This window comes from Triticum aestivum, chromosome 1D (genome assembly GCF_018294505.1).
Source record: "Triticum aestivum cultivar Chinese Spring chromosome 1D, IWGSC CS RefSeq v2.1, whole genome shotgun sequence".
Lineage (NCBI taxonomy): Eukaryota > Viridiplantae > Streptophyta > Magnoliopsida > Poales > Poaceae > Triticum > Triticum aestivum.
In genome coordinates, this window is record NC_057796.1 from 114785655 (window position 1) to 114857743 (window position 72089).

Consider the following 72089-nt stretch of genomic DNA (forward strand, 5'->3'; position numbering starts at 1 on the left):
TTAAAACAGTTGCTAAAACAAATGAAAACAGAAAAAATGAGTAAAAAGAAAAAAACAAAACAGTAAACCAAAAAAAGCAAAGCCCCTCTCCCTGGGCCGAATGGCCCAACTGGCCATCCAGGCCACCAGAAGGCCCACCCCCCCCCCACTCACCTTACCCCCACGTACTGAAACCCTAACCACCCCATCGCCTCATTCCCACCCCCACGTTCGCTCCCCCTCCCAATCCGATCTGGATTGGGGGCTCGATCCACACCGACGCCCGCCGCTCGACCCCGTCGCCCTCGACGCCCATCGTCGGACCGCCGTCGCCGGAACGCTTCCTCGCCGGATCTCCTCCCCACCGCGTGTTGTCCCGTCCTCCTCCCCAAGCCCCGTTGCCTTGTCCCTATACCGTACGATGAGGCCCGGCCTCCACCTCCCCTCTCTCTCGCGCGTCACCTCGTCCGTCACCGCCAGCGCGCGCTCGTCACGCCCCGCGTCGTCGCCCCGTTCACCGTGCCTCCCCTACTGTCGCCTGGCTTGTGTGCCCCCGCGCCGCTCCGCCTCGCGCTCACCGCGGCCCCAGCACGCATGCCTCACCGCACTCACGCCGTCCGCCCCGCACGGCCACCTCGTGCTGCTCCTCCCCAACGGTCACCGCACGCGCCGCCGGCAACGGCCGCACACGCCCAGCTCCCCCTTCTGCTGCTTCCGCCAGCCACCCCGCCCGCACGGCCCCGCTTCTCGCGCCGGCGCTCACCGCGGCGCCATGTACGCTCTGGCCCTTCCTGCTGCTGCAGTACGCCGGGGCCTCGGTGCCCCTCGGTGCCCGCTGCGCCTCTCGCCGTCGCCTGCGCTGCCCCGCGCTCCGCCGTTGCCGCACGCGGTCGCAACCCCTCGCGTGTGCCCCCGCGCCACCACCTCCAGCCTCGCCGCGCCGCCCTGCTCCGGCCCGTCTCCCATGCTCGGGCCGCCGGCCCGTGCCGTCCGCGCCCCCTCGCCTCGTCGTTCCAGCGCCCTGCTGTTGGCCTGGGCGGGCACCCATTCAGGCTGGCGCCCGTCGCCTGCACGCCCGATCCACTAGGCCCCGATGGGCCTATGACTAGGGGGCCCACGCCCAGAAGTTAAAAAAAGGAATTTTTAAAATAAATAATAAAAAATATATTAAATAATTAATTAACTTAATTAATTTTGGTTAATTAACCTAATCATTTAACTAAACTAATTAATCATGATTAGTTAGTCTTAGTCAATGATGAACGGGACCCACACGTCTGTTGACCCAGTCAACAGACATTGACTGAAGACGTCATGCTAACGTCATAAAATGATTTTCGATTTAATTAATTCTGTTAATTCTAAAAATAATTAAAAATTTAAAAATTAATATAAAATAATACGTAGCTCGGATGAAAATACTTTGTACATGAAAGTTGCTCAGAACGACGAGACGAATCCGAATACGCAGTTCGTTCATTCGGCACACGTCCCTAGCATAGCGAACATGCAACTTTCCTCCTCCGGTCCGTCTGTCCGAAAACGCGAAACACCGGGAATACTTTCCCGGATGTTTTCCCCCTTCGCCGGTATCACCTACCACCGCGTTAGGGCACTCCTAGCACCGTTATATGTCATGTCATGCATCGTCATGCATCTGTTTGCATTGTATTCATTGTTTCTTTCCCCTCTTCTCTCCGGTAGACTACGATACTAACGCCGCTGCTGCCCCGATCGACTACGGTGTTGACGACCCCTCCTTCTTGCCAGAGCAACCAGGCAAGCCCCCCCTTGATCAACCCGGTATCGCCTATTCCTTCTCTCTACTGCTTGCATTAGAGTAGTGTAGCATGTTACTGCTTTTGGTTAATCCTATTCTGCTGCATAGCATGTCTTTGCTACTACTGTTGTTACCTTTACCTGCAATCCTAAATGCTTAGTATAGGATGCTAGTTTATCATTAGTGGCCCTACATTCTTATTCGTCTGCCATGCTATACTATCCGGCCGTGATCACTCGGGAGGTGATCACGGGTATATACTTACATACATATTATATATGACACATGTGGTGACTAAAGTCGGGTCGGCTCGTAGAGTACCCGCGAGTGATTCACGGATTGGGGGCTGAAAGGACATTTGTCCCGACGGCCCTCTGAGTGGATCTTTGTGGCGGAGCGACAGGGCAGGTTGAGACCACCTAGGTGAGAGGTGGGCCTGGCCCCTGGCCGGCATCCGCGGTTACTTCAAAATAACACGCTTAACGAGATCTTGGTATTTGATCTGAGTCTGGCTACGAGCCTATACGCACTAACCAATTACGCGGGAACAATTATGGGCACTCGACGTCGTGGTATCAGCCGAAGCCTTCTTGACGTCAGCGATTGAGCGGCGTGCGCCGGGTTGGACCGCGTAACGCAACTTCCTTTGTAATGGAGGTTGCTATTTCTGCTCACCGGCCGCGTTCGCAATGTACAGGTCTGCAACGGGCGATGGGCCCAGACCCCTGCGTGCTTAGGATTTAGACCGGCGTGCTGATCTCTCTGTTGTGCCTAGGTAGGGCTGTGACGTGTTGATCTTCCGAGGCTGGGCATGACCCAGGAAAGTGTGTCCGGCCAGAGGGATCGAGCGTGTTGGCTAATGTAGTGCACCCCTGCAGGGAAGTTTTTCTATTCGAAAAGCCGTGTCCCTCAATAAAAGGACGATCCGGAGTTGTACCTCGAACTTATGACAACTAGAACCGAATACTTAATAAAACACACCCTTTCAAGTGCCAGATACAACCCGGTGATCGCTCTCTCACAGGACGATGAGGAGAGGATCGCCGGGTAGGATTATGCTATACGATGATACTTGGTAAACTTACCAGCTACTCTCTTCTATATGCTTCAAGGTGGAGGCTTCCAGAAGCGTAGTCTTCGATAGGACTAGCTATCCCCCTCTTATTCTGGCATTCTGCAGTTCAGTCCACAAATACTACCCATTTCATTGATACCAATGCATATGTAGTGTAGATCCTTGCTTGCGAGTACTTTGTATGAGTACTCACGGTTGCTTTGCTCCCCCGTTTCCCCTTTCTATACCCGGTTGTTGCGACCAGATGTTGGAGCCCAGGAGCCAGACGCCACCGACGACGACTGATACTACACCGGAGGTGCCTACTACTACGTGCAGGCCGCCGCCGACGACCAGGAATAGTTTAGGAGGATCCCAGGTAGGAGGCCTGCGCCTCTTTCGATATGTATCCCAGTTTGTGCTAGCCATCTTATGGCACCTTGTTTAACTTTATGTCTGTACTCAGATATTGTTGTTTCCGCTGACTCGTCTATGATCGAGCACTTGTATTCGAGCCCTCGAGGCCCCTGGCTTGTATTGTGATGCCTGTATGACTTATTTAATTTTTAGAGTTGTGTTGCGATATCTTCCCGTGAGTCCTTGATCTTGATCGTACACGTTTGCGTGTATGATTAATGTACGATTGAATCGGGGGCATCATACCTGGCAATCGCCTTGTTTCTAAAAACATGTAACTTATTCCATTACTAAAGACAAGAGAGAGACTCTATGTTGAGTGAGTACATTTCAATATGAACTGAACCACCATCACGTCTATTCAACAGTGAGGAGTAATGCACTGATCTATTAGTTGGATGCCATCCAAAAACCTTCAACTTCATCATGCATGAACATTTCCAAATCCACTTAAAGATGGAGTCAACTACAATGTGATCATGGGCCAAAACATAGAAGATCTTGGAACGAGCCGGTATAAGTATGGGTCGCCGGCGGAGGAAAAGGGGTTCGGTCGGCCGAGAAGGGACCAGAACAGAGGCGCCGTTGGGCTCGTGCTGGAGGCAGGCTAGATGACGGTGCGATGAGATCCGGTCGAGGGATGGGATGGCGGACTAGGGCACAAGAGGATAAGGTAGTAGGCTGAGCTCCAGCTTGAGTTACCGATGCAAGTAGGTGTAACGATGTAGGAAGAATCCTGGGAGATCTATATTTGAGTTTTTTTTTACAAAATCCATGAGCGGGAGGGCATGGACGCACAGCCGTGCAACCCATCACACGGATGGTCACACACATCGGTCACAGGCAAACCCCATTCGGAGATTACAGAGAGCGCATGATTCATTTAATGATGATATGAGCAGGGACACACTTAAAAGCAATATACTAGAGATATACCGAGAGGCCGTCATATTTATAAAAAAAAGTTACAGACGATTGTTGATGAACATTGAATGGTGAGATTCAGTGGAAGGACATGAGCAGGTTCTTACTCTTGTGTAGCCATGAGACACGAAGTCCCCAACGGTGTGGCATCAAAACAATTTGAAAAAAGACTGATTTTTTATGGTCTTCTAACTTTTTTTAGGGGGACTTGTCTTCTAACTGCATTCATATTTTACCGAGAGTTATGTGCAAGAAAATAAAAATGAGTGATCTAAAAGGCTTTTCTTCAAGCTGTGAATAAGCTAAATAAAAGGCTAAGAAATTTGTTTTTCTTTAGACCATCAGGCATGTTTTTCTCCACGAAAATTTGCGCAAGCAATTAAGGCACCCTAATATCTTCTTTAAGAAAAAGGCAAAAAATCTCTTACGTACAATTTATTATGAGTTCTATTCTACTGTTCATAGGCAAAAGCAGAGTTCGAACTCCGTACCTCTGGCACGGTGACGAGCAAAAGCATCCCATCTAACCAACCAAGCAGCCCTAGAAAACATACCTTTAACCATAAGCAGATTTCTTCCCTGCCTATTTAAGTCTTCCGCAGGCGAGCGCCGTTGCCTCTCCCTCCTAGCGCCACCCATCCCGCTTTCCACCCCCACCGGCGGCAACGAATTCCAGCGAAAAGCGAGGCGAGGCCGGACCGATGGCGGCGGCGCGGTGGCAGCAGCAGGGGGAGGCGCAGAAGCTGCGGTGCACCAAGGAGCCGTACGTCGATGACGACGGCACTCACAGGATGTACGTATAAAGCGCTCAAACCAAAAGCATCGATGCTTCTGCTGCTTGATTGCTCGCTTCAATTTCGCTCCCGCTGCCCAAGTTTATTTCGCTGACGGATTTTTTGTCTTCGCTTCTGCTGCTGTTTGTTCGGATGATTTGCGTCTCTTCAGAAAGAGCATGCGGTTCAGCACCTTCTCCGGCGGCGAGGTCCGCAAGTCCGCGGAGGCGCAGGTCTATAACGGCTGGATCTACGACGAGAACCGCAAGCCCGCTCCCGGCGGTTTGCTCGACACGCGGATGGTATGCTGCTGCTCTTTCCGGTTTCCGCTACTTGAGGCGTCTGTCTGTCTGTCTGTGTGTGTGTGTATTTATGTTGCTTCGCACGATGAAGGGCATGCCACCTTTTGTGTCCGTGTACAATGTAGTAGATGCTTTACTGATTGATCAATCCGTGGCATATATGGTATAGCTGTAATTCGAGGACCAGCTCTTGTTATCACATTTCACTCAATATTTTGCAATAAAAGGTCATCTTTCTTGAAATAAATTAAACGAAATGCTCGCGAGATTTACCCTGAGAAATTTCAGGGAGCTGCAAACAGAGTATATATGGGATTATGGGGAGTGCCACTGTGAGGGGTTTATGAACAATTCAGTATTATATATACTGCTTCCTGTAATAGGAATGCCACTGTCTTGTGTGTGTGTGTATGTGTGTGTGCGCGCGCGCGCAATGGATTGTCTTACTGATCAAAACTTGTGTGGCATAGTTGTAATTAGAGGGCTGGCTCTTGTTATGACATTTCAACAAATTTTTGCCAGCCGATGAATAAAAGTTTTCCTTGTGAAATAAATAAACTAATGGAAGATTTCTGTGATATATCGTGACAAATTTCAGGGAGCTGCAAACAAGTTTGGGGAGTGCACAACTTGCCACGGTTCATACACCGAGTGCCCGGGCCATTTCGGATACATCAAGCTTGCGCTTCCGGTTTTCAACGTCGGATTCTTCAACAGTATCGTCAATGTGTTGAAGTGCATCTGCAAGGCTGTTAAACCATACAATGTTCAAGTCCAAGGGGCGCTCCACCGCACCGGTTTAGTTGAGATAAGTTTCGGTCTAGGGTAATTAGAGTATATGGTTGTAATCTCTTCATGTATATCTTATCTCTACTTTTCTTGTACCTCAAGATGTAATCTCAACAAACCTGTATGCTTATCAGGGATATGCCCCTGCCTATATTAACACGAAACCGTCGCCTCGAGAGAGGTACGACGTTCTCCGCTGTTTCACATGGTATATAGAGCCCCCTCTATCCATCGCATCTAGCAAAAACCATCCACCGCCAGCCATGTCGTCCTCCTCCAGCACCGTCCAGGCCTCCCTTGGGCAGGTTGCAGAAAAGCTCACCCGCACCAACTACGTCCTGTGGCGTGCGCAGGTGACACCGCAGCTGAGAGGGGCTGGCCTCTTCGGCTACGCCGACGGCACCATGCCGGAACCCGTCAAGATCCTCGTCACGAAGGACAAAGACGGGAAAGAAGAGCAGACGACGAATCCTCTCCATCCGATCTGGTTCAGAGAAGGGCAGCAGGGACTTGGATACTTGCTCAATACTCTCACCAAAGAGGTCCTCGTGCAGGTTACCTCCATCGCCACGCCGCACGAGCTCTGGGCAGCTCTCGCCCACATGTTCTCGTCGCAGTCTCGAGCCCGCGTCAACAACATCCGGGTTGCTCTCTCCACGGCGCAGAAGGGGACGCAATCCGTTGCTGCCTACTTCGCCCAGATGAGAGCACTCGCCGATGAGCTCGCAGCCGCCGGGAAGCCCATCGATGACGATGAGCTTGTCTCCTACATCACCGCCGGCCTCGACATGGAGTATCAGCCCCTCGTCTTCGCCACCGACGCGCGCACCGACACCATCAGCATCGACGACCTCTACGCTCAGATGAGCAACTTTGATCAGCGCCTCGCCCTCTACAACAACAACTCGGGCGGGGGCTTCAAGTCATCTGCCAACGTGGTCGCTCGCGGTGGTGGTCGCGGCGGCGGCAGTTCACGCTATCGTGGACCTCCGCGCGGCAAGGGCAAGCCGCCATCAGGCGGAAACAGCAGCGGCCGGCCCTCCAACAACAACAACAAGGGCCGCCGTGGTGGCAGGCCTCTCGCCAACCTTGATGCGCCGCGATGCCAAATCTGCGGCAAGCTAGGCCACACCGCCCGCGACTACTGGTATCGCTATGAAGACGATGGCGAATCCTCACAAGATGAGAAGGTTGCAGGCGCTGCTGACGGCTCCTACGGCGTCGACACGAACTGGTATGTGGACAGTGGCGCAACTGACCACATCACCAGCGAGCTGGAAAAAGTGACGGTTCGTGAGAAGTACCGTGGGCAAGACCAAGTTCACACTGCCAACGGAGAAGGTATGAGCATTAGCCACGTTGGTCATTCAATGCTTAAAACCCCCCATAGAAATATTCGTCTAAGAATTTTTTTGCATGTTCCTAGTGCTTCGAAAAATCTCCTTTCAGTTCATCGCATTGCCATTGACAACCATGTATTCCTTGAGTTTCATCCGTTTTTCTTTTTGATCAAGGATCAGGTCACGAAGAAAATTCTGTATCGAGGTAGATGCGTTCTAGGGTTGTACCTGTTGATTCCGGAGCTTAGGAGATTGAATAAACAAGCCTATGGTGTCACCAAAGTCTCTTCAACACAGTGGCATGATAGATTAGGGCATGCATCTTTTTCTTTAGTCGAACATTTGCTTAAAAAGAATAAGCTCCCGTTTGTTGGTGAGCGAGATCGTGAAACAATTTGTGATTCATGTCAGTGTGCTAAAAGTCATCAACTGCCTTATCCTATGTCTACAAGCATCTCCACAAAACCTCTTGAGCTCATTTTTTCCGATGTTTGGGGTCCTGCCCCTAAATCAGTTGGCAGACACACTTATTACGTAAGTTTTATCGATGACTATAGCAAGTACACGTGGATCTATCTCATCAAAAAGAAATCTTATGTATTTCAAGTTTTCCACAACTTTCAAGCACTAGTAGAAAGAAAGTTTGATTGCAAAATCCTAGCTCTCCAATCCGATTGGGGAGGGGAGTACCGCAACCTCAACTCCTTTTTTCAGCAAATTGGTATATCACACCACGTGTCTTGCCCCCATGCTCACCAGCAAAACGGATCAGCCGAGCGCAAGCACAGGCATATAGTTGAAGTTGGCCTAGCCTTACTTGCGGCTGCCTCTATGCCTTTGAAATTCTGGGATGAGGCTTTTCTCACCGCAGTCCACCTCATAAATATGTTGCCTAGTAGAGTCATCAACAATGAATCTCCAGTAGAACGTCTCCTTCACACAAAACCAGACTACACATCTCTACGAGTGTTTGTGTGTGCGTGTTGGCCGAATCTTCGGCCGTACAACAACCGCAAACTCATGTTCCGATCAAAATAGTGTGCTTTCTTGGGCTATAGTCCACAACATAAGGGTGTGAAGTGTCTTAATGTATCCACTGGACGTGTCTATATTTCCCGTGACGTTGTGTTTGATGAAACTGTCTTCCCTTTTGCACAACTTCATCCAAATGCCGGAGCTCTTCTTCAAAAGGAGATTCTTCTTCTACCTTCACATCTCACCGGTCGTGACAATGGGGATGTTTTAGACACTGATGATCAATTGTTGACTAATTCTCTTACTAATGATGGTCTTGAGTCTTGTGATGCAACAGAAAAAAGTTGTGCAGAAAATGGTGAAGAAATCAGCCCAAATCATCACTTTATGCTTCCTGGACAAAACAGCAGCAGCATCGGAGCGGATCTGCCTCGGGATCCCGGCGCATCCCCCTCGGGATCGCTTCTGCGCCAGTCTGCCGCCCTGGCCCCCGCGGGATCCGCGCCCTTAGCGTCAGGCCGATCCGCCTCGAGCCCCGCGTCGCCACACGCCACCAGCGATTCGGTGGACCGCCCGGTGGCCGCTCCGCGCCAACCCACCAGCGCCACGCGGCGCCAACTCCAGCCGCCCGCGCCTGGTCCCACGCCCGGCCCCGCGTCTGGCCCCGCACCTGGTCGGTTCGGCCCCGACACGCGCTGCTACGCGCGGCGCCCATCACGGCAGGGTACTGGCGCTGATTCCCGTGTGGATCCCGCTGCAGACCCTGTCCCGCCGGCGCAATCATTGACAAATCATGCACCCCCTGCTGGATCGGGATCCTCTGCGGCGCCTTCTTCTTCAGCTTCACGTGCACCGGCCACAGAAGATCCGGTCTGCATGTCCTCGCCCAGCGAGCCTGAGGCTGTTCCTGGCGCTGGATCTTCTGCGGATCCCTCTTCACCACCTCGCACTAGACTTCAGAGGGGAGTAACTCAACCCAAAAATTACAAGTCTTTAGCAAAGTTTGGACTTACTTGTGTTTCACATGAACCAGATATACCACACTCTGTTGCAGAAGCTCTAGGCGATCCAAAGTGGCAGAAGGCTATGGAAGATGAATACATGGCGCTTCACAAAAATAAAACTTGGCACTTAGTTCCAGCACGTCAAGGCAAAGATAAAAATGTTATAGATTGTAAATGGGTCTTCAGAATTAAAAAGAAATCTGATGGCACCATATATCGTAATAAGGCTAGGCTAGTGGCAAAAGGTTTTAAGCAAAGGTACGGTCTAGACTATGAGGATACTTTTAGTCCTGTCGTAAAGGCTGCTACTATTCTCTTGTTTTGTCTATTGCCGTATTCAGAGGATGGAGTCTACGCCAGCTAGATGTTCAGAACACGTTTCTTCATGGTGTTCTGGAAGAGGAAGTGTGCATGAAACAACCTCCTGGGTTTGAAAACAGACAAAAACCCCTCCACATATGCAAGCTTGCCAAGGCTCTATATGGATTAAAACAAGCTCCTAGAGCATGGTATTCTCGGTTGAGTTCAAAGCTTCAAGGACTTGGGTTTGCTCCTTCCAAGTCTGACACCTCACTGTTTATTTTCAACAAGTCAAATACATCTATATTTGTACTCATATATGTTGATGATATTATTGTCACAAGCTCATCTGATGAAGCTATTTCAGCACTGCTCAAGGATTTGAACTCTGAGTTTGCTCTTAAGGATCTAGGAGACTTGCACTACTTCCTTGGCATTGAAGTAAAAAGAAATGAAGATGAGCTTCACTTGTCCCAAGAGAAGTGTGCCACTGATCTTGTAGCAAGAGCAGGGTTGCAAGGTTGCAAGGCAGCTCCAACACCTCTATCCAGCTCTGAGAAATTATCCTTAACAAAAGGGAAACTCTTGAATCAAGAGGATAGCACCAGGTACAGAAGTATGGTTGGTGCACTGCACCATATATATCTTATCTCTACTTTCCTTGTACCTCAAGATGTAATCCCAACAAACTTGTATGCTTATCAGGGATATGCCCCTGCCTATATTAACACGAAACCGTCGCCTCGAGAGAGGTACGACGTTCTCCGCTGTTTCACAAAGGCAATATTTTTTCCCTTATATGTCTGATCATGTTTTAGTTTTTCCTTTCCTTAACCGCTCCTCACGATGAGATGCCTTTGCAGCGCTGCAGCATGGTTCTTCTTTCGGAGAAAGACCGCCAAGAGTTTCTGAAGAGGATGAGGAATCCGAGAGCAGAAGTACTGCACAAAAGCGCCATCCTGAGTAAAGTTAGGGACAAATGCAGGCCATGCCGTTGCCACTGGTGTGGATACATGAATGGCAAGCTTACTTCTAATGCTTCTTTTCTCTTTCTTATGTTGCTCATCACTTGAAAAATAAACACCTGACCTGACAGCTTTTAGAACTTAACCTTCTATTTTGGGTTGCATGTACAGGTGTCACTAAGAAGGGGCCAAAGACAGAGGAGGCTTGGCAATTGTTCATGACTGTAGCAAAACGTTGGATGGAACTACAGAAGAACTTCGGTCTGCTTTATCGCACAAGAAAGAAAAGCTATCCTTTCCTTCCGTTCACCTGTTAGACCCTCAAACCGTCCTCGCTCTTTTCACAAGAATGACTGATGAGGTAGATGTCGTTTGTCATCTTACAGGAGTACTTGTTACTTTCGGTAGAGTACCACAATTTATCAAACATAGGTTCTCTTGCTTGATTGGTTTTGTCATACTTCAGGACTGTGAACTGCTGAACCTTGGTGACAGACCTGAGAAACTTATCATTACAGAGATTGCAGTGCCACCTGTGCCCATCCGTCCTTCTGTTTTTGTTGGTGGCAATAAAACGAGGTTTGTTCTCTATAATGGTGTTTCAGCATAGCCATCTGCCATTGAAATGCCACTAATGTCTTTGCTTCTTGCAGCAATGAAGATAGTATTACTTGCATATTGAAGAATATTGTTACTGCAAATCACATAATTAAAGAGGCCCTTAAAAAGAGGGGTTTTACGGTGCAAATTACTAGTCACGGGAGAGACTAGTATTTGAACAGATCCACCGTTGATTTCAAGGGTAATCTAGGCACTTTATATTAGATTTTTTTCTCTTAGCCCAAGGGCAGTTTAGTCCGATAAAAAGTTTACTAATCAACTGAAAGTCCCGACTGAATCGGCCCCTACACCTGCATTCACGTCACCCAAGCCCTAATTGCCGCTCTCTCGCCGCCGCCTGCCGCTGCCGCGCCGTCCGCCTCGGGATCCTTCCTGCCCGTCTGTTCCGGCCACCGCAGCCTGCCGCTGCCGCGCCGTCCGCCTCGGGATCCTTCCTGCCCGTCTGTTCCGGCCACCGCAGCCCACTCGTCGCTCTCGCCGCCATTTGTCACTGCCGCGCCGTCCGCCTCCGATCCTTCCTGCCCGTCCGTTTCGTCCGCCGCAGCCGACCCGTGGCTCTCGCCGCCGCTTGCGGCTGCCGTGCCTTCCACGTCCGGAACCTTCCTGCCCGTCCGTTCCGTCTGCCTCTAACAGGAGCTGTGGCGGCCACTTGCCGCTGCACTACCGTCGGCTAATCAGCTGTCACCATTGGCTCCGCCTGTTCATCCGTCTCTACCACTGCTGGTCGGCCTGCAGAAAGGTAATGCTTGAACATGAACAACTCTCTATGTCAGGCCGTTTCATTACTTAGTAGCTTTATTTGTCCTCGTTGTTTGTTCTCATGCGAATCCTGCAAACTACTTGACAAGTAATGAAACGGCCTGACATAGATTAGTCCCAGATCATAGCAGGGTGTATATTTCCATGTCAATTGTCCTATGAAACATGAAATCTCCAGGATCACGAAAGCACATTGATAGCAGAATGTTGTACAAATCCGTCATTCAGGAAACCATGTCAAAGAAGCACCACAACTTTTCAAACTACTAGAAAACTTAGCTGCACATAAAGATTACTATCTGAGGCTTTGCACTAAACTGATATTTTTCCTAATAATCAGCTCTTTCCTCAGAGGAATGTACAGTAGAGATTATATTCCTTTCCTAATAATAATCTTGTTCCTCAGAAGGATATACAGTAGTACAACCAACTCATAGGATGATTTTTCTTCTTTGAGAAGCTGTAAGTTGCTATCAATGATTCTCTAGAGCAGGAATTGCTTGCCGGTGTATGTAGCAGAAGTACTTTGATTTACATTTTTTATGATGTAGTTTGGCACTGGAGATGCCTAAATAACATTATTCAGTTTCTTTGTGGATGGCAGTTACACAACATGGATGCTCACCACGTCAGCATAGAGGAAATTGAAGAATATTACACGGTGGTTAGTCAAACATTCACAAGCGAGGAACAAGGTTTCGAGTTCTATAACAGATATGCTAAAGCCAAAGGGTTCAGCGTGAGGAAGGCCAATGTGAAAAACAAGGGAGGCATAAGAATCCAAAGGTTGTACATGTGCAGCAAAGAAGGATATAGGTCCTTGAAAAACTTTGAAAGGTCCAACCGGAAAAGGAAACCAAGGGCACTCTCTCGTTGTGGATGTGACGCTCGACTGCAAATCGAGCTCAATATGGAAACCCGTGAATGGTTTGTCAAGGACTTTGTGGACCAGCATAACCATGAATTCACTAAGCCTGACCAGACACCTTTCTTATGGTCTCATCGTGGACTTAATGATCCTCAAAAGGCTGATGCCATTGAGTATGGTATTGGTGGTCTACGCACACATCAGATAATGGACGTAATGGAGAAGCAGCATGGTGGGTATGACAAAGTCGGCTGTGTGTCTCGGGACCTATATAATTTTATTGCTGAGTACAAGAAGCAAAGGATTGAAGGTTTTGATGCCCAATACATGCTGAACTATATGGCTGCGCAGGAAGAGAGAGATTCTGAATTCTTTTACAGGTACAGCACAGACAGCGAAGGCCATCTGCAGAACCTTTTTTGGTCAGACGCGCAGTCCCGGTTGGACTATGATGCCTTTGGTGGTGTTGTTGTGTTTGACAGCACGTACCGTGTAAACAAATATAACTTGCCATTTGTCCCATTCATTGGATTGAACCACCATCGCAGCACAGTTGTCTTTGGGGTCGGCATTGTATCAGACGAGACCGTGGCATCATATAAGTGGCTGCTCCATTCATTTTTGGAGGCGATGCACCAGAACCATCCCAGGTCTGTGATCACTGATGGGGACCATGCAATGGCGAGAGCAATATTGCAGGTATGGTCGAACACAGATCATCGGCTGTGTAGCTGGCACATCGAACAAAATATGGTACGCTACCTTCGGAACCGAAGCTCAGCGACTTTAGAAAATTGATTTACCGTGCTTTCGAGGTTGATGAGTTTGAGAGAGGTTGGCTCCAGTTCAACAAACACTATGGGATAACGGAAAAAGACACGTGGATCTGCAGGATGTACGAGCTAGGAAAGAAGTGGTCTGCAGCCTATACCAAAGGAAGGCACTTCCTGGGCATGAGAAGTAATCAAAGGAGCGAAAGTCTAAATTCTACGCTTCATGTGCAGCTGGACAGGAGAATGAGACTTATTGATTTGCTGCAACACCATGAGCATTGCATCTCAGTTATGCGAAGGAATGAGGCTGCAATGGATGTCGTGGCCTCGCAGACGGTGCCCTTCACTGAATTAATGGCTGACCCACTGGAGAAAAATGCGTCATATATCTACACCCCTATAATGTTCGAGAAGGTTAAGGGGGAGATCGTGAGGTTATCAAAATGGCAAGTCGAGGAGGTGAACAAGGAAGATAGTTTGACGAGGTTTGCAGTTGTTCATAAAGAGGGGAGGCAAGTAAGATTTGATGTGAGGTGTGTTTATGTGGGCTCGGTGATAGCGAGTGTGCACTGCCAATGCCGGAAGATGGAGAGTGAGGATATTCCATGCACACATATATTTGCTATTCTGAAGTGCGTTGGGTTAGACACCATTCCTAGTTGTTGTGTTGCTAAAAGATGGACGATGAAAGCCAAGCCTGCCTTCGATTCAGACAGGAGTGCCAGTACGCAACAATGGTCAGAACGGATGGATCGTTTCCATGAGATCCGTAACGATGCAAGCGTTGCTTTTTTTAAGGCTTCGAAATCCGCAGCGCAATCAGAGAGGGTGATGGCATTTCTCAACAGTATTATTGATGAGGGTGAGAATGACGAGAATACTAACATAGCATCATTTGGTCCTTTTCCGGCATATTTTTCTGGGGCACGCCAAACCTTCACAACTAAAGTTCTGGATCCAATACCAATTATTCCAAAAGGTGCTCCATCGAAGGGCAGGTTGAAGCCATTCCAGGAGACTATGAAGAAAAAGAAGCCCAAACATGAGTAAGGACGCGCTGTTTTTTCAGTGATATTTCTAACATTTGGCGCAGATAAAATAAGTTATGTTTCCTCATAGAATGTGTTGCCCACACTTTCCATCTAATGTATTTTCTCTATCCATTCTCATCAGCTGCGGGCAAAGTTGGACAGGCGTTAATTATGCTGAAGAGCCACACATCAGTTGAATCAGCTATCTACTTGTCTAAACTTTTTAAAAGTGTCAGGATTTTCAAGTGTCTTGATGTAATTTTCCCTTTGGATATTGAACATTTTCCTTTTTGGCTCCATGCGTAGGACATGATGATTGTAATATGGCGGTTTTGGCTGTATCAAGCATTTACTTAATTCTGCAATGCCCTTTTGTCATTCTTTGACCACCTGTGATATTCGTTGTTCTGGTCCTTTGATTATATAATCGTTTTTTAATAATGGTCTAATAAATCTTTCGAGCGCTATAATCAAGTTGCTGTTTGCCTGGCTAATAAACCATAGACCCACTTACTTTATGGGCCTATTCGGTTGCCTGGATGAGGCCCATGTAGGCCCTAGCGGTCTCAAAAAGTCACCCCGAACCCACCAGGTGCATCCTGTAGGCGCCGAATTAAACATGAAAGAAAATAAAAAAATCTCAAAAAAATCAAAGAAATTAAAAAGTCGAGATGGGGAGTTGAACCTCAGACTTCACATATGAGAGCAGCAACACTAACCAGTTAAGCTGGCAATTGTGAATAGATGAATAGCAGCGCCAAACTTAAAGTACTGTGCACAGTGCCACATCCGGGATTTTTTTTTCAAAATATTAAAAATTTATGCAAGTAACATGAATTGACGAGTACCTAGCATTAAATACCACAGTTAATAATATGAAACGTACCTGTATTAGGGCTAGGTTGCCAGCTGGCCACCTTAAATACCTTCATTACGCATCTACGACAAGCATCGGTCTTCATTGAACTATATGTGGAGGCACTAGGGGACTTCGCCTATTGCAAAGGTTCCTAATGACATTTCAGATTCTATAAAAAAGATCACTGATATTCGATGTCTTTTTCTTTATGTTTTTAACTTGCACACAATTTTGCCGCACAACATTTCGTTCATTTTTGGCGTCGGGTACCCGGGTGGGGCCTCACACGCCCTGCCAAAAGTTGGGTAGATTCCGTGATTGCACTCAGGCACGTCATGTGGAAGGCGGTGGTTTCGGTATGGGCGGAATGGACCCTCGTGTGTATGTCTCTCCTTCGCATCCGCCAAACAGGATCATTTTTTTTCGTCGGCTACAATGACCATGGAAAGCACGCATGCCAAAATTTATCGCGTTTCGACACTGTATGGATTTTCTATGATTTTCCGGGCCGAAAAACCCTAAAATAGTGCCCGGACGTGACGCAATTTTCGAACATGTTTTCATTCAATCATTTCTGTTATGATTAATTTTCATGCAATTGCAGGTTGTTGACGACCTGAAAGAGCCTTTCGAGTCCCAAAAAGAGCCATCTTGCTCTGAAAGTCTACCTTCAGATCTGAAGGAGCCCAACCAACAAGTATTGGTATGTTCATCTCTTGTCTATATTTCCTAGTAATTGCATCATAGTAAATAGTTTGCTAACACTTTATTGAAATCTGTCGAATTACTCCATAAGAAATAGAGTATGGTAAAAATAGTTTGGTAACACACAAAAATGAAACCACAAAACACGAATTGTCTTCATGCGATATTATTCCCTAAAAATTGCTAACGCGGAAAAGGACTGAAACTACATGGCACGACTCAAAAGGGACTCCTGGACGCGTGTATGTCTTCAGTCTTGGTCCATCTTGGAGTCTTCGTCCATCTTGGTTGTTGCTTCAAGGTAGCGCTTCCTCAACTTGTTAAGTGGCGAGCTGACCAGCATAGCAGGTAGTTCCCTTCCGAATTTGTCAATGTGAACCTATGCAAGAGGAAAAGTTAGTTCCGGTCAAACTGCTAGTGCATATGAATATGTTGTGTGCTTTTACCTGCTTGAACTCGTCAGTGTGCTCGTCTCCTGTCCAGGATTCCATGTTTTTAAGAACAAATAGCCCACATGAACAACTGCAATAAATTAAGATAATTGTTAGTGCGCAGTCCTACTAATTTAGTTTGAAAACAAAATTTGACAATTGTGTATGTACCCATCTGACTGTTGTGGGGTCTTCTTCACAAAAACTGGCCATTTTGACAGTAGTGAGTCAGGCCAGTTGCTATTTTGGGCCCCCTTCATTCTTAGAGATAGATTCACATGTGCTTCCATACCTAGCAGCTGCAAAACGGAGTGTCAAATATGATATTTTGTCATTGTCTAACAGTTAAATCATATAACAATTTAGTAATATCCATATTGCAACTCACGGTTTGGCGCAGTTCTAGGCGGTCTTCGTGATCGAGCATGGAGTCAAGGATCTGGATCTCCCTTTTGGGTTTTGTTTTGCAAGCTCATCCTTGTTGCAAACTATTTACTAGGAAATATAGACAAGAGATGAACATACCAATACTTGTTGGTTGGGCTCCTTCAGATCTGAAGGTAGACTTTCAGAGCAAGATGGCTCTTTTGGGACTCGAAAGGCTCTTTCAGGTCGTCAACAACCTGCAATTGCATGAAAATTAATCATAACAGAAATGATTGAATGAAAACATGTTCGAAAATTGCGTCACGTCCGGGCACTATTTTAGGGTTTTTCGGCCCGAAAAATCATAGAAAATCGATACAGTGTCAAAACGCGATAAATTTTGGCATGCGTGCTTTCCATGGTCATTGTAGCCGACGAAAAAAAATGATCCTGTTTGGCGGATGCGAAGGAGAGACATACACACGAGGGTCCATTCCGCCCATACCGAAACCACCGCCTTCCACATGACGTGCCTGAGCGCAATCACGGAATCTACCCAACTTTTGGCAGGGCGTGTGAGGCCCCACCCGGGTACCCGACGCCAAAAATGAACGAAATGTTGTGCGGCAAAATTGTGTGCAAGTTAAAAACATAAAGAAAAAGACATCGAATATCAGTGATCTTTTTTATAGAATCTGAAATGTCATTAGGAACCTTTGCAATAGGCGAAGTCCCCTAGTGCCTCCACATATAGTTCAATGAAGACCGATGCTTGTCGTAGATGCGTAATGAAGGTATTTAAGGTGGCCAGCTGGCAACCTAGCCCTAATACAGGTACGTTTCATATTATTAACTGTGGTGTTTAATGCTAGGTACTCGTCAATTCATGTTACTTGCATAAATTTTTAATATTTTGAAAAAAAAAATCCCGGATGTGGCACTGTGCACAGTACTTTAAGTTTGGCGCTGCTATTCATCTATTCACAATTGCCAGCTTAACTGGTTAGTGTTGCTGCTCTCATATGTGAAGTCTGAGGTTCAACTCCCCATCTCGACTTTTTAATTTCTTTGATTTTTTTGAGATTTTTTTATTTTCTTTCATGTTTAATTCGGCGCCTACAGGATGCACCTGGTGGGTTCGGGGTGACTTTTTGAGACCGCTAGGGCCTACGTGGGCCTCATCCAGGCAACCGAATAGGCCCATAAAGTAAGTGGGTCTATGGTTTATTAGCCAGGCAAACAGCAACTTGATTATAGCGCTCGAAAGATTTATTAGACCATTATTAAAAAACGATTATATAATCAAAGGACCAGAACAACGAATATCACAGGTGGTCAAAGAATGAAAAAAGGGCATTGCAGAATTAAGTAAATGCTTGATACAGCCAAAACCGCCATATTACAATCATCATGTCCTACGCATGGAGCCAAAAAGGAAAATGTTCAATATCCAAAGGGAAAATTACATCAAGACACTTGAAAATCCTGACACTTTTAAAAAGTTTAGACAAGTAGATAGCTGATTCCACTGATGTGTGGCTCTTCAGCATAATTAACGCCTGTCCAACTTTGCCCGCAGCTGATGAGAATGGATAGAGAAAATACATTAGATGGAAAGTGTGGGCAACACATTCTATGAGGAAACATAACTTATTTTATCTGCGCCAAATGTTAGAAATATCACTGAAAAAACAGCGCGTCCTTACTCATGTTTGGGCTTCTTTTTCTTCATAGTCTCCTGGAATGGCTTCAACCTGCCCTTCGATGGAGCACCTTTTGGAATAATTGGTATTGGATCCAGAACTTTAGTTGTGAAGGTTTGGCGTGCCCCAGAAAAATATGCCGGCAAAGGACCAAATGATGCTATGTTAGTATTCTCGTCATTCTCACCCTCATCAATAATACTGTTGAGAAATGCCATCACCCTCTCTGATTGCGCTGCGGATTTCGAAGCCTTAAAAAAAGCAACGCTTGCATCGTTACGGAGCTCATGGAAACGATCCATCCGTTCTGACCATTGCTGCGTACTGGCACTCCTGTCTGAATCGAAGGCAGGCTTGGCTTTCATCGTCCATCTTTTAGCACCACAACAACTAGGAATGGTGTCTAACCCAACGCACTTCAGAATAGCAAATATATGTGTGCATGGAATATCCTCACTCTTCATCTTCCGGCATTGGCAGTGCACACTCGCTATCACCGAGCCCACATAAACACACCTCACATCAAATCTTACTTGCCTCCCCTCTTTATGAACAACTGCAAACCTCGTCAAACTATCTTCCTTGTTCACCTCCTCGACTTGCCATTTTGATAACCTCACGATCTCCCCCTTAACCTTCTCGAACATTATAGGGGTGTAGATATATGACGCATTTTTCTCCAGTGGGTCAGCCATTAATTCAGTGAAGGGCACCGTCTGCGAGGCCACGGCATCCATTGCAGCCTCATTCCTTCGCATAACTGAGATGCAATGCTCATGGTGTTGCAGCAAATCAATAAGTCTCATTCTCCTGTCCAGCTGCACATGAAGCGTAGAATTTAGACTTTCGCTCCTTTGATTACTTCTCATGCCCAGGAAGTGCCTTCCTTTGGTATAGGCTGCAGACCACTTCTTTCTTAGCTCGTACATCCTGCAGATCCACGTGTCTTTTTCCGTTATCCCATAGTGTTTGTTGAACTGGAGCCAACCTCTCTCAAACTCATCAACCTCGAAAACACGGTAAATCAATTTTCTAAAGTCGCTGAGCTTCGGGTTCCGAAGGTAGCGTACCATATTTTGTTCGATGTGCCAGCTACACAGCCGATGATCTGTGTTCGGCCATACCTGCAATATTGCTCTCGCCATTGCATGGTCCCCATCAGTGATCACGGACCTGGGATGGTTCTGGTGCATCGCCTCCAAAAATGAATGGAGCAGCCACTTATATGATGCCACGGTCTCGTCTGATACAATGCCGACCCCAAAGACAACTGTGCTGCGATGGTGGTTCAATCCAATGAATGGGACAAATGGCAAGTTATATTTGTTTACACGGTACGTGCTGTCAAACACAACAACACCACCAAAGGCATCATAGTCCAACCGGGACTGCGCGTCTGACCAAAAAAGGTTCTGCAGATGGCCTTCGCTGTCTGTGCTGTACCTGTAAAAGAATTCAGAATCTCTCTCTTCCTGCGCAGCCATATAGTTCAGCATGTATTGGGCGTCAAAACCTTCAATCCTTTGCTTCTTGTACTCAGCAATAAAATTATATAGGTCCCGAGACACACAACCGACTTTGTCATACCCACCATGCTGCTTCTCCATTACGTCCATTATCTGATGTGTGCGTAGACCACCAATACCATACTCAATGGCATCAGCCTTTTGAGGATCATTAAGTCCACGACGAGACCATAAGAAAGGTGTGTGGTCAGGCTTAGTGAATTCATGGTTATGTTGGTCCACAAAGTCCTTGACAAACCATTCACGGGTTTCCATATTGAGCTCGATTTGCAGTCGAGCGTCACATCCACAACGAGAGAGTGCCCTTGGTTTCCTTTTCCGGTTGGACCTTTCAAAGTTTTTCAAGGACCTATATCCTTCTTTGCTGCACATGTACAACCTTTGGATTCTTATGCCTCCCTTGTTTTTCACATTGGCCTTCCTCACGCTGAACCCTTTGGCTTTAGCATATCTGTTATAGAACTCGAAACCTTGTTCCTCGCTTGTGAATGTTTGACTAACCACCATGTAATATTCTTCAATTTCCTCTATGCTGACGTGGTGAGCATCCATGTTGTGTAACTGCCATCCACAAAGAAACTGAATAATGTTATTTAGGCATCTCCAGTGCCAGACTACATCATAAAAAATGTAAATCAAAGTACTTCTGCTACATACACCGGCAAGCAATTCCTGCTCTAGAGAATTATTGATAGCAACTTACAGCTTCTCAAAGAAGAAAAATCATCCTATGAGTTGGTTGTACTACTGTATATCCTTCTGAGGAACAAGAATATTATTAGGAAAGGAATATAATCTCTACTGTACATTCCTCTGAGGAAAGAGCTGATTATTAGGAAAAATATCAGTTTAGTGCAAAGCCTCAGATAGTAATCTTTATGTGCAGCTAAGTTTTCTAGTAGTTTGAAAAGTTGCGGTGCTTCTTTGACATGGTTTCCTGAATGACGGATTTGTACAACATTCTGCTATCAATGTGCTTTCGTGATCCTGGAGATTTCATGTTTCGTAGGACAATTGACATGGAAATATACACCCTGCTATGATCTGGGACTAATCTATGTCAGGCCGTTTCATTACTTGTTAAGTAGTTTGCAGGATTCGCATGAGAACAAACAACGAGGACAAATAAAGCTACTAAGTAATGAAACGGCCTGACATAGAGAGTTGTTCATGTTCAAGCATTACCTTTCTGCAGGCCGACCAGCAGTGGTAGAGACGGATGAACAGGCGGAGCCAATGGTGACAGCTGATTAGCCGACGGTAGTGCAGCGGCAAGTGGCCGCCACAGCTCCTGTTAGAGGCAGACGGAACGGACGGGCAGGAAGGTTCCGGACGTGGAAGGCACGGCAGCCGCAAGCGGCGGCGAGAGCCACGGGTCGGCTGCGGCGGACGAAACGGACGGGCAGGAAGGATAGGAGGCGGACGGCGCGGCAGTGACAAATGGCGGCGAGAGCGACGAGTGGGCTGCGGTGGCCGGAACAGACGGGCAGGAAGGATCCCGAGGCGGACGGCGCGGCAGCGGCAGGCTGCGGTGGCCGGAACAGACGGGCAGGAAGGATCCCAAGGCGGACGGCGCGGCAGCGGCAGGTGGCGGCGAGAGAGCGGCAATTAGGGCTTGGGTGACGTGAATGCAGGTGTAGGGGCCGATTCCGTCGGGACTTTCAGTTGATTAGTAAACTTTTTATCGGACTAAACTGCCCTTGGGCTAAGAGAAAAAAATCTAATATAAAGTGCCTAGATTACCTTTGAAATCAACGGTGGATCTGTTCAAATACTAGTCTCTCCCGTGACTAGTAATTTGCACCGTAAAACCCCTCAAATTATATCATTGGAAGCCCCTTTCACGTACGAATTTGACAGTATGCTTTGTGTAACTTGCATGTCATATATTATTGCTCTAACATGTGGTGAAAGTTAGCGTGGAAAAACGCATTAGGCCCTATATAGATGGATAGAGGGAGTACCATTTCTCCTTCACCTCTGTGGAGGGCGATTTTTGTGTTCTCTGATTCTTTTTCATTGCATTTTAAAAATTAGTCTGCCTCTATATGTTCATGTAATTCCCAAGGCCAGAACTGATTGTTTTGTTGGATAAGATGATGAGTTCTGCTCCAGACGCAGTATAAAAATTTGTTGGATTTATGGAAGTGCTGTTCAGGATATAATGATTTAAGGTCTGAGTTAAAAATAAATAAACTGTGCCAACAAAATTGAATATTTTGAAGTAATAACTTCAACTGTGACTTATGACTTCCTATTGTTGTTCCTGTATTGGCTGGTGGCTGGTGCATCATCAACTTCACCATTCAATGGGTTCCGTAATTCTGATATTTTGATAATTTATTCAACACATTCTTAATTAGATTATACAAACTCAGAAATAAATTTGATGTTGTATTTATGCTGCACAATTTGCATTGTGATCATTTTCACTCTGGTAGTACTTATATTGAGATAACACAATTTTCTTCTTTGTTTCTTTGAAGAATTCCTGGCAAGACCTTCAACTCCAAGTTATTGAATATATCAATAGTGATGCCCCCTCTCTTTCTGATTCACAACATCATGGCCTTATGCAAAGACTCAAAGGGAAGACAGGTCGATTTCGTGGGAACTTGTCTGGGAAACGTACTGAGTACACTGGGAGGACTGTCATATCTCCTGACCCAAATTTGAGAATAACAGAGGTACTTGTCCATAGGTTACCGATGTTCTTTATTTTCACTCTCCAATTGATTTTTCATGTCATTATTAATTCGAACTTCAGGTGGCTATTCCTGTTTTGATGGCTCGAGTCTTGACTTATCCTGAACGAGTTTCATATCATAACATAGAGAAGCTGCGTCAATGTATACGAAATGGACCAAATAAACATCCAGGGGCAAATTTTATAATACAATCTGATGGAACAAAGCTGTAAGTTGTATTTGTTTTTTGAAATTCTGCCTCTTTTCAAGCAGCTCTCATATATTGCCCTGGACTACATTTAGGCACTTAAAGTACGCTGATAGAAGGATTGCCGCACGGGATTTGAAGCATGGCTGTGTAGTCGAAAGGCATTTAGAAGATGGAGACATTGTCCTCTTCAACAGACAACCAAGCTTTTCTTTTTTTTGAAAAGGGGACTCCCCGGCCTCTGCATCAGAACGATGCATACGGCCACTTAGATAAATAAAATTGGTTCAACAATGTCGTAGAGTCGTAAAACAAAATAAAGTCGAGCTCACATAGACCTCGACGCTAAAACAGAAAAAGGCCATAAAGCCACAACCGGCTGGCATAATAAAAATAGGAAAACTAATTGTCTATCCTATTACATGACCGCCATCTAAACCGGTTGAAGATATCCCGCGCTATCATCTCCCACCGGACAGATCTAGTAACCAAACGCTCCCTGGCCTCCGTCGGAGTGAGTAGGGACCACATACGGATCAGCGCCGTAGCACGGAATACAACCTGCAAAAAATGAATAGTAGTTATTCTGTTAAAAGCCAAATCATTTCTGCAGTTCCAAATTGCCCATAACAACGCACAAACTCCTACACGAATGTGTCTAGCTGTAACGGACTCTATCCCATCCAGCCACGTTCCAAATAACGACCCGACCGAACTCGGAGGAGTAATGTTAAAGGCAATTTGCACGGAGCGCCACAAAATTCTCGCCAACGGGCACTCAAAGAAGAGATGCTTAATGGTCTCATCCCGATCACAGAAACTACACCTAGTAGATCCTGTCCAATTGCGCTTAACCAAGTTGTCCTTTGTTAGAATGACCTGTTTATGGACAAACCACATAAACACTTTAATTTTCAAAGGAACTTTGACTTTCCAAACATGTTTGGAGCTAGGAATGACACTCGAGTTAATAACATCGATGTACATCGACTTAACGGTAAATTGTCCAGACCTAGTAAGTTTCCAACACAACTGATCGGGCTGATGATGTAGCTGGACCTCCATCAGTCTACGCACCAGATGAAGCCAAGCTTCCCATCTATCACCAACAAGCACCCTCCTAAACTGGATATTAAGGGGAATGGCCTGCATAATCGTTGCCACTAGCGCATCACGGCGATGGACAATACGATACAGAGTTGGGTACTGTAATGCCAAAGGTGTATCACCAAGCCAAGTGTCCTCCCAGAAGCGAGTATCGTTGCCATCTCCGACAATAAACTTTGTTCTATTAAAGAAGGCTGCCTTAACTCTCATAAGCCCCTTCCAAAATGGCGAATCAGTTGGTCTCACTGTCACCTGTGACAAAGTTTTGGATTGCAGATACTTGTTACGTAAGAATCTGTGCCCAAGTCGCATCAGTCTCAACTGATAGCTTATATAGCCACTTACTAAGCAGGCATCTGTTCTTGACCTCAAGATTCTCGATACCCAACCCCCCTGATCCTTAGGACGACAAATAACATCCCACTTGGCGAGTCTATACTTTCTCTTAAGATCATCACTCTGCCAAAAAAATCTTGATCGATAGAAGTCCAGCCTTTTCCTAACCCCAACTGGAACCTCAAAGAAAGATAGGAGGAACATCGGCATACTTGTGAGCACCGAATTAATAAGAATTAACCGGCCTCCATAAGACATAAGTTTGCCCTTCCAGCAACTAAGTTTCTTTTCGAACCGATCTTCGATACATTTCCACTCTCTGTTCGTGAGCTTACGATGATGAATGGGTATACCTAGGTAAGTAAAAGGTAAAGCCCCTAATTCACATCCAAACAATTGCCTATAAGCCTCTTGTTCCTCCTTGGCTCTACCAAAGCAGAACAACTCGCTTTTATGAAAGTTAATCTTTAAACCGGACAATTGTTCAAATAAACACAACACCAGCTTCATGTTTCTCGCTTTTGCCAAGTCATGCTCCAAAAGATGATTGTATCATCAGCGTACTGCAAAATGGACACACCCCCATCAACTAGGTTAGGCACCAAGCCACCTACCTGACCGGCGTCCTTTGCCCTGCCTATGAGAATTGCCAACATATCAACCACAATGTTGAACAAAATAGGGGACATTGGATCTCCTTGCCTCAGGCCTTTGTGTGTCTGGAAATAATGCCCTATATCATCATTTACTTTAATTCCAACACTACCTTTTTGCGTAAAGGATTCTACCTGGCGTCGCCAAGCCTCATCAAAACCCTTCATGCGTAAGGCCTGTTGAAGGAATGGCCATTTGACTTTGTCATACGCTTTTTCGAAATCCACTTTGAAAACAACCCCATCCAGCTTTTTCGTGTGGATTTCATGGAGCGTTTCATGAAGGACCACAACCCCCTCAAGGATGTTCCTGTCCGGCATGAAGGCAGTTTGGGTAGGCTGCACAACAGCATGCGCGATCTGTGAGAGCCTATTGGTCCCGACCTTGGTGAAAATTTTGAAACTAACATTAAGAAGACAGATTGGCCTGAATTGCTCAATTCTCACAGCCTCTGTTTTCTTAGGAAGAAGGGTGATCTTTCCAAAATTTAGCTGAAAAAGATGAAGCTGTCCAGCAAACAGATCATTGAACAAAGGCAACAAATCCCCTTTAATGATATGCCAACATTTATAGAACTCCGCTGGAAATCCATCTGGGCCCGGCGCTTTGTTATTTTTCATTTGCGAAACGGCCTCAAGTACCTCTTTCTCGGAAAAAGGAGCCGTCAGAATATCATTCTCCACAGCTGTGAGCTGAGGAACATCCTCAACCCTGGACTCATCCAGAGACACACAGTTATTTTCTGGAGGGCCAAACAACTGCTTATAGTACTCAGTTATGTACAATTTTAGGTTTTCCTGTCCTACAATTGTACCCTCATCTTGCTCAAGCTGAAAGATCCTCTTCTTTCGATGCTTACCATTAGCAATCATGTGAAAGAATTGAGTGTTCGCGTCCCCCTGGACTACTCGCCGGACCTTGGCCCGCAACGCCCACTTCAACTCTTCTTCCCTAAGAAGTTCTTTCAGCCTCAATTCCGCGTCAAGCTTGGCATGAAGCTCCGCGGCCGGCAGTATCGTGGTTTCTGCTTTTACATCCAGGGACTGAATAAGGGAAGAAGCCTTTCCTTTTCAACCTTATAAATCCCGCTAAGATGCTTAGCCCATCCACGCAGGAAACTCCTCAAGTGCCTAATCTTATTCTGCCAGCGCTGAAGCGCAGTCTTTCCTCCTGAATCCTTAGCCCACTCTCTAGCCACGAGATCAAGGAAGCCTTCACGTTCAAACCAAGCCATCTCAAAGGAGAACACATTCTTGTTCCCCAGGTGGGAGGGCTCACCAGAGTCCACAAATAGCGGCGTGTGGTCAGAGATACCACGGGACAGGGCCTGGACTGTTACTAGAGGGAAACTTCTGTTCCCAATCGACACTGGCCAACACTCGATCCAACTTCTCATATGTCGGATTTGGCAGCGCATTAGCCCAGGTGAATTTTCTGCCCGAGAGCTCAATTTCTCTCAGGTTCAAACTTTCAATGATAGTATTGAACATGAACGACCATCTGTCGTCAAAGTTATCATTGTTCTTATCCTCACGCCTTCTAATAATATTGAAATCACCCCCCACCAGGATAGGCAACTGCTCGGAACCACAAATCCGAACGAGATCAGCCAAGAATTCGGGCTTGAGCTCGGGCTGCGCAGCCCCATATACCGCAACCAGAGCCCAATTAAACCCATCTTCCTTCGACCGCACCCGGAACTTGACTGCAAAGTCACCCATAACCACACTGCGAACCTCAAGCGTTTCGCACCTAACGCCGAGTAAGATTCCACCCGATCTCCCTCTCGGCGGCAAGCAATGCCAATCAAATTCTATACCCCCCGACAAAGAATTTAGAAATTGAGGCGCAAAATTATCTCTACCCGTCTCCAATAGAGCGATAAAATCTAAATGATGCTCGACAGACGCCTCAGCAAGAAACCTTCTTTTGGCCAAGTCCCTTAGACCTCTGCTATTCCAAAAGATTCCTTTCATAGTTCATCATGGAATGTTTTTGCCGAACGAATCCTAGCACTCCTACGCACTGCGGACACCGGGTATACCTTCCGTTTCCACTTGCGCTTTGGGATAGTTTGACTCTGCAACTGGTCCTCACAACCAGTGTCAGAAGGGCTTGCCAAAACTATCTCAGTAGAATCATCCTCTACATCCGCCTCAGAACTAGGTGGCATAAGATCCGCACAAAAATTGTCGAGCACCCTGACCCCGAGCGCATCAACCTCAGAATCACACATGGGTTTAATAGCCGCAATATTGCGAATCATCTCTAAGGCCCGCTCAGCCTCTAGATCTAGTAGATCATTAATAGAATTAGAATTTTCAGTGCCATTACTACCTAGATGAAACTCCTAATTGATTTGCATTATCAACAATCTCATCATTTGAAAAATGCAAAATGGAATTAGAAGTATTGACCGACATACCAGTAGTGACCTCCACATCACGAAGCTTGGCCGCCCTCATGGCGCACCGCTGCTGAATGTCGTCCACATCCGGATGTGCCTGGAGACGGTCACTCACCCGGCGCCCCTCAGACATCGGATCTTGAATCCCACCAAACACAATGACCTCCTCCCGAGAGATCGCGGTTGGGGTACGGCCTCCTGCCTCACCCCAACCCGCAGTCCGATCGACCTGCAGGGGCTCCCCCACAGCCTCGCCAGAAGGTGGACGGGACGCCTGGCGCGCCCCACAAGACGGGGCCGGCAACGAGGATGGTGGAGGCAGAACAAGGGCCGCCCGCCCTAGCTCCCCACCCAGCACCGGTGAAGCCACCACCACAGGAGAAAGCTCCGAGGCCACCTGCCCCGAGCCCTCTCCCGAAGGCAAAGCCGGCACCAACCGAAAGGAAGACGCAACGGGAGAGGAGGTATCCGAGGCCTCCTGCCCCGGACCTCCTCCCAACGAAGAAGAGGACACGGGAGCCACCTGCCCCGCATCCCCTTCCTTAGCAGAAAGAGAGCAACCTGAAGCCGCCTGCCCTAGGGCTCCTCCCGACACGCCAGGCCCGAGAAGCTGCGTCATCTCCCGAGGGGGAACCGCGCGCTGAGCAGAAAAGGGAGTGGCCACCTGTCGACTCACCTCCTCCTCCCCCTAGACCGAAAGTGATGGAACCCCAATATCCCCAGTACTCGAATCCACAACATCCTGAAACCCCAAAGCAGGCAAAGCGAGCTCAAAAGCCTCCTCGGACTCAACCCGATCGCTCCACAACCTCGGTGGTGCAGAAGAAGGCTCGAAGGACCCAAATCTCAGAGTCGTCGAAGGCACCGAGGAGGGTTGGGCAGCTCTATCCCCGGTCGTCGCGGTCTCGGACCCCGGCCCCTTGGACAGCTGTCCTCCAGAGTCCTCGACCGGCGGTTCCTGTACTCCCGCGCCACCGTCACCCTCGTGCATATCAACGTCAGACTCGTGAGCCGGCGCAGCCAGAAGGCTCTCGTCCTCAAACTCAATAACCAGATTATAAATCCTGCCTCGATAAGCCCACTTAACCACTTCCGGCACATATTCAACGTTCAGAATACTGACCAGAACCCGAGCAATCCCGTGAGCTCTGGTGAAAGCCATGTCCACACGCTCAGGCTTCCCCACAAGAATGCCCAAGCTGGCCACAACCCGAGCATCCTGCAGCGGTGTGGAAGGTGCCCCGGAAAAACGCAACCACGCCTGCGTAAGCGGTGTGCCCTGAGGCTCAACAAGCTTCCATTCCTGAAACTCAAGGATGCCATCAGTACCTGGCACCTTACACATCCCAAAACTCAACAACCTCTGCAGATCCTCTATGGAAGGGCACTCAACCCTGAACATCTTATCATCAAGACTGACAAGGTCCCACTGGAAATCCCCAGGGGCCAGCTCTCGAAGCCTTGCACGATCTGTGTCTCAGACACCTCCCCTCTGGTGACCTTGACAATCCCCGTGGTCAGACTCGGAGACTCGTCAGGAACCTCATGCTCAGTCGGAGACTCGAAAAAAGTTAGCTCAGCACAGTATACTCCATACATCATGAGTGATGGTGCCTGATCGCGCAGTAACGGACAATCCCCAGATTCGTGTGCCAGTTTACCGCAGGTATCACATAACCGCGCCACACACTCCGCAATGAAGTGGCCCTTGTCTCCGCAACGATAACAAAGCATCTTTTCCTTTCTGCGCGCCCACTTGGACGCTCTATCAGACTCAGCCCTGTCCATCATCTCCACGGACACATCAGTCATAACCTCGTTCTCAGGAACCGGAGCAGAAGCAAGAGCCGTCACCACCTCCATAGCGTGACCGGTCAACACAGGCTCCTCGGCAGCCCCGCTATCAGTCGTCTGCTCGACAACAACCGGTGGTGGCGGCGGACGTGGACGGTACCGGCCCCCTCGCCCGCCCCGACCACCACGATGTCCGCGGAAACCACCACGCTGTCTAGAATCCGGGCCAGAAGCACCCTCAACAAAGCCACCCTAGGGACCCAGCTTGCATAGAATGTCAATTATGTCACACAGGGTACAATTTGCTCCATACCACACCATTACTTGCTGTACTAAATAATTTGTCTAACGTTTCATTACATTTGTATTTAAATACAGGCAAGGATAATTCCCTGGAGAACATTAAGATTTAATGAGTCTGTTTGTAACCCTTATAATGCTGATTTTGATGGAGATGAGATGAATTTGCATGTCCCACAGACAGAGGAAGCTCGTACTGAAGCATTTATGCTTATGGGGGTAGCACTTGCTAGCTCTTCTTTGCTACAGTTTAACGTTTTTGTTATGCTTTTTGATGCACAAAACTGATTTGGTAACAAATATTTATTTTTGCAGGTTCAGAATAATCTATGTACCTCTAAGAATGGAGAAATACTGGTTGCTTCCACACAAGACTTTTTGACCTCGTCTTTTCTAGTCACAAGGAAAGATACCTTCTATGACAGATCTTATTTTACTCTCTTGTGTTCATATCTTGGTGATGCAATGGAAAATATTGATCTCCCAACACCAGCCTTAATTAAGGTAATATTTCTAAACTAGCTTTCTGCGGCTACATGTTATCCTCGATTTAATGTTCCTTGCAAATATAAAATTGGTTCTGTAAAAAGTTGTGTTGTTTGTGCTTCTACTGGTGTAGTTAAGAGGAGATGCATGGTAAATTAGCTAGTAGAATATTGTTGAACACTAATATGGGAAATGAGACATCCTTGCTCGTGTGCTCTCTACGTATAATAACTAGTTTGGTCTATTAGACGAGTTATTACTAACGCCTTTTTCTATGCATAACAAAAGACAACAAATAGAGCATCAATTATATTTTCCTCTGTGAAATCCTTTTTTTCCGTATGCACGTTTGTCCATGTTAGCCTTCTTACTAAAGTTTTGACCCATGTATGAATATTGACCATGTTCTTTTTTTGCAGCCTATTGAGATTTGGACTGGCAAGCAATTATTCAGTGTGTTAATACGTCCTAACGCGTGTACAAAGGTGTTTCTGAATCTTACCGTTGAAGAGAAAATTTACATGAAACTTAAAGAACGTGACAAAAAGGCGATTACAGTTTTGGAAGAGACAATGTGTCCGAATGATGGTTTTGTCTACTTCCGAAACAGTGAGCTTTTATGTGGGCAAGTTGGCAAGAAAACTTTGGGTGAGAAAACTAGTGATGGATTTGCTAAAAATGCCTTTAATAAGCTTATTTTGATTTCTGATTTCATGATTCATCTCAAGAACCATTGCTTGGGGTTAGAAGGCTGAACTGCTATTGTAGTTTTGTATGCATCTTCCTAGTAAACTGTTCAGTTTGTACAGCAGTATTTTTCTTTTTCATTATAATGCTTCGTATTGTTTTACATTTTGAGTAATGAAAATTGTTTATTTGATGTTGGAATGGTAGTATTTCATCTTGCCTCATAAAATGAGCTATGCACGTCCCACCTGAGCAGCTTAAGAAGCGAACCTGTGATTAGTCCACCTTACCGTGCTCCACTTCTGTAGAAAGTTAAACTTAACTCTGCAATGATAATCTTTTGCCTATTACAAATTAAATTGGGAAATTCTATGCAAAGTTTAGGATGTAATTTGAGAAAGCTTAGGATGGGTCCTTGAACGTTCCAAGTTATCTGCTGTCTGAAACAAAGTATTGCATGATTGTATCTGAACACCGATTTTATTATGGGTATCCTGTATCCAGGTCATTCTAGATTCTAGAACAATGTGTACTGCGTTCTTTGAATGTTTCCTTCTTCTTTAGGATTTTGTTACCCAGCCATAACTCTGAGATGTTTTAATCTCATGAATCACTCCATAAACCACATATAATAAATGATGTGCCTTTTGTCATCCATGTTTGTAAAAATCACTGTTTGCCTGTGCTAATTTTTGAATTTTCATATTTCTTGACATATTTCGAAGCAAACAAAGTTTTATTGGATTTTTATCTCCAGGTAATGGGAATAACGAGGGCATGTTCCCTGTTCTTATAAGAGATTATAATTCTCATGCTGCAGCGAGCTGTATGAATTGTTTGGCAAAGTTTAGGTGAGGCTTGTTTTATGATTTGTACAATTCACGTTATCTTTCTTGGTTATTAGTAATTTGGTGTCGTATCGGTAATTTGCTCCTATGTGCTTGCTCAGTTGGAGAATGAGAATGGAAGGACATCCTCTTTACTCCCTTTTAGCATGTAAACTTGTCTTTTTTTTCGAAAAGAAGGTTGAAACCCCTGGCCTCTGCATCCAAGGATGCATGCAGCCATCATTATTAAATTATTATTCAACAAAACCTGGCGGAACAAATACATGCCATCTTCTTGGCGACCTTTGTTGCTACACCTACAAGCTTGATGATATGCCTTGACCCGGCACCAACATACACCATCCAACCCGATGGCCTTGCCAAGCCGCCCCATGGAGAGCCGAGAGCACCAACCGGCCTAGCAGACCCTTAGCATGCACCACATGCACACTCTCTACAATCCGCCACCACCATCTTCCGCCGTCTCATCTTTAGGAGGGATCAATGAATTGACCTTGCCAGACCCAACTGCCGTCGACACCACCGTGACGCCAGACAGCGTCACCACCCTGCGCGCGTACATCCACATGCTTCCATCGCCAAGACTCAACTGCGCCACGCCGCCAAGACCCACCATCGTCGATGCGGTAGATGCAACACCACGCCGCCAAGACCCACCATTGTCGATGTGGTAGACGCAACACCACTCCACCTTTTGGCCCCTCCAGCCAGCACCTCCTCCAAAACGATGCCCCCAGAAGGGAAAACGGCAGCAAAGGCGCCGACATTATTCGATCCGGGAGACCCAGATCTAGGCTTTCCCCTGAAGTAGACCGAGCGAGCTGACACAGACTGCAACGATGACGCCTCGACAAGGAAACGATGTCAAAGACGGCGCCATCGTCCGCCATGGCCGAAGTTGTGATGATTTTCACCGGCATCCGCGTTACCCCGACTCCGCAGCTGACTGGATCAGCGTGGAGCCGCGCCGTGAAGATGCACGCGGCCGCCGAAACGCCGGTAGAGGACCTCCAGCCGCACCTCACCGACCCCTCCACACGCCGCTGGCTGGCCAAGGGCCACACCGCGACGGATCTGAACGGGGATCAGATCCACAAACCACCAACCATCTCTTGAGAGCACGCCGGAGACCGATCCCCATTGACCCTCTGGCCATGGAGGCGATCGCCGTCGCCGCCCGACCAGGGGACTCCATCCTGGCTGCCGCGCTCGGTGGTCCAGCGACGACCACCCGCCTTCCCGGAGAGGATCTCCTGTAGGTGGCCCATGAGACCGCCGGGGATCAGATCCCCGCCGCCCCCATCATGGGCGCCACGCGGCCTAGTCCGGCAGCGGCCTCCGGGAGCGGCGAGGAGAGAGAGATTGGGAGGAGGGTGGCGGTGGCCGGCTAGGGTCGCGGAAAGAGGAGGATCACGGGAGGAAGATGAGATTGGGACTTGGGTGGTGGCGGCCGTCTAGGTTTAAGTTGTCTATCCATCTTATATCTCTCATTTAGGTTTCAGAGATCATGGTTGGTGAAAACTTTGCCCAATTTCTTCATATATCTGTCTATCTCATTGGAATTTTTCAGGCTCTGAATTATAGTTGCTCACTCGCATCATGTTGTCAAATTGTTGTGTGAAATTAGTACGTGAAATTTTTTTTCCACTAAAAGAAGTGCATGAAATATTGTTCTGATCCATGTTGCATACTTTTCACCTGCAGTGCAAGATTTATAGGGAATCATGGTTTCTCAATTGGTGTGGATGATGTCCAACCAGGAGAAAGTTTAAATCAGAAAAAGAAAATAACAATAGATGAAGGGTATGAAAAATGCCATGAGCTTATTGCCCTATATTCCAAAGGTGACCTCATACCGCAACCTGGTTGCAACAGAGCTCAAACACTGGAGTCTCAGATATCTTGTCTTCTAAATAAGTTAAGAGAAACGGCTGGAGATGTAAGTTAACCAATTAGCTTGTGAATTATCTCTAATCTGAATCTGATCCTTCTTGTTGTATTGCATATAGTATACAAGTTCAAAATATAGTGTCAGTGAAGGATGACCACCTTTCAGTCTTATATTTGTTATAAATTTTTTGGAAATTATCACAACTTTGCACATGCCAGACCCTGAAATGCAAACCTCCCTTTTTTATGTGAAAACCTCTTCTCTGTTTCTCTTTTTTATTAGCTAGGCAGTTTTGTTTTCCTTGCTTGCTTTTTAGCTTCTATATTAGGTTGCAGTCACTTGGGTGGCTTTGTGTACTTGTCGCCTTATTTATCGGTTTCTCTAATACAAGGTAACACACTTTAGGTGCGTTTTAGAGATAAATCATCACAACTATGCAGTGTTACTGAGTTAAATTCTCTTGTATGGATGTTCTCATCACTAGCCTAATTTTAAGTGAGGTTTTAGTGAAAAAAATTGATGGATGCATTAATTCAGTCCAGTGACTAACCCAGTATGTCCATTTTGACTTCACCATACTTGTGTACTGAATGACTTGAGTTGGAACTTATTTTTCAGGATTGTATGAGTACGCTTCACTGGAGGAACAGCCCATTGATTATGTCTCAGTGTGGATCTAAAGGTTCTCCAATCAATATTAGTCAGATGGTTGTATGTGTTGGACAACAATCAGTTGGAGGACGCCGTGCCCCAAACGGTTTTATAGATCGAACACTTCCCCACTTTCCTATTAATTCAAAGACCCCTGCGGTAAGAACAGGTCTTAAAAATATGATTTGCTTAGGCAACCATTTCTTGTGTTGGCTATCCCTAATTCTGTTCCAATAAAAGAAGTTCTGCAAATGTTATGAACCTACTGAAACCACACACTGCCATCTTATGATGTTTTGTAACTTCCTAACTGAGCACTCCAATTGATATCAGCTCCTTTTCATATGCCATATACTACGATACCTAAAACTTTGCTGAATGGTGAGGCAAAACTTTGCTTGTTGAGGATGGTCCGTCAATTCTATTGCGTGATATCTTGAAGAAAGGGGACTTTCAGGTCAAGATTAGCTCAGTACCATCCTAAGATGCATAAATTTAAATATCCCATTGACTTTGAGGATGACTTGTACGGCGTGTACATTGGATGATATTTTCGAACATTGTGTTCTCTCGATGATATATTTTTTTTCTCAAGAAAACGCAAAAGACTTTTGCGTTTCATTGCATTGAAAAGATAGAAGTTTGTTACAATCTTCCTAAGAGGCCAAGATCATGCAAAAGCAGTGGATTTTCCATACGCTAGATTTTTGCGTTTCATCTTACCCACCACCTGGGATGTACACTAGATTTTTCTCTCGATGATATTGATAAATGTTGCCATTTGTTTTGCAGTAGTGGTAGTATTTTCCGTACACTATTACATGATAGGACATTTTTAGTCTGAATTATTCTACATGTATATTTATCTCTGTTGCAGTGACTTTTTACCTTCTACTCGTGGCAACTGCCATTTTATTTGTATTCAGTGCATAAAAATCAGCATATTTTTACAGTGCAAATGTATGTTTTCTTCGGGTAAGTTATTATTTTGTCATTCATTTGCAGGCGAAAGGTTTTGTTGCTAATTCCTTCTATACGGGTTTGACTGCTACTGAGTTTTTCTTCCATACGATGGGTGGACGAGAAGGTCTCGTTGACACAGCGGTATGTCTAAACTTAGACCATCTTTTGGTTCCATACTTGCATGTCTCCAACTTTGTACTCTATCTCAGCTTCTTTTGTTATGGTTGCTTAAATTTGTACTTTGCTGTGTATGCTACCCAGTTCAATCAATGGTGTTTCTAATTGAGCCAGCCTAGTAGCTTGGCTTGTGCAAGTTAAACAAGACCAGAGCATAACCCTTCAGCATATACTAGTTATTTCTGTAAGGCCTTGTTCCATTGAGAAGGTCTGGCAGGGATTAAGAGGGACTAGCAGGGCATGTAGCTCAATTCCCTGCCAATCACTCTTAATCCATGGCAATCCCTGCCAAACCAAACAAGGCCGAAAGGGAAAGAGCAATCCCAGGCTCCCAGCCCCCTCAAAAGGCAAGGTGGAGCTAAGAAGATAAAACATCAAAGTACTGACACCTAGAGTAGCATATGCATCAACAGATTGTTTTCAATATCAGCAACCTACCAACTACAACAGACTTCAACAACTACTTGATATCTCTATAGACTACCAATGTGAAATTATGATACTGTACCAATTTGAAGGCCTATTTACAGAAATGGATGAACTACAACATGTTTTATTTTATACTAACTTGGTGTGGATCCGCTATGACATGTCTTATTTTATCTTGACTGAGGTGGAAACGGTTGGGCACTGCCAGTTGACTCCATGTGCCTACTGGATATTCGAATCTTTTTTGGATTTAATTTTTAGTAGGTATCTGATATATGTTTGTTCCTTCCGTTTGGACTTGTAATCATAGGTCAAAACAGCAGAAACTGGATATATGTCCCGCAGACTAATGAAGGGTCTTGAAGATCTCTCAGTTTTCTATGATCAGACTGTCCGTAATGCTAGCGGCGGTATTGTTCAGTTTGTCTATGGAGATGATGGTATGGATCCTGTAAAGATGGAAGGAAAAGGTGGCCGTCCCTTAAATTTGGACCAATTGTTTATGAAAGTCATGGTTAGTTTTAACATGCATGAATACTTCTTAGGTTGACGAAGATAAGGGTTCCTTGTGCTCTGAGCATTGATCAGTGACGATTTAACTTTGTAGGCCACATGTCCGCAAAGGGGACATGACACGTTATCTCCAGAGTTAATCTTGCAAATGCTTAATGATAAGCTCTCCGGACAAGATGCCTCATCTGGTGGTTGTAGTGATAAGTTCAAGGAGATGTTAAGAAAATTCTTTGAGGACCGCATCAAAATGCTTAGAAGCACATGGAGAGCGCTTCAACTAGATGAAGATCGTGTGGGAAAGAGGGACTCTAGCATTGAAGAACGCGTTGCTGCTGATATTTCTGGCATATCTGCGAAACAACTGCAGGTGTGTATGAAATCTTGCATGTACTAAATCATCATTATTTTACCAAACTACTGTAATCTTAGGCACGTCACCTATGATTGTGTATCTGCAAGATGAAACTATATTTTGTGCAGTAAAATGTTCCATCAAGTAGATCATTGTGGTAACGTTATATTGTTGTGGTTATTAAGTGACTGCATTTCTAAAAACATCAAAGCCCTTTGAAAGTCGGCCTGTGGGTAGAAACAGTGGCATTTTAGTAAGGTCATGGTCTATAGTTATCTGCACATCTGCAACCTTTAGGACTATCTCATTCTAGTCCACCAAATGCTGACCAATGAGAGCCCTACAAAAGTCAGCATGTGGGTAGAAAGTAAAACAGTGGCATTCTTGTGACGAACAATTTTAAATAACCGGGGGTACAAGGATTTTTTTATCAGTTTGTTTGTGCATTTTGTTCTTCTGTGGTTCTGCTATATGATTATTATATCCTTTTTCCTGGCACAGGTTTTCTTGGACACTTGCTTATCTCGTTATCACTCAAAAATAATCGAAGCAGGAGCATCAATTGGGGCAATTGGGGCACAGAGTATTGGAGAGCCTGGGACCCAAATGACATTGAAAACCTTCCATTTTGCAGGAGTAGCTAGCATGAGTATCCTTCCTTTACTTTGTATTTAAATAAAATGGTATAGTTATTGTGGCATGTTAATGATGTGGAAGTGGGAGCTTTACTTTATTTTCTGAAACTTATCATTAGGGGGCTACTACGATTTATTATCTAATGAGTATGATAAAAACTTTCAACAATACATACAAAGAAGTTTTATGGTTACTGTTGATATGGTAGGGCTCTATGGCATACAAAATGCAGAAATATAAATATAGGATGTTGAATCTACTACAGTTAAATATCCTTCAAAGATTTGTTTCCTTAAGAACAACAAAGATGTTACTCTTGGAGTTCCCCGCATTAAGGAAATCATCAATGCTGTTAAAAAGATAAGCACACCAATTATCACTACAGAACTTTTGTCTGAGCAGGATGAGTTATTTGCAGCCAAAGTGAAATGTTCTATTGAGAAAGTAGTGCTGGGTGAGGTAAGTTATTCAGATAATTATATTCTTTTGAATTTGTATATGCACTTAAAGGAAATTTGTCTGCTTGCATTTTGCTCTGGGTATTGTTAAACATGTCACATAAATTTAGTGCATTCATAGTTACAAAGAATTGTCATTTGGCATTCCCCCAGGCATTAAATATACATGCACTTCATCAATCTTTGGGCTTTGCTATGGATGCAAAATCTTCGATTTGTTGTTTGGCTGTCTAGCAAATATATTATAAAAATATTCATGTATGTGTTTTATGAGCTATGTATAGATAATGTTTACAATTTGTTAGTTTAATATAACAAGTCTTGCATTATTATGTGTGAATTTGCATATGCTGGTTTGAGCCGAGATTGTTGAATGTTTTAGTTTGTGTAGTCATGTTTCTTTGCATGAACTCAAAATGAAGAAAAAGATCTGCGCATGCTATATGTCCTGTGCATTTTTTTTCTTCGTAAAGGAGGTTGAAACCCCGGCATAACAGATAACTTTTGTAAGGAAGCACTCAACTTGACGAGAAACCTTGTTATGTTCAACAGGTGGCAGCAGCCATAAAGATTGTCTTAAGATCAAACCAGCCACATTTGGTTGTTGAACTCGATATGCAGCGCACAGAAAGGTACATGGGAATCTCTTCTGACACTGTGCAGCTGTCAATACTAAATGATCCAAAAATAAAGTTAAAGTCTGAGGTATGAACAAAGCTCTGTGGTTGCGTAATATGCCCAACATTTTCTCTGCAATTGTAAATATGATACATCATATTTACAGCATGTTCGTGTCATCGATGAAACCAAGTTGAGAATATATCCAACTGGAACAGATAAGTCCAAACTTCAGCTTGAGCTGCACAATCTCAAATCGATGCTTCCAAAACTGATTGTAAAGGTAGACGAAGTATGAGGTAAATTTTCTTCCATTATGATGATGTAGCTGACCTTCCTATTGATCAATTCAGGGCATTTCAACTGTTGAAAGAGCTGTTGTCAACCCTGTTTTAAGACGCGATGGAACTTTCGACAGATACAACCTGTTGGTTGAAGGGTAAGGATTCTTATTTATTGCTTCTGTAATTGTTTATAAGCCTCACTGTGACTTCTTCAATGCTAGTCTGAGATGAAATATGCCAATCAAACAATTTTTTATTGCAGAACAAACCTCCTGAAAGTTTTGGGTACTCCTGGAGTTGATGCTAAGAGAACAAAAAGTAACCACATTTTGGAAGTGAACAAAACACTTGGAATTGAAGCTGCAAGGAGATCTATCATTGATGAAATTCGGTATACCTTTGAAAATAACAACATGATGATTGATCTGAGACATATGATGCTTCTGGCAGACCTGATGACATACAAGGTTTGTAGAGTCATCTTACACTGATCACCATTTTAATCATCCATCCATCTGCCTCAAGGCTGATTAATAACTGTGCATGTGCTGCCGGTATCGCAGGGCGAAATTTTGGGCATCACGGCTGGTGGCATCGCGAAGATGAAAAGCAGCGTGCTGATGCTGTCTTCATTCGAGAGAGCTTCGGAGCATCTCTTCAATGCTTCGTACGCTGGTCGCGAGGATCAGATAGAGGGAGTTAGTGAATGCATCATCATGGGCATACCCAAGCAACTCGGCACTGGTATCCTCAAAGTCAGGCAAAGGTACGTGTAATGTATTGCCCTCAACTTTTACTGTTGCAAAAGAACACCTGTCTAAATTTAATTACTCCTGTTTTGGACGGCACTGTATTTTCATTGTTATGTGATGCAATCCTTAACCAAACAGACAAGATTAAATGGGTGGCATTTATTTTCCTTGCAGGCTCCAGGATTTGCCTGAATTCAAGTACCAGCCTGATCCAATTCTACTGTGAGATCGAAGAAGCTTGGATTTGGGGATGCATGGCATAGGACTGTACTTTCTTTACAGCTCGTTTGGCACCCCTCATTTCATGTGGTAGAAATGAAATGAAATCTATGTTAGGATTTCATTTGGTTGACATGGAAATCCAATTGCAAAAAACTTGTTTGGCTGCTACAAGGATTTGTAAATTGCAATGACTCCCATATCATGATGTTTGACTGTCATTTTGGCAAGAATTGATAAAGCCACGCATAGTTTGGCTTAAAAAATGAGATGTACCAAGTTGCGGCACACAATCTTTCATATAAGAAGCAGCTCCATAAAGCACAAATCCACATACTCAAATTCAATTACAACTGCAATGCCCATCTCCGTAGAGCACAAAATGCAGTCTTATAACAGAAAAACAAAGCTTCAAGACTTCAAAGTTAGTACTAAGCAAGGTTTGGAAGACAGAATACTACAACTTGTCATCACAAGTGTATTTTTTCGATAAAGGGTGGATTTTATTGGCTCAAAAAGGACCATCAAGAGGAACAAACCCTAAGAGCACGGCCTCTGCATAGCTAGAATGCACATAGCCAACACCAATGCACGCACACACAAAATACGCCTGCAATGGGAAGTCATACAAGATCAAAGCTATGTGTCGCTATTACCGAATCCAACCACCAATGCTAGAATCTAAGTTTTCACCCTGAAGAATCAATCGGAGCATATCTAAGCAATGCCTTCAACAAGGTAACAACGTAAAAAATATCACCATTGCCAGGTATAACCAGCTCGGGCCAGACCTAGGCTTTCATCTCGGAGCTCGCGACCTAATGCTCAAGTAGCACCACCATCGAAGTCATCAAGTGTCGTCGCCGCCACTTTTCTGCGATCTCAGAAACTACATGCGATGTGACCGCCGCCGTTGCACAACCATCCCTCTATGTCAAGTCGTCGTTCATAATTTGTATCTCACCACCGAAGTCAACCACCAAATATTAAGATGAAGACTCCCGAAGATCTTTCAATGACCACCGCCGTCGTGGAGCCGTAGGAGGCCGCTGCAGCATAGTCTGCAGCCACCACCATTCGGCCGACCAGATCCGAATCACCACCACCAAGTTGTGGACCGTAGTGCCGTCGGCCGATCACCGTCTGTGTGGGAGGGCACCACCTCACCGCTGCGGTCCACCTCCCAGTAGAGAGCCCAATGCATGCCCCATGCCAGCCATGAGCGCCAACAGCCAAAGTGGCCACCGTTCTGCAGCTCCGCGCCATTGGGTGGCAGTCACGCTCCGCTGGTGCTAGCTATCATTGCCACCTGAGGAGGTTGCGCACAGGGATCTTGCCGGTGATCATGGTGCGGACGGGCGTGTGCGGTTGCCGATCCATTTTTCCGGACATGGCCAAAACAACTAGCCGCAATCCAGACATCCGTTGGGCCTTCGGTCCACAAAGGAGCAGATCGGGCCAATCTCTAGAAACAGCCTTTCGCCTCACTTTATATATAAACCAATCACCAAACCAAGTACACGACCGAACAATACAAGATGGTGAGGTAGCCCTTATACAATGCCGATCCCAAAATAGCTGGATCACACAGGCCACGCCTATACTACCGAAAGACAGCATAGGGAAAACCGAGTACGACGCCACACAAAGACCTAAACACCTAAGCTCCACGACAACGCCCCCAGAAGGGAAAACGGCACAAAACGTCGCCGCTGCAAAGTCCAGAGCACCACGACGACGTCTTCAAGAAGATAGCGGCGCTCGCGAGCTTTCGCTCGACAGCTCCCCCATGCCAACACGAGGTCTTCAGGACAAGCGCAACGAATTCAGTTTCCCATGTCTGGATCAGGGCGAAGCCACTGCCAAAGATAGGGAGAGCGCCCGAGCCACCACCGCTACCCTCCTGACGCCCACATGACCAAGAGAGAGAGTCACCACCACCGACATGGTGCTCGCCAGAGAGCAATCATGCGGACCACCATCCGGAGCCGCCGCTCCGGCATCCACGTCCAAGCCACCACCATCCGTCCACATCATGGAGCACCAACCTCGGAAGGAGGAAAGAAAGAGATCTCCTTTCATTCCTAGCCCGACATCAGTCACGGGATCTGGGTCGATGCCCCCACAGTAGGGGGCGTCCACACTTGCATCCCCAGCCAGTCCCGGTGGACCGGGAGGGACACAACCCCATGACTACCGACGGCCGTCGGCGATCCTGCTCGCGCGACGCCTCAACCGGGGTCACCAGCGCCGATCTGCCTAACAGGATAGTGAGGACCCGATGAAAGTGCAACTAATCCCTGGGTGGTTTTGGTAATTCTTAACAACATATAGCTCATTGAAATAATACTCTTTCAAGATGATCATTTCAGAAAGTTCAATGATTGGCATGGCATGGACTAGAGATGTGGACCCCTCAAAATGCTAAGGACACATATTGGCAAAAGCTCAAGACTCTACATTTTTATTTTAGTGATCCAAGATCACATTGAGTACATAGGAAAAGCCAATACTATTAAAAGGGGATGAGGTGTTGCTTAATGGCTTGCTTGCTCAAAATGCTTAGTGATATGCTCCAAAAGCCCTCAACCACTTTCTCAATTCCACATATGTCCTAAACCTAAAGTCAAACTCGGCCCCACCGATTTGATCTATGCGGCACCACCGAGTTCATTTGACATAGCCATAGCCAAAAACCCTAATTAGTTCGGTCTCACTGATAGGGATCTCGATCTCACCAAGATGAGATTGCAAACTCTCTGTTTCCCTTCGTAACGTTTCGGTCTAACCGAAATGAGCGATCGGTCCCACCGAGTTCGCAATGCAAATTCTCCATTTCCTTTTCGTAACGTTTCGGTCTCACCGAAATGAGCGATCGGTCCCATCGAGTTTGCCTGGCCAACTCTCTGTTTGCCTATCACTGAAATCGGTCTCATCGAGTTCATGTGATCGGTCTCACCGAGATCAAGTTATGCCCTAACCCTAGCACATCGGTCCCACCGAGTTAATCATGTCGGTCCCACCGAAAAGCCTAACATTCACATTTTGAACTGAATCGGTCTGACCGAGTTTCACTATTCGGTCCCACCGAGTTTGGTAAATTGTGTGTAACGGTTAGATTTTGTGTGAAGGCTATATACCCCTCCACCCATTCTCCATTCGAGGAGAGAGCCATCAGAATGCACCTACACTTCCAGCATTCATTTTCTGAGAGAGAACCACCTACTAATGTGTTGAGACCAAGACATTCCGATCCAACCACAAGAATTTTGATCTCTAGCCTTCCCCAAGTTGCTTTCTACTCCAATCATCTTTCCACCATATCCAAATCTGTGAGAGAGAGTTGAGTGTTGGGGAGACTATCATTTGAAGCACAAGAGCAAGGAGTTCATCATCAACACACTATCTATTACCTTTTGGAGAGTGGTGTCTCCTAGATTGGTTAGGTGTCACTTGGGAGCCTCCGTCAAGATTGTGGAGTTGAACAAAGGAGTTTGTACGGGTAAGGAGATCGCCTACTTCGTGAAGATCTACCCTAGTGAGGCAAGTCCTTCGTGGGCGATGGCCATGGTGGGATAGACAAGGTTGCTTCTTCGTGGACCCTTCGTGGGTGGAGCCCCCCGTGGACTCGTGCAACCGTTACCCTTCGTGGGTTGAATTCTCCATCAACATGGATGTTTGATAGCACCACCTATCAGAACCATGCCAAAAATCTCCATGTCTACATTGCCTTTTCTCCCTCCAAACTCCTCCCATTTACCTTCATATGCAATGATTTACATTCTGCTGCTATACTCTTAGAATTGCATGTGTATGTTGATTGCTTGACTTGTACTAAGTTGCTAAAATCTGCCAAGACTTAAAATTGGGAAAAGGCTAGATTTTTATTTGGTCAAGTAGTCTAATTACCCCCCCTCTAGACATACTTTCGATCCTACAAGTGGTATTAGAGCTTTGGTCACCATTTGCCTTGATTTCTATAGCTTTGGTGATCATAGCCTTGGTTTCACAACCTTGGAGAGTATGTCGTCTAGCGAGGGAAATTACCACCGTAGAGGTCCTTACTTTGATGGTACTAATTCTGCTAGTTGGAAGCATAAGATGAAAAATGCATATTCTTGGACATAACCCCGCCGTTTGGGCTATTGTGTGTATTGGTTTGCAAGGTGAATTCTTCAATGGGAGAGAACCAAATCGTGAAGTGATGCGGAGAGGACCTAGGACAAGGGCACATGCACGTGCCAACGAAACCGAGGTTGACTCCTTCCTCTTCGAACTCCATTAGAATTCACACGAGAATTGGGTTCTATCTCAAACGGAATTGTTGTGCATTCTTAGGTACCAAGAAGAAGTCCATGAAGAAGCTAGGAGGGAGACCCAAGCACCTATGGAGGAGGAGAAGGAAGAAGGACGCGTGAGGCGCAAAGCAAGAGAGGTCTCGGACCTCCCCGGGTATCCGGCCACCAAGGGCCCGGGTGCCCGGCCACCCCCAGCCGCCGGCTGGCCGCGCCTCTGGCCACCCCGGGTGCCCGGCCTCAGCTGGACCTCGCCCTAGCCACCCCCCGGGTGCCCGGCCGCCCGCCCGGGCCACTCCAGCCGACCCTGGGTGCCCGCCCCCCTCCCGCCTAGAGCTGCTCCTGCCCGCACCGGGTGCCCGGGCCCTTAGCCCCCGGGTGCCTGGCCCCAATAGCAACTAGGCCGAGGCCTCTCTGACCGGACCGGGTGCCCGGTCCTCCGCACCCCAGGTGCCCGGACTACTCCGAAGTGTCTGCGTTTTTAGGGTCATTTTGGACCTTTGTATCCCTCTCTCCCTCTATTTCGTCCCTAGACTATATATACCCCTTCCCTAGCTCATTTGTAGGATAGCAAAGTATATGAGAGACATTAGAGAGCTTTGCTCCTTGTACCCACTCCTCTAGGAGATCAAGACCTCCTAGGAGAAGATCCCTAGTGGATATCAAGCCCCCATCTTGGGAAGGATCTCCATCATAGGATCATTAAGACCTCTCTCCTCATAGGATTTGGATGAACTAGTACCTTGTATCTTTACTTTGTTGTCCTTGAATCACTGTGACCTCTTGCGTGTTCTTGGATCTAGCATATGTGTGATTGGATCTAGTCAATTTGAGTGTTTTCCCTCTCTTGTGTTCTTCGTGTTCTTCGTGTTCTTGGGGATTTCCCCTCCAATTCATGAAAGATCTCCATCTATGGTTCCACCCTACAACATCTTGGTATCATGAGCCATGATTTCTCACGAAATTGGAGCCCCCTTCTTGTTCTCTAGCCTAATTTTGTTGTGTCCTTCCCCAATTTCGAAAATTCCCCACCAAAAATAGCCCTAATTTTTTTTTGTGATTTGTTGGTTTGATGAGGTTTTGTTGGATTTGATCCATGAATTTGCTTGGTTTCAAGTGGATCTAGCCTTCCCCCCATCCATCTCCACCTTTCCCACCATGAAATCCACCAATTTCTCCCATTTTTCCACGAATTTCCGCCCAAATCCGTGACCCCCGGGCACCCGGACCTCAAACCCCGGGCACCCGAACCTCAAACCCCGGGCACCCGGACCCCCCGTGCAACCCCGCTGACCACCCCGGGTGCCCGCACCCCGAACCCCCGGGCACCCGCACCCCCGGGCTGTTTGCCCCGGACCACCCAGGGTGCCCGCACCCCCAACCACCGGGCACCCGCACCCCCCGAATCAGCCCAACACTAAAACCGTTTCGGCCATAACTTTCACTCCCGGAGTCCGATTTTGACGTTCTTTAGCTTGTTGAGTAGCTATTGACATCCCCCATCCATCTAGATAGGTTCGAACACCATTTGACTCCATCAAAATGTTTCCGTTTTGGCATATTTGCCTAGGCCATCCACCATATCATCCGTAAAACCACCATAGCTTTCCGCAACCTAACCCATTTTTGATCCTTATAGCATTTGTGGTTGCTTGAGTGGTGACTTGAGTCTCCTAAGGTGTTTCGGCTACTTAGGGACAGTTGCTTCGTCATCAACCACCACCACCTCTTCCACATTGCTAATTTCGGATCCACCAACGCATTCCGCTACCACCATTTGACATTTTCCTTTGAGATTTTGAGTTTGTGGTTTTTCCGTTTCCTAGGGTGTTTCGGCTAACTAGGAACGGTTCGACATCGACAACACCGCCGCTCACCTTTGACAAGGATTCGACATCGACCACTTCTCCATTTTGACACCCTAACCGTAAGCAAGAATGGTAACCTCTATATCATCTTGGTATCGTGGTATCCCATAGTTGTACATTCTTGCCATTACATTATTAACCCCTTAGCCCATTTTGCGTCGCTTGCCTATCGAGACTAGCCTTTGAGTATTGCTGGCAACGTTACTTGTGCACATTAGTGATCCGTACCTTCCATTGCATACATACCATATCATATTGGTATCATATCATCTCTTGTGTCACAAGATTGTTCCTGCATATACAAAATTGCTATCTTGGTTTGTGCATTTCGCATAAGTGGCCACAAAAAAAGGAATAAGCTTTTAAGCAAAAGAAAAAGAGAGCAAAGAGCTTGTAAGCAATAGCCATAGCATCATACAACATTGCACATAAGATTGTCATATCCGATCATCTTGGATCATCTTGAGAAGAACACCGGGAACATCATACACATAGCATACTTGGGATAGTAAGTTGATACATTTTGCATCTTATAGGTTGTGCACAAGTGTCGTATCCGCCTATTGAGCAGTCGTGCTAGCGTCTCTCTTGAGTTGTGCAACACGAACGTTTTCCATGGATTCCACATTTTGTGCTCGTTCCTTGGTTGCACGACCCCATTTATCTATCCGTGTGTGTGTTCCCGTGTGCCACCCATTGCTATTGGTCTACTTGTTTCACTTGCGAATTTGTGAATCTTTTCCAACATTATTGACTCTTGCTAACATTTTTGCATCAAATTTTTGGGCCACTATCCTCATCGAGCTCCACCATAAGCCTTACTTGTGTAGGTGTGAGAATTGGCAAGATCTGGTACCAATTGTGCTATTTCCTTGATACATTATTGAGTGATCATTGATCCATCTTCAACATTGGATAAGGTACATTGGTCTAGTTCTTTCCTTTCTTCCACTCACATTTGCCCGAGTCTTGTGATGGATAGGCAAGGCATTTCATCTCCGGTCTTCGACAACAGCGACGGCGCGAACAACTACATCACCAAAACATCCATCTTCGGACTACAACGAGCAATGCGAGGCATTGAGCGACTCACTGTTGACATTCACCAAAGCGAAGCACGGCCAAGGGACTACATCGACACCAAGTTGGGAGCACAATTGGATGACATCTGATAAGTGTGGGCCAACTACAAGTCTTCTTCCCCTTCGTCATCTTCAAGGCGGCGACGCTCAAGTAGCAAATCTTCGGAACGCCATCGAGCTCAAGCACAACAACACCATCAAGATGAAGATGCTCGCGATGCGTACACCTACAAGTCCCAAAAAGCTCTACATCAAGCTACGACCAAACTTCATAAGCACAAGAGAAGACCGCGAGACGAGCACCAACAAGACGGAGCTACGACTACTACCACCACTTCGGCATCTTCGCCAAGTGTTATCAAGGCATCTTCGCCTTTGGACGTACGGCATCTTCGCCTACCTCCGACGAGTACGCCTGCATCTGCCTTCATCCACGGCGACGGTGACGAGATGATCGAGCATGGGATTTTCCCTTCGGTCATGGAGGAGAGCGATGATGTGCCATCTTCAGCCTTCATCCACGGCGACGGCGACGAGATGGTTGAGCATGGAATTTTCCCTTTGACCATGGCGACGTATGATGAGTTGAGTGACATATGCCACCATATTGAGAGTGAGGGTGACTTCACCACTAGCCCCATATATGACGAGGTGCCCCAATCCCCATGTGAGGAGAGTTACCACCACCACCACTTGAGTGATTTGAGTGACTCAACCATATGTGACATTGAGTGCACCTACCTTGAGGGAGTGAGTGAGCCACCACCACATATAGAGAGTGAGGTAGTTGATAGGGCATGTGAGGCCAGTTCGATTTCTGACAACTTAACCTCTACCTCTATTGTGTCTTCTCATTTGGTGATAGGTCCCATATATGATGATGCGCCGATTCGCGATGACTTGGTCCTTCTTATGGACAAGACGATGGCCATGGTGGAATATGATGCACCCCCCACATGGTTCCATCAAGATGAAGATGATGACCACCATTTGGTCTTTGCCACCTCACCTACACCACATGAACGGATTGAGAAAGGTAAAATAGGTGAAGGTGATGACCTAGTCCCACTAGTGGACATTCTTGACATTGATTGCTTGCATGATGTTGATCCACCTATTACCATGCTTCATTCTAGTATGATTTCCCCATGCAATGATTTACCAATTTATGATGAGTTTGATGATTGCCATGTGGAGTCTATTAGTCGTGATGCCATGTTACATAGGATTTCTTGTGATAATTCTCTCGGTCACATCATGTTTGACAATCCGCTTGACTTTTCATATGCTATGCATGAGATCAACAATATGTCATATTTGCAATCTCATCGTAGTGACTATGCATATGCCATCAACATAAACCCAATTTGCACATATGGCATAGATGACAGGCCCATGGTGATTGGCATTTGTTTCTCTTGTGATGATATTGATATGCTCCCTTTGCATCATTTATCTCATATGCCATGCCATGACCACCTAGCTTCGGATATGAATTGTTTTGGATGTTCTCCATTTTCTCCATATGATGTTTCCACTATTTCTCATGAGGACACCCCCATAGTTGCCTCATACATTTTAGGAGATTTTGATTCATCCTATCCATTGCATGATCCCACTACTTGTGTGCACCATATGCTCCCCATGAATAAACATGCTAGTGATGTGCCATATACTTACATTCTCAACTTGTGTCCCCATCGTGCCATACATAACAACTATTCTTTCATGATGGATGACATGTTCTTATACCATGCATCAAATTTCTTTGAGCGATTCTTATCTTATGCTAACTCACACATGCACATACACATCATGATGGATGATGTGTACATTTACCACACGCACAATTTATTTGGTTTGTGTCTTTTTTGTGTAGGTAGCCATGAATACTTGTCAACCTCACAATCCCATGAGTTGACAAAACGAGCTCTAGAGAGCAATGATGACTTGGGATCCCATGGGTTGCCTTTCCCACCGCTCTCTTCGCGCAAAGACTTCGCACATTTCTTCGACATGGCCCTCACTTGGCTATGGGTTATTGTCCATTACATATTATATGCCATGTTCACTTTGCATGATATGCTCTTTCCTATGCCTTTGCCATGCATTTGTGACCCATGCTTAGCATTACACATGATAATTGATTCTCATACTTGTATGTGTATTTGCATGCTTGGTGGAGATATTGCTTGTTATTGCCATGTTTGCTATGTGCTACATGCCTATGATGATACCTTGATCTTGCTTTGTGTTCATGCTCGCGATATGTCATGTGCATTGTCTATGCCTAGTTGCTCACATGACATGATTGCCATGATTTCCTCTAGTGTGTTGCATCTTCGCTCCACTAGTTTGCACGACTTGATTTCTATGCTTGCTCATGTTGCATCCAATTCTTGAATTACTTGCTCCTATCATATGTTTGGTTGCAAAAATTTAATTACTTCACATATGCCATGTCCCATTGCTTGTCACTTGCTTGACTTGATTGCCTCACACATGATGAATGATTGCTCTTTCCATTGTGTTGAGTGCCACACTATTTTCACTATACCATGTGCATATTATGCTCGGATTGTCTTGCACTTACCCCATGTTTTTAGACATCTCCTCTTATTCGGTGTTGTGAATGGCTCATACGCATACCATAGACCATTTGTTGAGCACTTTATGCATGCTTGCTATGACATTGAGGTAGATGCTTGTTTACTTGTCCCACATATTTGCATTGCTACCTCACCTTTCCATGCTTGTTTCCATGATGCCCTTGATTTTGCTCAATATATGTGCTTACATGACATGTCACAATCCCTTGTCACACCATATGTTATGCTTGATGATGACACTTGTTTGGTGAAACACCTCTTGAATGCTTGGTTTTGCACTAACGCTAACCACATTTGTTTTTCCAAGTGTTTGTTATACTTGCTCCTTTTGAAGGAATCACAAGACGATGCGACATTGGAGAGTGCCCATTTCGAGCTTCAACATGATACATGCTTGGTGGTTGTCCACTTCTACACGGCGACGCCCTCTCTTTCCCATGGTGATGAAGATCACGATCCGTGGACGGATCTCTCCCAAGGGGGGAGATGATGCGGAGCATCCCTCGACCATCCCCATGGACGTCACACCACCATCGCAAGCACGGAGATGAACTAGGACAAGGGCACATGCACGTGCCAACGAAACCGAGGTTGACTCCTTCCTCTTCGAACTCCATTCGAATTCACACGAGAATCGGGTTCTATCTCAAACGGAATTGTTGTGCATTCGTAGGTACCAAGAAGAAGTCCAAGAAGAAGCTAGGAGGGAGACCCAAGCATCTATGGAGGAGGAGAAGGAAGAAGGACGTGTGAGGCACGAAGCAAGAGAGGTCTCGGACCTCCCCGGGTGTCCGGCCACCAAGGGCCCGGGTGCCCGGCCACCCCCAGCCGCCGGTTGGCCGCGCCTCTGGCCACCCCGGGTGCCCGGCCCTCGGCCTTGGGTGCCCGGCCTCAGCTGGACCTCGCCCCAGCCACTCCCCCCGGATGCCCGGCCCCCTCCTGCCTGGAGCTGCTCCTGCCCGCACCGGGTGCCCGGGCCCTCAGCCCCCGGGTGCACGCTTGTTGGGGAACGTAGTAATTTCAAAAAATTTCCTACGCACACGCAAGATCATGGTGATGCATAGCAACGAGAGGGGAGAGTGTTGTCCACATACCCTCGTAGACCGATAGCGGAAGCGTTATCACAACGCGGTTGATGTAGTCGTACGTCTTCACGATCCGACCGATCAAGTACCGAACGTACGGCACCTCCGAGTTCTACACACGTTCAGCTCGATGACGTCCCTCGAACTCCGATCCAGCCGAGTGTTGAGGGAGAGTTTCGTCAGCACGACGGCGTGGTGGCGATGATGATGTTCCACCGACGCAGGGCTTCGCCTAAGCTCCGCAACGGTATTATCGAGGTGTAATATGGTGGAGGGGGGGCACCGCACACGGCTAAGAGATCTCAAGGATCAATTGTTGTGTGTCTGGGGTGCCCCCTGCCCCCGTATATAAAGGAGCAAGAGGGAGGCAGCCGGCCAAGGGGAGAGGCGCGCCATAGGGGGGAGTCCTACTCCCACCGGGAGTAGGACTCCTCCTTTCCTTGTGGGAGTAGGAGAAGGGAAGGGGGAAGGAGAAAGAAGGAAGGGTGCGCCCACCTTCCCAAGTCCAATTCGGACCAGACCATGGGGAGGGGTGCGGCCACCTTTTGAGGCCTTTCTCTCCTTCCCCGTATGGGCCATTAAGGCCCAATACGAATTCCCGTAACTCTCCGGGACTCCGAAAAATACCCGAATCACTCGGAACCTTTCCGAAGTCCGAATATAGTCGTCCAATATATCGATTTTTACGTCTCGACCATTTCGAGACTCCTCGTCATATCCCCGATCTCATCCGGGACTCCGAACTCCTTCGGTACATCAAAACTCAATAAAACTGTCATCGTAACGTTAAGCGTGCGGACCCTACGGGTTCGAGAACTATGTAGACATGACCGAGACACGTCTCCGGTCAATAACCAATAGCGGGACCTGGATGCCCATATTGGCTCCCACATATTCTACGAAGATCTTTATCGGTCAGACCGCATAACAACATACGTTGTTCCCTTTGTCACCGGTATGTTACTTGCCCGAGATTTGATCGTCGGTATCTCGATACCTAGTTCAATCTCGTTACCGGCAAGTCTCTTTACTCGTTCCGTAACACATCATCCCGCAACTAACTCATTAGTCACAATGCTTGCAAGGCTTATAGTGATGTGCATTACCGAGTGGGCCCAGAGATACCTCTCCGACAATTGGAGTGACAAATCCTAATCTCGAAATACGCCAACCCAACAAGTACCTTTGGAGACACCTGTAGAGCACCTTTATAATCACCCATTTACGTTGTGACGTTTGGTAGCACACAAAGTGTTCCTCCGGTAAACGGGAGTTGCATAATCTCATAGTCATAGGAACATGTATAAGTCATGAAGAAAGCAATAGCAACATACTAAACGATCGGGTGCTAAGCTAACGGAATGGGTCAAGTCAATCACGTCATTCTCCTAATGAGGTGATCCCGTTAATCAAATGACAACTCATGTCTATGGCTAGGAAACATAACCATCTTTGATTAACGAGCTAGTCAAGTAGAGGCATACTAGTGACACTCTGTTTGTCTATGTATTCACACATGTATTATGTTTCCGGTTAATACAATTCTAGCATGAATAATAAACATTTATCATGATATAAGGAAATATATAATACTTTATTATTGCCTCTAGGGCATATTTCCTTCAGTCTCCCACTTGCACTAGAGTCAATAATCTAGTTCACATCGCCATGTGATTTAACATCAATAATTCACATCACCATGTGATTAACACCCATAGTTCACATCTCTATGTGACCAACACTCAAAGGGTTTACTATTGTCAATAATCTAGTTCACATCGCTATGTGATTAACACCTAAAGAGTACTAAGGTGTGATCATGTTTTGCTTGTGAGATAATTTTAGTCAACGGGTCTGTCACATTCAGATCCGTAAGTATTTTGCAAATTTCTATGTCTACAATGCTCTGCACGGAGCTACTCTAGCTAATTGCTCCCACTTTCAATATGTATCTAGACCGAGACTTAGAGTCATCTAGATTTAGTGTCAAAACTTGCATCGACGTAACCCTTTACGACGAACCTTTTGTCACTTCCATAATCGAGAAACATATCCTTATTCCACTAAGGATAATTTTGACCGCTGTCCAGTGATCTACTCCTAGATCACTATTGTACTCCCTTGCCAAAATCAGTGTAGGGTATACAATAGACCTGGTACACAACATGGCATACTTTATAGAACCTATGGCCAAGGCATAGGGAATGACTTTCATTCACTTTCTATCTTCTGCCGTGGTCGGTCTTTGAGTCTTACTCAATTTCACACCTTGTAACACAGGCAAGAACTCTTTCTTTGACTGTTCTATTTTGAACTACTTCAAAATCTTGTTAAGGTATGTACTCATTGAAAAAACTTATCAAGCGTCTTGATCTATCTCTATAGATCTTGATGCTCAATATGTAAGCAGCTTCACCGAGGTCTTTCTTTGAAAAACTCCTTTCAAACACTCCTTTATGCTTTGCAGAATAATTCTACATTATTTCTGATCAACAATATGTCATTCACATATACTTATCAGAAATGCTGTAGTGCTCCCACTCACTTTCTTGTAAATACAGGCTTCACCGCGAGTCTGTATAACACTATATCCTTTGATCAACTTATCAAAGTGTATATTCCAACTCCGAGATGCTTGCACCAGTCCATAGATGGATCACTGGAGCTTGCATATTTTGTTAGCACCTTTAGGATTGACAAAACCTTCTGGTTGCATCATATACAACTCTTCTTTAATAAATCCATTAAGGAATGCAGTTTTGTTTATCCATTTGCCATATTTCATAAAATGCGGCAATTGCTAACATGATTCGGACAGACTTAAGCATCGCTACGGGTGAGAAGGTCTCATCGTAGTCAATCCCTTGAACTTGTCGAAAACCTTTCGCAACAAGTCGAGCTTTATAGACAGTAACATTACCATCAGCGTCAGTCTTCTTCTTGAAGATCCATTTATTTTTAATGGCTTGCCGATCATTGGGCAAGTCAACCAAAGTCCATACTTTGTTCTCATACATGGATCCCATCTCAGATTTCATGGCCTCAAGCCATTTTGCGGAATCTGGGCTCACCATCGCTTCTTCATAGTTCGTAGGTTCGTCATGGTCTAGTAACATAACTTCCAGAACAGGATTACCGTACCACTCTGGTGCGGATCTTACTCTGGTTGATCTACGAGGTTCAGTAATAACTTGATCTGAAGTTTCATGATCATCATCATTAACTTCCTCACTAATTGGTGTAGGTGTCTCAGAAACTGGTTTCTGTGATGAACTACTTTCCAATAAGGGAGCAGGTATAGTTACCTCATCAAGTTCTACTTTCCTCCCACTCACTTCTTTCGAGAGAAACTCCTTCTCTAGAAAGGATCCATACTAAGCAACGAATGTCTTGCCTCCGGATCTGTGATAGAAGGTGTACCCAACTGTCTCCTTTGGGTATCCGATGAAGACACATTTCTCCGATTTGGGTTTGAGCTTATCAGGATGAAACTTTTTCACATAAGCATCGCAACCCCAAACTTTAAGAAACGACAACTTTGGTTTCTTGCCAAACCACAGTTCATAAGGCGTCATCTCAACGGATTTTGATGGTGCCCTATTTAACGTGAATGTAGCTGTCTCTAATGCATAACCCCAAAACGATAGTGGTAGATCGGTAAGAGACATCATATATTGTACCATATCTAATAAAGTATGGTTACGATGTTCGGACACACCATTACACTGTGGTGTTCCAGGTGGCGTGAGTAGTGAAAACTATTTCACATTGTTTTAACTGATGGCCAAACTCATAACCAAAATACTCTTCTCCACGATCAAATCGTAGAAACTTTATTTTCTTGTTACGATGATTTTCGCTTCACTCTGAAATTATATGAACTTTTCAAATGTTTCAGACTTCTGTTTCATTAAGTAGATATACCCATATCTGCTCAAATCATCTGTGAAGGTCAGAAAATAATGATACCTGCTACGAGCCTCAATATTCATCGGACCACATACATCTGTATGTATGATTTCCAACAAATCTGTTGCTCTCTCCATAGTTCCGGAGAACGGCGTTTCAGTCATCTTGCCCATGAGGCACGGTTCGCAAGCATCAAGTGATTCATAATCAGGTGATTCCAAAATCCCATCAGTATGGAGTTTCTTCATGCGCTTTACACCAATATGACCTAAACGGCAGTGCCACAAATAAGTTGCACTATCATTATTAACTTTGCATCTTTTGGCTTCAATATTATGAATATGTGTATCACTTACGATCGAGATCCAACAAACCATTTTCGTTGGTGTGTGTGACCATAAAAGGTTTTTATTCATGTAAACAGAACAACAATTGTTCTCTAACTTAAATGAATAACCGTATTGCAATAAACATGATCAAATCATATTCATGCTCAACGCAAACACCAAATAACACTTATTTAGTTTCAACACTAATCCCGAAAGTATAGGGAGTGTGCGATGATGATCATATCAATCTTGGAACTACTTCCAACACACATCGTCACCTCGCCTTTTACTAGCCTCTGTTTATTCTGCTACTCCCGTTTTCGAGTTACTACTCTTTAGCAACTGAACCAGTATCAAATACCGAGGGGTTGCTATAAACACTAGTAAAGTACACATCAATAACATGTATATCCAATATACCTTTGTTCACTTTGCCATCCTTCTTATCCACCAAATACTTGGGGTAGTTCCGCTTCCAGTGACCAGTCCCTTTGCAGTAGAAGCACTTAGTCTCAGGCTTAGGTACAGACTTAGGCTTCTTCACTTGAGTAGCAACTTGCTTGCCGTTCTTTTGAAGTTCCCCTTCTTCCCTTTGCCCTTTTCTTGAAACTAGTGGTCTTGTCAACCATCAACACTTGAAGTGGTCTCGTCAACCATCAACACTTGATGTTTTTCTTGATTTCTACCTTCGTCGATTTCAGCATCACGAAGAGCTCGGGAATTACTTTCATCATCCCTTGCATACTATAGTTCATCACGAAGTTCTACTAACTTGGTGATGGTGACTAGAGAATTCTGTCAATCACTATTTTATCTGGAAGATTAACTCCCACTTGATTCAAGCGATTGTAGTACCCAGACAATCTGAGCACATGCTCACTAGTTGAGCGATTCTCCTCCATCTTTTAGCTATAGAACTTGTTGGAGACTTCATATCTCTCAACTCGGGTATTTGCTTGAAATATTAACTTCAACTCCTGGAACATCTCATATGGTCCATGACGTTCAAAACGTCTTTGAAGTCCCGATTCTAAGCCGTTAAGCATGGTGCACTAAACTATCAAGTAGTCATCATATTGAGCTAGCCAAACGTTCATAACGTCTGTATCTGCTCCTGCAATAGGTCTGTCACTTAGCGGTGCATTAAGGACATAATTTTTCTGTGCAGCAATGAGGATAATCCTCAGAATCACGGATCCAATCCGCATCTTTGCTACTAACATCTTTCAACATAATTTTTCTCTAGGAACATATAAAAATTAAATACATGGAAGCAACAACGCGAGCTATTGATCTACAACATAATTTGCAAAATTACTACCAGGACTATGTTCATGATAAATTTAAGTTCAATTAATCATATTACTTAAGAACTCTCACTTAGATAGACATCCCTCTAATCCTCTAAGTGATCACGTGATCCATATCAACTAAACCATGTCCGATCATCACGTGAGATGGAGTAGTTTCAATGGTGAACATCACTATGTTGATCATATCTACTATATGATTCACGCTCGACCTTTCGGTCTCCGTGTTCCGAGGCCATATCTGTTATATGCTAGGCTCGTCAAGTTTAACCTGAGTATTCCGCGTGTGCAACTATTTTGCACCCGTTGTATTTGAACGTAGAGCCTATCACACCCGATCATCACGTGGTGTCTCAGCATGAAGAACTTTCGCAACGGTGCATACTCAGGGAGAACACTTATACTTTGATAATTTAGTGAAGGATCATCTTATAATGCTACCGTCAAACAAAGCAAGATAAGATGCATAAAGGATTAACATCACATGCAATCAATATAAGTGATATGATATGGCCATCATCATCTTGTGCTTGTGATCTCCATCTCCGAAGCACCATCATGATCACCATCGTCACCGGCGCGACACCTTGATCTCCATCGTAGCATCGTTGTCGTCTCGCCAACTTATTGCTTTTACGACTATCGCTACCGCTTAGTGATAAAGTAAAACTATTACATGGCGATTGCATCTCATACAATAAAGCGACAACCATATGGCTCCTGCCAGTTGCCGATAACTCGGTTACAAAACATGATCATCTCATACAACACATTATATCACATCATTTCTTGACCATATCACATCACAACATGCCCTGCAAAAACAAGTTAGACGTCCTCTACTTTGTTGTTGCATATTTTACGTGGCTGCTACGGGCTTAGCAAGAACCGTTCTTACCTACGCATCAAAACCACAACGATAGTTTGTCAAGTTGGTGCTGTTTTAACCTTCGCAAGGACCGGGCGTAGCCACACTCGGTTCAACTAAAGTGAGAGAGACAGACACCCGCCGGTCACCTTTAAGCAACGAGTGCTCGTAAGGTGAAACCAGTCTCGCGTAAGCGTACGCGTAATGTCGGTCCGGGCCGCTTCATCTCACAATACCGCTGAACCAAAGTATGACATGCTGGTAAGCAATATGACTTATATCGCCCACAACTCACTTGTGTTCTACTCGTGCATAGCATCAACGCATAAACCAGGCTCTGATACCACTGTTGGGGAACGTAGTAATTTCAAAAAAATTTCTACGCACACGCAAGATCATGGTGATGCATAGCAACGAGAGGGGAGAGTGTTGTCCACGTACCCTCGTAGACCGATAGCGGAAGCGTTATCACAACGCGGTTGATGTAGTCGTACGTCTTCACGAGCCGACCGATCAAGTACCGAACGTACGGCACCTCCGAGTTCTACACACGTTCAGCTCGATGACGTCCCTCGAACTCCGATCCAGCCGAGTGTTGAGGGAGAGTTTCGTCAGCACGACGGCGTGGTGACGATGATGATGTTTGACCGACGCAGGGCTTCGCCTAAGCTCCGCAACGGTATTATCGAGATGTAATATGGTGGAGGGGGGCACCGCACACGGCTAAGAGATCTCAAGGATCAATTGTTGTGTGTCTGGGGTGCCCCCCTGCCCCGTATATAAAGGAGCAAGGGGGAGGCAGCCGGCCAAGGGGAGAGGCGCGCCATAGGGGGGAGTCCTACTCCCACCGGGAGTAGGACTCCTCCTTTCCTTGTGGGAGTAGGAGAAGGGAAGGGGGAAGGAGAAAGAAGGAAGGGTGCGCCCCCCTTCCCAAGTCCAATTCGGACCAGACCATGGGGAGGGGTGCGGCCACCTTTTGAGGCCTTTCTCTCCTTTCCCGTATGGCCCATTAAGGCCCAATACGAATTCCCGTAACTCTCCGGGACTCCGAAAAATACCCGAATCACTCGGAACCTTTCCGAAGTCCGAATATAGTCGTTCAATATATCGATTTTTACGTCTCGATCATTTCGAGACTCCTCGTCATATCCCCGATCTCATCCGGGACTCCGAACTCCTTCGGTACATCAAAACTCAATAAAACTGTCATCGTAACGTTAAGCGTGCGGACCCTACGGGTTCAAGAACTATGTAGACATGACCGAGACACGTCTCCGGTCAATAACCAATAGTGGGACCTGGATGCCCATATTGGCTCCCACATATTCTACGAAGATCTTTATCGGTCAGACCGCATAACAACATACGTTGTTCCCTTTGTCACCGGTATGTTACTTGCCCGAGATTTGATCGTCGGTATCTCGATACCTAGTTCAATCTCGTTACCGGCAAGTCTCTTTACTCGTTCCGTAACACATCATCCCGCAACTAACTCATTAGTCACAATGCTTGCAAGGTTTATAGTGATGTGCATTACCGAGTGGGCCCAGAGATACCTCTCCGACAATTGGAGTGACAAATCCTAATCTCGAAATACGCCAACCCAACAAGTACCTTTGGAGACACCTGTAGAGCACCTTTATAATCACCCATTTACGTTGTGACGTTTGGTAGCACACAAAGTGTTCCTCCGGTAAACGGGAGTTGCATAATCTCATAGTCATAGGAACATGTATAAGTCATGAAGAAAGCAATAGCAACATACTAAACGATTGGGTGCTAAGCTAACGGAATGGGTCAAGTCAATCACATCATTCTCCTAATGAGGTGATCCCGTTAATGAAATGACAACTCATGTCTATGGCTAGGAAACATAACCATCTTTGATTAACGAGCTAGTCAAGTAGAGGCATACTAGTGACACTCTCTTTGTCTACGTATTCACACATGTATTATGTTTCCGGTTAATACAATTCTAGCATGAATAATAAACATTTATCATGATATAAGGAAATATATAATACTTTATTATTGCCTCTAGGGCATATTTCCTTCAACGGCCCCAACAGCAACTATGCCGAGGCCTCTCTGACCGGACCGGGTGCCCGGTCCTCCGCACCCCGGGTGCCCGGACTACTCCGAAGTGTCTGCGTTTTCAGGGTCATTTTGGACCTTTGTATCCCTCTCTCCCTCTATTTTGTCCCTAGACTATATATACCCCTTCCCTAGCTCATTTGTAGGATAGCAAAGTATATGAGAGACATTAGAGAGCTTTGCTCCTTGTACCCACTCCTCTAGGAGATCAAGACCTCCTAGGAGAAGATCCCTAGTGGATATCAAGCCCCCATCTTGGGAAGGATCCCCATCATAGGATCATCAAGACCTCTCTCCTCATAGGATTGGGATGAACTAGTACCTTGTATCTTTCCTTTGTTGTCCTTGAATCATTGTGAACTCTTGCGTGTTCTTGGATCTAGCATATGTGTGATTGGATCTAGTCAATTTGAGTGTTTTCCCTCTCTTGTGTTCTTCGTGTTCTTTGTGTTCTTGGGGATTTCCCCTCCAATTCATGAAAGATCTCCATCTAGGGTTCCACCCTACAACATGAAGCTACCGTAGAAGAATTGAAGATGTTGCAATACAATGCTCAAGCTTGCGATATCCTCTTCAAAGGATTGTGCCCCGAAGAATTCAACAAAATCAGCCGTCTTGAGAATGCAAAGGAAATTTGGGATACTTTGATTGATATGCACGAAGGTACCGACTCCGTCAAGGAATCCAAATTGGATGTGCTTCAAAGTCAGCTTGACAAGTTCAAAATGAAGGATGGTGAAGGTGTCGCTAAAATGTACTCTAGGCTTGCTCTCATCACAAATGAGATTGCCGGCTTAGGAAGTGAAGAGATGACCGACAGATTCATCATTAAGAAGATCCTAAGAGCCTTGGATGGAAAATATGATACCGTGTGCACTTTGATCCAAATGATGCCCAATTACAAAGATCTCAAGCCAACCAAAGTCATTGGAAGAATTGTTGCTCATGAGATGTCACTCAAGGATAAAGAAGAGCTTCACAACCAGTCTAGTGGTGCTTACAAAGCCTCATGTGATGCTCCTATATCATCAAGTGAGAAACAAGCCTTCAATGAAGAATTGAGCCTAATGGTGAAGAACTTCAACAAGTTCTACAAGAGTAGAAGCAAAGAAAGGATTTCCAAGTCAAGGTCCTACAATGACAAAATATCTTCTAGTCATGAGCGCAACTGCTACAATTGTGGAAGACCCGGACACTATTCCAATGAGTGTACGGCTCCCTACAAAAGAAGAGAATACTCACCTAAAAGAAGAAGAAAAAGGGAAGAATCACCTCCGAGAGAGAGAAGGAGTAGAGATGATCGTTATGAATGAAGAACCTCTCGCAGAAGCAAGGATTCGGAAAGGAAGGATAAGTCATCAAGGAGCTATACAAAACGAAGACATCAAGCTCATGCTGGTGAATGGGTATCCGGCTCCGACTCCGATCAACACTCCGAGAGAAGTTATCACTCCGACTCCGAATATACTCAAGATGAAGGTGTTGCCGGTCTAGCACTTGTATCAACCAACTCCTATGACATATTTGACTCACCAAATGAAGGAATTGGAAGATGCTTCATGGCTAAAGGCCCAAAGGTATCACACGCCGAGTATGTTGATTTCAATAGTGATGAAGATGATTTGCTAGGTGATGATGATTTACTTGTTGACAGCTCTAGTGATGAAAACTATGATGAACTTGCTATTAATCATGCTAATCAAGGTAAAACGAATGACGATGATAAGAAGGAGATTGAGCATCTAACTAAAGAACTAAACACTCTTAATTTAGCTCATGAAACTACTTAGAAGATCATCGAGACCTTTTAAAGACTCATGAGAAGCTACACTTTGAAAAGCTCAACCTAGAGCAAGAGCATGTGTTCTTAAAAGCAATCAATGATGATCTTCGTAAGAAAAGTTCTTCTTACATTGCCAAGCATTTACTCTTGTCTACTTACATGCCACAAGTAAAATCTAGCAACAAGAATAAGAAAGATTCTTCATCTAGTAGTAACAATAATCATGCTAAATCCAATATTGTTGCTTCTAGTAGTTCTCTTGATTCCACTAATGATTCTCTTAGCCAACTTACACTTGAGCAAGAAAATAGCTTATTGAAGGGAATTATAGAGAAAGGTGTTTACAAGAGCCTTGCCGGAAGTAAGCAATTTGAGGAAATTGTACGCAAGCAAGGAAGGCACCGGAAGAATCAAGGTGTTGGTTTTGAATGAAAGTTCAATACCAATGGAGTTGAGTGGGAAGAAGACCAATATCCCAAGACGAAGTTTGTTCCTCAACAAGAGAAGTATGATCCTACTTCCTTCAAGGGGACACAAGCTCAAGATGATCTTCCACCACAAGACCACAAGCTAAAAGGCAAGGACAAGCTTCAAGAGGATATTGATGCATTTGAAGAAGCTCCAAAAGCCTTGGTCAAGTGGGTTCCCAAGACTACATCAAGTTCTACTTCATCAAGTATGACAAAAACTCCAAGGATTCCCATCAAGTTGATGTGGATCCCGAAGAATAAGAACTAGAGAGTTCTTGAGGGTGACTCTGCCAACATACTTCACTAATATTCATTTTGGCAATGACAAGTGCAATCAACTTCCACATCTTGCACTAGTTCAAGGAGTCACAAACCCTCTTGTTAGTACGACAAGGGACAAGGTAACCTAATGCTTTCATGGACATCATCTTGTGTGTACTTCACTCTATGTCTATGGATATCCTTGTTTGTTCCTTGTGGGACTAACCCATGTAGGTATTGAAAGTGCAACTCACTCCAATGGATTGCTCCAAATGATCTACATCAACAATGAGCTTCCACATCTTCAACATCTACATGAAGTCATCATCGACAAAACCCAAGGTCAGTTCATCCCTCTTAGGGGGGATATCACATCTAGGGGGAGCTTTACTCTAAGAATTGAGCTAAAGCAACTCTAATGGTGTGAACACAACAATGCTTTATGTAAAAGTGGTAACCCCACTTGTGCTTAAACGATGCGTATGACCTATGATCAAATGCTCTCATTTCACTCCTAAGTCAATATACTCATATATAGATGACCTAGTCATCGCCAATTGCTTGATGGATGCTAGAGTGATTGTGCATGTTTTGCCACATATTTCATTTGCCATCACTACTGCAGGATACTGCTAACGCGACACTACGATGAGAGACCCTTTGCCGAAACTGTGTGTGATGCAATAATCGCAAACGGTGGTGTAAAAAAACGGTCAAAAAAGGTGCAAAACGTTTGCAATGGCGGAGCCATCAAACACGGTTCAGATTTTAGTTGCGTGTGTGATCCAGGACACACGGTTAATCCATTCAAACTGTCTGCGATGAGGCAGAACAACAGAAACGGGTAGCCATAACAATGTGTGGGTGATGCAGGACACACGGTTAATCCATTCGAACTGTTTGCGATGAGGTAGAACAATAGAAACGGGCAGCCATATCAATGTGTGTGCGATATACGGCATACGGTTAACACGGATGAACTGTTTTCGATTAGGGAACACAACAGAAACGGTTCAACTTAACAAGATGTGTGTGATATGTGGCATACAGTTCACATGGATGAACTGTTTGCGATGAGCCAAAAGAACACAAACGAATCGTGTAAACAAGATGTGTGAGATACGTGGCAAACAGCCGACTCGGATGAACTGTTTGTGATGAGAAATTACAACACAGACGGTCAATGCAGTTACTTCGTGTGTGATTCTGTGTGTACAAAAAACTTCGAAAAATGCAAACTAGTTGCTTGCGGTGGCGGAGTATCACACACGATGCGTCTGCGAGTACTCGTGTGCGATGATTAGTATGTTACACATACGTTTCCTTATGTTAACATGTGTGTGAACTTGCAATATGAACAGTTAATCTGCAAATGCCTTCTGGTCATCGGGCACACGCTTAAACTCAATGAACTGTGTACGATACTAATACTTTCCATGAAAATTTATGGAATTGGGTAACAACATTTGAGTAACATATATATATAGTGGTTACACTATTCGACAAAAGGAGGATCTTCGTAACACGGTTTTGACAACTATATGGTCCATATCTACATACTTAACATAGTAACAACTATCACATTTTAAGAGGCTAAGGGCCAACAACCATATGGTCCATATCTACATACTTAACATATATAGTAACAGCTAGCACATTTTAAGAGGCTGAGGGCCAACAACCACAACTATCCACTGGAAGCAGCTTGATCACGGCGACTTGGCATCTCGTCAATGAAAAGGAAGAGCCCTCTTGTGCCTTGGTAGATCATGAGTAGAACAGTGTCTCCAATTTTCCAATATGGATGCATTGCCACGAGAAGCGAGAACTTGTTAATTTGAATGGTTCCATTTCTGCGGGAAATGCAGTACCTTGCAATCACTTTGGCGTTATTAGCAGGCACAAGTGTAATTCGACCACGCCGGGAAATCGATCCAGGAACTGCTACAGGGGCAATTTCTGTTGACATGTAGAATAAAAAACAATTGTAACATATCATTGAAGATATATATAGTTTATGAGCATCAACATTAAAATAAGACTTTTTACCAGCGTTTTGTGCACACAATTGGTCTTGTTAAGTGTCTGCACCATAGTTCTAATTAATCCCATCCAAAATCCAGCGTTCATACGCGGTGCTATCTCTGTCAGATTATCAACAAAGTTTATGACATGCTTCAAGTCCTTCCAGTGAAATTTGGCACGCTTAGTAACATACAGATCGTTCACTATGCATCCAACATATCCTGCTTAAAAGGTGGAAAGGTATTATTTATTCAGAACATGGCAGAAGAATATATATTGCGCATAAATCATAAATAAAATTTGTTACTGCCTAGAAACGGAGTCAGAATATGATATCATAATTGGTTGCTTAAATAGTGATCAATTGGTTGCTTAAATAGTAATATGACAGCAAGGAGAAAGTTGAAAGGACACTAATCTTGATCAGACTTTGATCAGCTGATGACGTTGGGGAAGTAAACATCCATGTTAATTAGACCAGGCTGTGGTGCACGCACTAGAATTTTATTGCCAGCTTTCAGTTCATAACACTTAGACATTTTTCTCCAAAGGTCTGCATTAAAATAGGAGTGACCATCTTTATCAAGTTTTACGCTAACCGTCATTGTAAATCCATGCTGTGTTGTCAATATGACATCCTGGGAGTCATCAGCAAAGTAAAGCCCAAGATTTCCTTCTACTCCTGTTCTTGCAAAGCAAGGGATGTACTGCTTGAAATGAAAATTAAGATCGTAAATTAGATATATTGAAATAACAGAGCAAGATGCAAATATGGGAGTAACTGATAGAACAGATCCATATATATATATATATAGATGAAAGCAAAGTACATAAATATAGAATTAAAAATAGATAATGTAACAAAGATTTGATGCAAATATATAGGTAATGTAGCAACATGCGGTATATGTTCACAAATTTAGGCCATGCCGACCGTGGTAGGTTGAGATTGAACATACCGAGCGCTCCCTGAAGTCATCTGGAATGGTGAGATAGAACTTCGTTTCGGACTGGCCACGACCACAGTTGCCCGATTTGTGCTCGCACTGTGGACACATGAATGAACACCCACGAATCAGCTAGAACAAAAATGATCCCACGGTGATTTCCGCCGGTTGATTAACAACGACGGACGGACTGCGATAAGAGATGAGTGAATATTTCGCTAATTAAGTTGATTACCTTCTCCATGAGAAAAATCCCCGGCCCAATCCCGCAAAAAACCCTAGTCGGCCAGAGTCTAGAATGTCGGTGCAGATAGGCGGCGGAAAGCGGTGGAGGCGAAATCCGGTGCCGTTTGGAGCGCGACCTACGCCCGCCGCCAACAGCCGTCGAGCTTATGGTGCAGAGTTGCGGAGGAGTCCGCGACGAGTGAGTGGGGACGAAGTGGGCGAGGGTTTTCTTTTCCTTTTGCATGTATGAGTGAACACACACGGTTCACAGAGGCGATGGAGATGAATCGTGTGCGATAGTAAATCACCGAGATTGAATGCGAATACAAATTTCCTTTGTCCTTCATCCATGAGTATTTTTCTACGATTAACATAAACCCTGCTAATCACCATGTTCAAATTTGACACTTTTCCGGGTTCATTTACAATATTTAGGGGATTACGTGCATTTTCTAGGCATTAATGCATGTAATTCAAATTCAAACAATCGGTGCATGAAAGGGTGCACAAGAACGGTCTGGAAAAACCATACTCGTGGTATTTAGTAATTTCTCAAGCCTTTTACAAGGAATGGGCAGAGATTTCAATGGAATGTGTGGCAATAGTTAACCACAAACGCGTCATTTACTGGGTTATCAACTATAGAACAATGAAATATGTGCTTGAAAAACATGACGGCTGACATGGTGCCATGGTATGGCCACACCGTGCCCTGGTTAAAGGCTGAGAAGGTTTGATTTATGTCGTCATGCACGCTCTTCATAAATCGAACCATCACCAAGGAAGTTGAATGCTTTAGAGAGGGAAATCACCAAGATTGAAGGGGAATCCAAATTTCCGTCCTAGTTTGTTATTCAGTTTTTTTCCAACGATCAACATACCGCCTCAAATGCAACATGTTCAAATTTGACATTTTTCTGAACTCATTTACCATATTTATGGGATTATGTGTATTTTCTAGGCATTAATTATGCACATAATTCAAATTCGAACAATCGGTGCATGAAAAGGTGCACAAGAATGGTCTGGAAAACCATGCTCGTGCTATTTAGTACATTCTCATGCCTTTTGCAAGGAATGGACAGATATTTCAAGGAAATATGTAGCAATAGTCAACCATAAACGCGTCGTTTACTGGGTTAACAACTATAAAAAATGAAATACATGCTTGGAAAAACATGACGCCTGGTGTGGTGCCATGGTATGACCTCACCGTGCCCTGGTAAAAATGTCGTGATGCGCGCCTTTCATAAAACGAACCATCACCGAGGAAGTTTCATGGTTTCGAGGGGGAAATCACCAAGATTGAGGGGGGATCCAAATTTCCTTTGTCCTTTGTCCACGAGTTTTTTTCTATGATGAATGTACAACTTGCAATCACCGTGTTCAAATTTGGCACTTTTCCGGGTTCATTTGCCATATTTAGGGGATTATGTGCATTTACTAGGCATTAATGCACATAATTCAAGTTCAAACAATCGATGCATGAAAGGGTCCACAAGAACGTCCTGTAAAACCATGCTCGTGCCATTTAGTAAATTCTCATGCCTTTTACAAGGAATAATGGATACATATTTCATTGAAATATGTGGCAATAGTCAACCACAAATGTTTGTTTGTTGGGTTTTCAACTATACAAAAAATGAAATAAATGCTTAAAAAACATGATGCCTGGCATGGTGCCGTGGTATGACATCACCATGCCCTGGTAAAAATTTGAGAAGGTTTGGCTTATGTCGTCATGCACGCCCTTCATAAATCGAACCATCACCGAGGAAGTTCCATGCTTTCGAGAGGGAAAATCCACAAGATTGAAGGGGAATCCAAATTTCCGTCCTAGTTTGTCATTCAGTTTTTTTCCAACGATCGTACTGCCTCAAATGCAACGTGTTCAAATTTGACATTTTCCCGGGCTCATTTACCATATTTAGGGGATTATGTGTATTTTCTAGGCATTAATAGACATAATTCAAATTCGAACAATTGGAGCATTGAAAAGGTGCACAAGAACGGTCTGCAAAACCATGCTCGTGTTATTTAGTACATTCTCATGCCTTTTACAAGGAATGGGCAGATATTTCAAGGAAATGTGTGGCAATAGTCAACCATAAACGCGTCGTTTACTCAGTTAACAACTATACAAAAAATGAAACACATGGTTGGAAAACATGACGCCTGGTGTGGTGCCATGGTATGGCCTCACCATGCCCTGGTAAAAATTGGAGAATGTTTTCCTTATGTCGTGATGCGCGCCTTTCATAAATCGAACCATCACCGAGGAAGTTTCATGGTTTCAAGGGGGAAATCACCAAGATTGAGGGGGGGGGGGTCCAAATTTCCTTTGTCCTTTGTCCACGAGTTTTTTTTCTATGATGAACATACAACCTGCAAATCGCCGTGTTCAAATCTGGCATTTTTTCGGGCTCATTTACCATATTTAGGGGATTATGTGCATTTTCTAGGCATTTAGCGCATATAAATCCAAGCCAGCTACAGGTGCACGGGTGTGATGTGAGGGACGTGGATTGCCGTTCGATCGGGGCGCATCCAACGGTGCACACATGTGATCCACGTGGCTGGGGTTCCGGCCAATCATAACGCAACACACAATAGGCTCAGCGCACACTGTTTCCGGAAGCGGCGGAGATGAGCCGTGTGCGATAATGAACGAGCAAAATTGTAAGGGAAGCCAAATTTCTGTTGTCATTTTTTGTTGAGCTCTTGAATACCACCACACTGTACGGCTGCCCAGCCCCTCCGTCCCAGAGCTCTCTCCAGGCGTCGTCCATGGCACCGCGGTGCACAGTAACTGGTAAGGAAGCGATGGCATCCCGCCACGCCGCGTTCCTCGCCGCCCGCGACCGCACACATGGTAAGGAAGCGATGGCATCTCGCCGCGCCGAGTTCATTGCCGGCGGCGGCAGACAGTTACATGGGCGGACTTTGAGGCTACCATGGCCGAATGGGTGGTGGATCTAGAGGCAGCCAAAGCCGCACAGAAGGAGCGGAAAATGCAGAAAGCAGTCAAGAAAAGAGAGTCCCGCCGCCGCAAGAAAAAAGAGGCCGCACGCCGTGGTGAGGAGAGCTTGCCGGAGATCGAAGCACGGTGGGCTGCCGCCTACAAGGCCGGGAAGGAGAACGACGGCGTCTGGCCAGCATGCCCTGATGGCAGCATGTGAGAAGTAGTTTAAGTTTGTAGTATTAGAGCAAATTACCAGTAGTACTTTAAGTTTGTAGTATTAACATACAATGTCGGTAAGAGCATCCTTTGAGGGCTTTGAGCGTTGATTAGCATGTGTGCCCGTGTGCGTTTTTTTTGCGTTAATCATTAGAAGATCACAAAACACATGGTTTCTATGCCGTACCCGTCTGCGTTTTTTTTTGCGTTAATGACCCATAAGTCAGTTACCTGTGCGATATTTCCTAATAAACCAGGCATACCATTGATCGAAAAAAATCAAGTACATGTGTACATTTTTTTGGAGACAGGATCTGCCAACTTTCTTTTTTCTCGCACACGAATATTTTACGCACTTCGTCTGCGTTTTGTGTTTCCCCCGCCCAAGTTTCAAGGCACGCACCAAAATTTTCATTAGGCGCGCAATTTCAGAATTTATTCATCCAACCACATCCCCTTCCCCTCAGTATCCCCCTCCCTCGCGCCTCCCCCTACCGGGATCTCAAACCGCCACCGCCGCAACCACAGCTTCAACCACATCTATGTTCTGCTCGGATCCAGTCAGGTAACCCACCGATCTCTATCATGTCCCCGGCCTGATTGCTTAAATGGCGCCTGCGAAACATCCTCATGCCTCCAAATCCCCCCCCCGCCAGGAGCTGATGGCGGTCCATGGCGCGATGGCCGCTGTGCGTGTTGACCCGGAGAACACCTCGCCTCCGCCGCCGCTGCCGACATGGTGCAGGCTCTGGCCCAGATGAAGTCCCCCAGCGACTACCCCCAAGAATTAACAGGTAAGATCTGACCAGCTAAATCTTACCAATACCACTTGCAATGGCTATGATTTGTACGGTTGATGTATTAAGCATGTTCGTGCCTTGTTTATTTCAGTATTGCACACTGTGTGATGTTCAAATATTATCGTGTCCAGCTCAATTTCACCAATACCAGCAACAAACTTACAATACATGACTCAGGATATCACTAGAGATGCTGCCCATTTGCTATTTTTAGTGGATGCTAACCCTGTTGTACTTAACATGCATGTCCATGTACTTACGCAAGGTCATAACGGCCGATGCTTTTGTTTGCCGTCGAGGTGAGCTGCATCCCATGTCTTACAGTATTTCACATAATTTGTGCAATTACAGTTTAACTTCTACCATTTACTGGTTGCTTGTAGGTACACATGTCAGTGGCACTGATCCACGCCTCGACCTGGAGGAACAGCTCGCCTCCGCCGTCGCTGACTTTGGGTGAGTTCTGGCCAAGATGAAGTGCCCCAGCAACTACCTCTCAGGACTTACCAAGTATGTACTCACTAGTTCAATCTTACCAATACCAGTTGCAATTAATGGCTATGTTCTGTACGGTCGATGTATTAAGCATGTTCTACTAAACATGCCTAACACGTTTTTGCTACTTTCCCTACCTTTTTATAGACATCTGGGCCATTCTCTGCTCTGGCAGCACCTACCTTGTGATGTTTAACTATGCCAATTGCATTTTTATCAGTACCGGTTTCAATGTCTATTAAGCCTGTTGCAATTAATAGTTGAATCCATTTTTAAACAGTTGTATTTCAATGGCTACAAACTTACAAAACATGACTTAGGATGATGTTAAGCCTGTTGCAATTAATAGTTGTATCCATTTTTTAATCTATCCATTTGCTACCATGCTACTCTCTGCAATGAAGATATACTAGAGATGCTGCCCCATTTGCTATTTTTGGTGGATGCTAACCCTGTTTTACTTAACATGCTTCTCCATGTACTTACGCAGGGTCATAACGGCCGATGTTGTTGTTTGCCGTCAAGGTTAGCTGCATCCCATGTCTTATAGTATTTCACATCATTTGTGCAATTGCAGTTTAACTTCTACCATTTACTGGTTGCCTGTAGGTACACATGTCAGTGGCACTGATCCATGCTTCGACCCGGAGGAACAGCTCGCCTCTACCGCCACTGACTTTGGGCGGGCTCTGGCCAAGATGAAGTGCCCCAGCAACTACCTCTCAGGACTTACTAAGTATGTACCAGCCAGTTCAATCTTACCAATACCAGTTGCAATTAATGGCTATGTTTTGTACTGTCGGTGTATTAAGCATGTTGTAGTAAACATGCCTAACACGTTTCAGCTATTTTCCCTACCTTTTTATAGACAACTGGGCCATTATCTGCTCTGGCAGCACCTTCCCTGTGATGTTTAACTCTGCCAATTGCATTTTTATCAGTACCGGTTTCAGTGGCCATTAAGCTTGTTGCAATTAACAGTTGTATCCATTTTTAAAGAGTTGTATTTCAATGGCTACAAACTTACAAAACATGAATTAGGATGTTGTTAAGCCTGTTGCAATTAACAGTTGTATCCATTTTTTAATCCGTCCCTTTGCTACCGTGCTACTCTTTCGAAATGAAGATATCACTACAGATGCTGTCGTTTTACTACCATTTGCTATTTTTGGTGGATGTTAACCCTGTTGTAGTTAACATTGGCTTTCATGTACTTACACAGGGCTAGAATGGGCGATGTTGTTGTTTGCCGTTGAGGTTAGCTGCATCCCATGTCTTATACACCATCTATTCCTAAATATAAGTATTTTTAGAGATTCCAATATAGACTACATAAGGAGCAAAATGAGTGAATCTAGATTCTAATCTAAACTATATCTATAATTCTATATACATCCGTATGTAGTTCATATCGAAATCTCAAATAGAATACTTGTACTTAGGAACATAGGTAGTTGTATTTTACATCATTTGTGCAATCTCAGTTTAGCTTCTAACATTTACTGGTTGCTTGTAGGTACATATATGAGCGGTACTGATCCACGCTTCGATCCCTTTTGCGTATGGGGAGAGATATTCATGAACAAGCGTCAAGTGAGGGAACTAAGAAAGATTGTTAGGCGAAAGAAACGGGTGATTGGAATTAAGCTCTTTATTTACACTTTGTCGAGCTTTCCCTACTATGTCAAAGGAAAGGAAAGGAAAGGGACAGAACAGAACAGAAAGCTACCGATGCAGCTGATCGGTCTCCTCGATCGTTTCCTCAAGCGATCGGTCACTCCTCGTCAACCTTGTTAAAGGAAGTTCAACTAAACAACTGCACTAAAGGAAAGGCTCTCTCCGTTATAAACTATTCCGCTCCCTAACCTCAACAGTGAACTTTAGGATGGTAAGTAATGTGTTGCCTTTTCCCCTACCCACAACAAGTTACTCTATTAGACCTCAGTATCTGATATTTTTCTCTTTTCAGTGGTTTTTGAAGCTATTTACTGATGATTACCTTGCAAACTACATGACCAGAGTGGAGGCAACTAAGGTTAAAGTATATAATTCATGCTACCATGATAATGCTCTAGAAGTCTTCCTGAAGGCGGTGAAGGATGGGCGGGCGATCGTCACAAGGGGTTGGACAAAAGTGGTTCATGCCTATGGCATGCAGGAAGGCACATTATGGGCATTCCGCTTCTTCAACACCATCGGCAGTCAAAATGATTTACACTTGTCTCTTCACCTTTACCGCCTTTAAATAATGTGGTTCATCATAGTTAATTGCTGCCTAATCCTGTAATTACTAAACATATTGTACTGGCAATTTTATTTATGGATTCGTTGTTGAACCATTGTGCTGAGAATTTGAATTGCACGTTTCGTATTTCAAAATTTCCAATTAGAATAATAAATTACAGGCAAAAATAAAAAGAGAACAGACGGTCATGGAACTTTGCAAACGGTTCTGGCAGTAAAAGCGCTTGTGATGGATAGCCCAATGCCACACAGTTTTCTACATCAAATCGTGTGTGATGTAGTTAATGAAAGCAAACAGTTAACCAAGGCAGAGCGTGTGTGATAGTTATACCTTTCACACACGAGCGTATACATAAAACCGTGTGGGATGTACATCCGAACGGAAACGTTTTCCCTGGATTGACTGTGTGGGATGTACATAAGAACGGAAACGTATTCCTTGGATTGACTGTGTGTGATATACATATGAACGGAAATGTTTTTCTTGGATTCACCGTGTGGGATGTACATA

General features: G+C 45.1%; 2 protein-coding genes and 1 pseudogene across 2 annotated transcripts; all 3 read left to right on the forward strand.

The window, feature by feature from the left end:
• The first annotated feature begins 4761 nt into the window (after positions 1–4761).
• On the forward strand, positions 4762–39922 carry LOC123180660 (DNA-directed RNA polymerase III subunit 1). Its single transcript, XM_044592744.1, has 28 exons — positions 4762–4947; positions 5100–5229; positions 5828–5977; positions 10501–10657; positions 10788–10963; positions 11069–11181; positions 11256–11335; positions 22699–22931; positions 23012–23160; positions 23235–23339; positions 29696–29732; positions 29816–29956; positions 30053–30241; positions 30643–30871; positions 31668–31761; positions 33463–33697; positions 34268–34459; positions 35306–35404; positions 36180–36383; positions 36477–36749; positions 37236–37383; positions 37678–37829; positions 38381–38533; positions 38613–38729; positions 38800–38885; positions 38993–39197; positions 39294–39496; positions 39657–39922. Exons 1-28 carry the CDS (start codon positions 4856–4858, stop codon positions 39706–39708), a joined length of 4194 nt encoding a protein of 1397 aa, XP_044448679.1. The 5' UTR covers positions 4762–4855; the 3' UTR covers positions 39709–39922.
• On the forward strand, positions 6759–6897 carry LOC123183811 (uncharacterized; annotated as a pseudogene).
• LOC123180661 (protein FAR1-RELATED SEQUENCE 9-like) lies at positions 13810–14942 on the forward strand. The gene is made up of 2 exons (XM_044592745.1): positions 13810–14669; positions 14797–14942. The coding sequence occupies exons 1-2, from the start codon at positions 13867–13869 to the stop codon at positions 14849–14851; spliced, it is 858 nt and encodes a 285-aa protein (XP_044448680.1). The 5' UTR covers positions 13810–13866; the 3' UTR covers positions 14852–14942.
• Positions 39923–72089: the final 32167 nt, after the last annotated feature.

Coding starts and splice junctions, on each gene's coding strand:
- LOC123180660 (XM_044592744.1), top strand. CDS start 4,856: ATGGCGGCGGCGCGGTGGCAGCAGCAGGGGGAGGCGCAGAAGCTGCGG. Junction 4,948..5,099: donor GACGACGGCACTCACAGGAT/GTACGTATAAAG, acceptor GCGTCTCTTCAG/AAAGAGCATGCGGTTCAGCA. Junction 30,872..31,667: donor AGTTGGCAAGAAAACTTTGG/GTGAGAAAACTA, acceptor TTTTATCTCCAG/GTAATGGGAATAACGAGGGC.
- LOC123180661 (XM_044592745.1), top strand. CDS start 13,867: ATGAGACTTATTGATTTGCTGCAACACCATGAGCATTGCATCTCAGTT. Junction 14,670..14,796: donor AAAAAGAAGCCCAAACATGA/GTAAGGACGCGC, acceptor CATTCTCATCAG/CTGCGGGCAAAGTTGGACAG.